The sequence below is a fragment of the Hemiscyllium ocellatum genome, chromosome 21 (assembly GCF_020745735.1).
Source record: "Hemiscyllium ocellatum isolate sHemOce1 chromosome 21, sHemOce1.pat.X.cur, whole genome shotgun sequence".
Classification (NCBI taxonomy): Eukaryota; Metazoa; Chordata; class Chondrichthyes; order Orectolobiformes; family Hemiscylliidae; genus Hemiscyllium; species Hemiscyllium ocellatum.
In genome coordinates this window covers 13,686,336-13,747,283 of record NC_083421.1, presented here as the reverse complement: position 1 = coordinate 13,747,283, position 60,948 = coordinate 13,686,336, and the positions used below count along the sequence as shown (strand labels likewise).

Below are 60,948 nucleotides of genomic sequence, written 5' to 3'. Positions count from 1 at the left end.
TATGGGGACTTGTCCACCTTAATGCCTGTTAGAATACCCAACACTGCCTCCCTCCTTATGCCAACTTGACCTAGGGTAATCAAACATCTATCCTGAACCTCAACATCTGTCAGGTCCCTCTTCTTGGTAAATACTGATGTGAAGTACTCCACGAATCTCACCCATTTTCTCTGACTCCATGCATAACTTTCATCCTACGTCCCTGAATACGCCAATCCTTTCTCTAGTTACCCTCTTGCTCCTTATATATGAATAAAAGGCTTTGTGATTTTCCTTAACCATGTCTGCTAAAGATATCTCATAACCCTTTTTAGCCCTTTTAATTCCTCATTTCGGATTGGTCCGACATTCCCGATATTCTTTGAAAGCTTGTCTGTATTCAGTTGCTTAGACCTTATGTATGCTTCCATCTTCCTCTTAGCTAGTCTCACCATTTTACCTGTGATCCATGGTTCCCTAATCTTGCCATTTCTATCCCTCATTTTCACAGGAACATATCTCTGCTGCACTCTAATCAACCTCTCTTTAAAAGCTTCCCACATATCAAATATGGATTTACCTTCAAACAGTTGCTCCTAATCTACATTCTCCAGCCAAACTTTGGTATATGTGGCCTTCTCCCAATTTAGCAATCTTTCATTAGCAACTCACTTGTCTTTGTCCATGAATATTCTAAAACTTACGGAACTGTGATCACTATTCCTGAACTAATCCCCTACTGAAACTTCAACCACCTGGCCAGGTCCGTTCCCCAACACCAGATCCAGTATGGCCCCTTCCCAAGTTGGACTATTTACATACTGCTCTAGAACACTCTCCCGGATGCTGCTTACAAATTCTGCTCCAACTGGACCTATAACACTCAGTGAATTCCAATCAATATTGGGAAAATTAAAATCTCATATCACTACCACCCAGTTGCTTCTACATCTTTCCATAATCTTTACATATCTATCCCACACTCGCTGTTGGGAGGTCTCTAATAGAGCACCAACATTGTTACCGCATCCTTCCGATTTCTAAGCTCTGTCCATATTGCCTCACTGCTCTTTTAAGTCCTTCTGCACAACAGCATGCTACAATCTTTCACTATTTAAATAATATTCTGACCTACTATTTTTACTTTCAACGTGGCAACCTCACATTTACCAACATTGTGTTCCATCTGCCAGACCCTTGCCCACTCATTTAACCTATCTAAATCTCTCTGCAGACTCTCTACATCCTTTGCAGTTTGTCTTTCCACTCAATTTAGCATCAGCAGCAAATTTGGATACATTACACTCAGTCTCCTCTTCCAAATCATTTACATATATCATGACCAGTTGCAGGCCCAAATCCAACCCCTGTGGCACCCCGCTCACCATTGATCTACAATAAGGGACACACTCATTTATCGTATCTCTCTGCTTTCTATTGGTTAACCAACCCTCTATCCATGCTAGTACAATCCCTGCAATCCTATACATTCTTATCTTATGAAATGGTTTTTTGTATGGCACCTCATTAAAAGCCTTCTGGAAATCCAACTATACAACATACCCTTGTTACAAAGCTGATCCTTTTCTCAAAGCTGTTCCTTTTTCTCAAAGTTTCTATAAATTTCATTTTTTTTTCGAGGGGCCGTAAAATGTACCAGGCTCTGAATTGGCTGAGTTGGTGCAGAGGTGAATGGGGTTTATTGGGACCCTTTTTGTTTACCCTTAAATAGATGATACCTCAGGCCAAAGATTTTCGTGTTTTAGAAATACTTGTGTAATGAAAGGGGACTGGCAGTCAGAGCAGCTGAGATTTTTTTGATTCATTTGCAGCAGGGAATGTCTGAAACAGGCTGCTGACTTTTCTGTCTCTCCTTGCAAACTGTAAGTTGCCTGTGCGATGTTTTACTGTTTGTGCTACCTGAGAAAATGACAACCACCTGATAAAAGACCAGTGCTTCCAAATAAACCTGTTGGACTATACCCTAGTGTTGTGTGATGTTTAGCTTTGTCTACCCCAGTCCAGCATGGTTGATGTTCATATCTATAGCAAATAAGGGACGGGGTTGGAGGATCGAATCGAAGCTTTTTTTTCCGAATGAATCAGAATGAACGGAAAAAAAGCAAATTACTGCGGATGCTGGAATCTGAAACCAAAAGAGAAAATACTGGAAAATCTCAGCAGGTCTGGCAGCATCTGTAATGAGAGAAAAGAGCTGACGTTTCGAGTCTAACTGACCCTTTGTCAAGACTCGCAACGTCAGCTCTTTTCTCTCTTGACAGATGCTACCAGACTTGCTGAGATTTTCTCTTTTGGTTTCAAAATGAATGGAAGGCGGGGAATATGACCAACCAATTAGTGGCTGAGTGATGGATGGCATGTCCAACCAACCAGGGTGAAGGTGGGACGGCTGCCTGACCAACCAATCAGAATGAGCGATAGGCAGGGTTAATCGCCAACCAATCAGGGAACTCCAGAAAGGGCCTGGGCCTGGGAGTGGAGCATGCGCCAAACAGGTAAATATTGTTTCTTCGACTCTCGGGAGGATGATTTTCTTTTCACGCTTTTTGTAGCGCATTGAATGGGAAGCATTTTCCAGATCGTCCATTCCGAGCGTATATCACAAAAGATATAGCAGAGTCACCCCTGTCACAGTGAACTGTGAAAGCTGTTGGGTCTGCTGGAAAAGATTTCCGAGATCGGTTTCACTGGAAAAGCTTGCAAGAGATTTGAAATCATGTGTGGAGCAGCCCTGGAGGATGTGTCCAGGCTTGGGCCCGACACCTGAGGAAGGAGCGACTGTGGACGTTCTTGGGGGATTTGCCCCATTGATTCCTAGCTTATATTATGAGTAGAAGCTGCAGAAATCAGTCTTCGATTCATTATGGTCTGGAAAAGAGGTAATTTGGCCTATCAGCTTTCCGTGCAGTATGTTTCATTCCCGTACTCCTTCCCCAAAGCTCTGTAAGTTTATTTCACAGGCTGGTCTAATTTTCCAATTTAATCATTGACTTTCTTAGTTTCCACCCATAAGCAGAGACGACTGTGTAATACCACTGATTTTTTTTGGTGGGGAGAAGAAAAAGTTGATTACGCCCGTGTTTCTTGCCTGTCTTGTAACTGGTTGGGTGTACGGTAATACACTACCAAATCTTTTACAATTTACATAGAGGCTTGAAAGCAAGGCAACAAATGATATAAAATATGCTATGGTGAAGCCATAAGGATTTAAGGACAAGTATAGGTAGGATTAATGAACGGGCAAAATACATTTAAGATGGAATATAATGTGGGAAAATGTAAAGTCATTCACTTTGGTAGGAAGAATAACTAAGAGCAGGGTATTACTTAAATGGAGAATGACTGTAAAATTCTGATATACAGAGGGGTTTGAATCATGAGTCACAAAGTGTTAGTATGCAGTTAAATGATTTGGAGGTACTGGAGTTGAACTGGTGTGTACAAGGTTAAAAATCACAACACCAGGTTACAATCCAATAGGTTTGTGTGCAAGTACCAGATGCTCCTTCATCAGGTGGTTGTGGATTAGTAGATTGGAGAGACACGGAATTTACTGCTAAAGTTTAGTATGATGTAATTGAAATGATATATTGAGAAAGACCTGGATTGTTTAAGTCCCTTGACTAGATTAGATTCCCTGCAGTATGGAAAGAGGCTCAACAGATCCACACTGATCCTCTGAGTAGCCTACCTAAACCTATTCCCTTATCCTATATTTACTCCCGACTAATGCATATGACACTGTGGACAATTTAGCATAGCCGATTCACGTAACTTGTACATCTTTGGATTGTGGGAGGAAACTGGAGCACCTGGAGGAAACCCACGCAGACACGGGGAGAATATGCAAATTCCACACACCTGAGGAGGACTGGTGCTGTGAGGCAGCAGTGTTAACCACTGAGCCACAGTGCCACCCAACATGTCTCATATTTTAGGGTGAACATGTTGGTTTCAGTTCTTTCATATCTAAATTCCAGGACTTTTAAAAAGTTACATTATCAAGTGAACTTTAGCTATAGGTGTCATGTAGGCCCAGATAATGCATTGAAGGTGTGAGGTGCCCTGTGTGAGACTTTCTGTTCCCCAATGTTCAGGCTGATTCTAATCTAAAGAAAGGAATTTACAGAATCTTGCACAGATTCATGAAGCTTTTTGAGAAAAATAAAATGTAATTCTGCAAGTACAAATTCATCCCACATACTTGGGTGGGTGTGTGCACGTGGAGCGGGGGGGGTGACGGTGTTATGAGTTTTTGTGAGAGAGAGTGTGAGTGTAAAAGGGTTTAAGTCTGGCAGAGGGTGTGTGCATGAGAGTGTATGTGTGAGGGTCTGTAGGAGTGTGTGTGTAGTGCAGTGGGGTCACCTGCAGTGCGGACAACCCATGGGTACTGAACTTGGCTATCAGCCTCTGCTTGGTCACTTTGCATTGTTGCCTGTCCTGAAGTATGCCTTGGATGGCATGGTATTTCAGTGGTTAGCACTGTTGCCTCAGTGCAGGGACCCAGGTTCGATTCCAGTCTGTTTGGAGTTTGCGCATTCTCTCCGTACCTGCATGGGTTTTTGCTGGGTGCTCCGGTTTTCTCCCGCAGTCCAAAGATATGCAAGTCAGGTGAATTTGCCATGCTAAATTGCCCATTGTGTTAGGTGCATTAGTCAGAGGGAAGTGAGTCTGGGTGGGCCATTCTTCAGAGGGCCGGTGTGGACTTGTTGGACTGAAGGGCATGTTTCCACACTGTAGGGAATCTAATCTAATCTTAGAGGATGGTCACCCAAAGGTTGAAAGTTCCGGATCACTGAAGTGTTCTCCAACTAGGAGAGAACATTGCTGTCTGTTGACTGTTGCGTGGTGTCCATTCATTCGTTGCCATAGCCTCTGGTTGGTCTTGCCAACACACTATGTTTCAAGGCATCACACACGGGCCCGCGTGCACAGCCCCACGCTACCACCACCAGGCCCCACACACATTTCCTCCCCAACACATGGCCCTCTCTCCCCACACTCACGCAGCCCCATGCCACTCCCACACACACAGTGCTTCCAAATAAACCTGTTGGACTATAACTTGGTGTTGTATGATTTTTAACCTCATGCAGATACAGCATGTAATCAAGAAAGCTAATGGACTGCTATCCTTTTTATGACAGAAATTAAACATAAATGTAAGGATGAGTCAAAAAGTGTGGCACTGGAAAAGCACAGCAGATCAGGCAGTGTCTGAGTAGCAGAAGAATCGATGTGTTGGATAAAAGCCCTTCAAGAATGTGGAGGGGGAATGGGGATGAGAGACAGAGGGGTGCGTCTGGGGGGGGAAGGTAGCTCGGAAGGCGATAGGTAGATGCAGGTGGGTGGTAATTGAGTTAGGTTGGTGGGAAGGGTTGAGTGGGTAGGTGGAAAGGAAGATGGACAGGTAAAACAGGTTAAGATGGCAGTGCCAAGTTGGAGGTTTGGATCTGGGATGATGTGGGGGGAGGTTAGTTTTGGAAACCAGCAAAGCCTATGTTGATGCTGTGTGGTTGATGGTCCCAAGGCGGAAGATGAGATATCCTTCCTCCAGGTGTCAGGTGGATTGGATTTAGTGGTGGAGGTGGCCCGGGACTTGCATGTCCTTGGGGGAGTTGAAATGGTTGGCCACAGAGTAGGGGGGATGTAAGGATGCTCAATTTCATTTCTACAAGAAACTGATGAGATTGCACCTTTTCATACTGTGTGCAATTTTCACCGTCATCACCATCAACATTTTTCAGGAAATGCGTAAATTTATTGGAGATGATTGAGAGATGATTTTCTGAATTGACCTCCCTTAAATCAGTTCATTGCCTAAGAGGCCAGGTTGTGCAGACAATAAGGTCAGCAGGTCAGTCTGCATCCAAGGAACAGGAAATTTGATGTTTCGGGCACAAGCCCTTCATCAGGAAAAAGGGCTTGTGCCCAAAATGTCGAATTTCCTGTTCCTTGGATGCTGCCAGACCTGCTGCGCTTTTCCAGCAACACATTTTCAGCTCTGATCTCCAGCATCTGCAGACCTCATTCTCCCCCCAGACAATAAGGTCAAGCAGGTGGGTAGAATTGCTCCTTTGTCAAAAAAAAAGACATTAAGGTCAGCAAGAATATGGGCTCTGAAGTACAATCTGCATGGGTTGAGCTTGAAAATATCACTGGGCAGAAAACAACAGTACGACTGTGCACAGAACCCAAGTTGCAGTAGCAATATTGGGAAAGATATTGGAATGGAATTCAGTGATGTGAATAATAAGGACATAGCTGTAATTATGGGAACTTTTTAATCTGCATAAAAATCAGGCAAATCAAATCGGTAGCAATATGATAGAAGAGGAATTCATAGAGTGGATATAGAAGTCGTTTTATGAATCAGTGCATTGAATCTGTTTTGGGTCCACTGCTGTTTTATAAATAACCTGGATGAGGGCGCAGAAGGATGGCTTAGTAAATTTGCGGATGGCACTAAAGTCGGTGGAGTTGTGGATTGTGCCGAAGGATCTTGTAGGTTACAGAAACCTAGATAAGCTAAAGAGCTGGACTGCGGGGTGGCAAATGGAGTTTAATGTGGAAAAGTGAGGTGATTCACTTTGGAAGGAATAACAGGAATGCAGAGTACTGGGCTAATGGTAAGACTCTTGGTAGTTTAGATGAACAAAGAGATCTCTGTGTCCATGTACATAGATCCCTGAAAGTTGCCACCCAGGTTGATAGGGTTGTTATGAAGGCATACAGTGTGTTAGCTTTTATTAGTAGAGGGGTTGAGTTTTGGAGCCTCGAGGTCATGCTCCAGTCGTACATAACTCTGGTGTGGCTCATTTGGAGTATTGCATACAATTCTGGTCACCACATTATAGGAAGGATGTGGAAGCTTTGGAAAGGGTTCAGATGTGATTTACTAGGCTTATACCTGCTATGGAGGGAGGGTCTTACGAGGAAAGGCTGAGGGACTGGTGGCTGTTTTTGTTAGAGAGAAGAAGGTTGAGTAAATTGAGATGTATAAAACCCTCTGCTTATCTTATAAGGTGGACAGTGAGAGCCTTTTTCCTCTGGCTAGCATGAGGGGGCATAGCTTTAAATTGAGGGGTGATAAATATAGGACAGATGTAGTTTCTTTACTCAGAGTAGTAGGGGCATGGAGCACACTGCCTGCAACAGTAGTAGACTCAGCAGCTCTAAGGGCATTTAAATGGTCATTGGATAGACACATGGATGAAAATGGAGTAGTGGGGATTAGATGGGCTTCAGATTAGTTTCACAGGTCGGCGCAACATTGAGGGTTGAAGGGCCTGTGCTGCGCTGTAATGTTCTATGTTCTATTGAGAAAGCAACTGAGTATTGGGTAATGAGAAAAGAATAATTGACATCTAATTGAGAATGGGCCTTGGAACAAAAGTGACCACAACAGGATAAAGTTTTCATTTGATGGACAGTAATGTCATTCCTTCTGAGACTAGGGTCTTGTAAGTAAATAAATTTGAGGAAATTAAAATGGTGTGAGGCATGAGCTTGCTGCGATAAATTGTGCATCAGTACTTAAATGGGAGATAGGTAATGGCAAATGTTGAAAGGGTGCAAGCTTCTAAAGTTATTCATCCCAGTTTGGAATAAAAACCATAGGGGATGTATCGTCAGGCTATGGCAAATGAGTGAAATTATGGTATGGTCAGCATTAAATCTAAATTGGCAAAATAAAGTAACAGACCTGAGGGTTTAGAACAGTTTAGACTTCAGCAAAGGTAGAAAAAGGGATTAGAGTCATAGAGGAAATGAATCCTTTAGTCCAACTCATCAGTGTCGACCAGATATCCTAAATTAATCTGGTCCTATTTGTCAGCATTTGACTCATATTCCTCTAAACCCTTCCTGTTCATATATCCATCCAGATGCCTCTGGCAGCTTATTCCATACATGCACTACCTTCTGTGTGAAAATGTTGCCCTAGAGGCCCCTTTCTAAATCTTTCCCCTTTTACCTTAAACCTATGCTTTCTACTTGAAGGTTTCCCCAGCCTATTCAGCTTCTCTCTGTCGCTCAAATCCTCCAACACAAGTAAAATACTTATAAATATTTTCTGAACCCTTTCAAATTTCAAATCTTTCCTATAGCAGGGAGACTAGACTTGAATGCAATATCCCAAAAGTTGCCCAGCCAATGTCCTGAAAAGCCACAATATGACCTCTCAGCTCCTTGTGCTCAATGTACTAACCAATAAAGGCAAGCATACCAAATGCCGCCTTCACTGTCCAGTCTAATTTTTTTTAGATTTTTAGATTCGATTACCTACAGTGTGGAAACAGGCCCTGTAGCCGAACATGACCACACCGACCCTCAGAAGAGCAACCCGCCCAGACCCATTCCCTTTTTTACCTCTGACTAATCCACCTAACACTATGGGCAATTTAGCATGGCCAATTCACTTAACCTGCACATCTTTGGACTGTAGGAGGAAACTGGAGCACCCATAGGAAACCCACGCAGACACTGGGTGAATGTGCAAACTCAACACAGACAGTTGCCCGAGGTTGGAATTGAACCTGGGTCCCTGGTGCTGTGAGGCAGCACTGCTAACCACTGAGCCACCCACTTGTGACACCACTTTCAAGGAACTGTGAACCTGCACGCCAATTCTGTGTAGCAATGCTCCTGCAGACCTTAGTATTAAGTGTATAATTCCTGCTCTGATTTGCTTTTCCACAATGCAGCACCTCACATTTATCTAACATAGAACATTGCAGCCGACGATGTTGCGCCGACCTGTCATACCAATCTGAAGCCCATCTAACCTATACTATTCCATGTGCGTCCATATGCTTGTCCAATGACAACTTAAATGTATTTAAAGTTGGTGAGTCTACTACCGATGCGGGCAAAGCATTCCATACCCTTACTACTCTCTGAGTAAAGAAACTACCTCTGATATCTATCACCCCTCAATTTAAAGCTATGCCCCCTTGTGCTCGCGGTCACCATTCTTGGAAAAAGGCTCTCCCTGTCCATCCTATCTAACCCTCTGATTATCTTGTGTCTCTGTTAAGTCACCTTTCAATCTTCTTCCTTCTCACGAAAACAGCCTCCATACCAGGCAACATCCTAGTAAATCTCCTTTGCACCCTTTCCAAAGCTTCCACAATCATCTTATAATACGGTGACCAGAACTGCACTCCATACTCCAAGTGCAGCTGCACTAGAGTTTTGTACAGCTGTAGCAACCTCATGGTTCCAGAACTCAATCCCTCTATTAATAAAAGCTAAAACACTGTATGCCTTAACAACCCTGTCAACTTGGGTGGCAACTTTCAAGGATCTGGGTACCTGGACACCGAGATCTCTCTGCTCATCTACACTACCCAGAATCTAACCATTAGCCCAATATTTTGCATTCCGAGTAATCCGACCAAAGTGAATCACCTCACACTTGTCCACATTAAACTCCATTTGCCACCTCTCAGCCTAGCTCTGTAGCTTATCTATGTCTCTCTGTACCTTCTACATCCTTCGTCACTCCACCGACCTTAGTGTCATCTGAAAACTTACTAACCCACCCTTCTACGCCCTCATCCAGGTTGTTTATAAAAAATGACAAACAGCAGTGGACACAACACCGACCCTTGCGGTACACCACTGGTAACTGGACTCCAGGATGAGCATTTCCCAACAATCACCACCCTCCTTTAAGCATCACAATCCTTTCAGCAAGCCAATTACTGATCCAAACTGCTTTGTCTCCCACAATTCCATTCCTCCGCATTTTGTACAATAACCTACTGTGGGGAACCTTATCGAACGCCTTACTGAAATCCATATACACCACATCAACCAGTTTACTGTCATCAAAGTAAGGTTTGTGTGGTACATACAACCTACACTTTACAAAACCGTGCTAACTGTCCCTAATCAAAGGATTTATAATTATCTAGAAAAGAATACTATCTCAACCTTTCCCAACACTTAACCAACAACTGAAGTTAAGCTCACTGGTCTATAATTACCAGGATTGTCTCTACTTCCCTTCTTGAACAGGGGAACCACACTTGCTATCCTCCAGTCTTCTGGCGCTATTCCTGTAGACAATGACGATTTAAAGATCAATGCCAAAGGCGCGGCAATCTCCTCCGTGGCTTCCCAAATGATCCTAGGATAAATCCCATCTGTCCCAGGGGATTTATCTATTTTCACACTCTGCAGGATTTCTAATATCTCCTTCTTGTGAACCTCAATCACACCTAGTCAAGAAGCCTCTATCTCAGTAATCTCCTCGACAACATTGTCGTTTTCTAGAGTGAATACTGTTGAAAAATATTCATTTAGTGCTTCCCCTATCTCCTCTGACTCCGTCCACAACTTCCCACTACTATCCTTGATTGGCCCTAATCTTACTCTTGTCATTCTTTTATTCTTTAATTACCCATAGAAAGCCTTAGGGTTTGCCCTGATCCTATCTGCCAACAACTTCTCATGTCTCCTCCTGGCTCTTCTGAACTCTCTCTTTAGGTCTTTCCTGGCTACCTTGTAACCCTCAAATGCCCTAACTGAGCCTTCGTATCTCATCCTAACATAAGCCGCCTTCTTCCTCTAGACCAGAGATTCCACTTCCTTTGTAAACCACGGCTCCCGCGCTCCACAGCTTCCTCCCTGCCTGACAGGTACATGCTTATCTAGGACACACAGGAACTTTTCCTTGAATAAACTCTACATTTCTAATGTGCCCATCCCCTGCAGTTTCCTTCTCCATCCTATGCTTCCTAAATGTTTGCCTTTCCCTCAGCTGTAACTTTTGCCCAGTGGTATACACCTATCCCTTTCTATCACTAAAGTAAACGTAACAGAATTGTGATTACTATCACCAAAGTGCTCACCTACTTCCAAGTCTAACACCTGACAGGGCTCATTACCCAGTACCAAATCTAATGTGGCTTCGCCCCTTGTTGGTCTGTCTACATTCTGTCAGGAAGCCCTCCTGAACATACTGGACAAAAACTGACCCATCTGTAATACTCGTACTATCGTGTTCCCAGTCAATATTTGGAAAGTTGAAGTCCCCCATGACAGAATTGTCTCTCTCACTCCTATCGAGAATCATCTTTGTTACCCTTTCCTCTATATCTCTGGAACTATTTGGAGGCCTATAGAAAACTCCCAACAGGGTGACCTCTCCTTTCCTGTTTCTAACCTCAGCCCATACTACCTCAGTTGACGAGTCCCCAAACATCCTCTCTCCACCCTTCAGGTATCCTGCCTGCATTCCTGATGAAGGGCTTTTGCCTGAAATGTCGATTTTACTGCTCCTCGAATGCTGCCAGCACCTCTAATCCAGAATCCCCAATCAGATCTTGCCTTTCCAAATAAGTGTAAATCCTATCTCTCAGGAACCCTTCCAACAACATGCTTATCACTGATCGTCAGGCTCACTGATCTATAGTTTCTTGGCTTTTCTTTACCCCCTTTCTTAAATTGATGAAGCGAGGAAAATGGAATATGATAACAAGTTTGCAGAGATCATACAAACCAATAGTTTTTTTTTTCAAATCATCAATTCTAGGATGTGGGTGTCACTGACTAGGCCAGAATTTATTGCCCATCTCTAATTGTCAGAGGGCAGTTGAGCTAACTGCATTGCTGTGAGTCTGCAGTCACATGTTGATCAGACTGGGTAAGGACAGCATCGGTGAACCAGGTGGATTTTTCCAATGTATTGGCAATGGCTTTAATGGTTATTGTTCATCTCTTGATTACCGATTGATACAATATGTAGTTTAGTTTTGTCTTCACAAAGGAAGAACAAAAATTACATTCCAAAAACATGGAGAATTACAGCGTTTAAGAGGAACGAGGAATTGAAAGAAATTATAGGGAAATGATATTAGGGTAACTAGCGGGATTAAAGGCAAATAAATACCCCGAGCCTGATAACATTTATCTTAATACTTAAGGAAGTGGCACTAGAAATAGCGATCTGTTGGCGGTTATCTTTCAAAATTCTACAGACTCTGAAAGGTTTCCTGTGGATTGGATGGTAACTAACATAGCCCTAGTATTTAAAAAGTGAGGCAGAGAGAAACTAGGGAATTAGTATGGTATTGGTGATGGGAAGAATACTCGATATCACTATAAAAGGGATAATGGAAGACAATTTGGAAGATAGTGGAAAGAGCAGGCAGAGTCAGCATGGATTGACAAAGAGGAAATTGCACTTGATGAAACATGTTGAATTTTCCTGTGGATGTAACTAGTATCAGAAATAAGTTGGGTGAACTTAAGGCGTGGATCGGTACCTGGGACTACGATGTTGTGGCCATCACGGAAACGTGGATAGATGAGGGACAGGAATGGTTGTTGGAGGTTCCTGGTTACAGATGTTTCAGTAAGATTGGGGGGGTGGCATTGTTAATTAGGAATGGTATAATGGCTGCAGAAAGGAAGTTTGAGGGGGATCTGCCTTTGGAGGTAGTATGGGCTGAAGTCAGAAATAGGAAAGGTGCAGTCACCTTGTTGGGTGTTTACTATAGGCCCCCCAATAGCAGCAGAGATGTGGAGAAACAGATTGGGAAACAGATTTTGGAAAGGTGCAGAAGCCACAGGGTCGTAGTCATGGGCGACTTCAACTTCCCAAATATTGATTGGAAGCTCTTTAGATCAAGTAGATTGGACGGGGCGGTGTTTGTGCAGTGTGTCCAGGAAGCTTTTCTAACTCAGTATGTAGATTGTCCAACCAGAGGGGAGGCCATATTGGATTTGGTACTCGGTAATGAACCGGGACAAGTGATGGGCTTGTTAGTGAGTGAACATTTTGGTGATGGTGACCACGATTCTGTGACTTTCACCTTGGTTATGGAGAGAGATAGGTGCGCACAAGAGGGTAGATTTTACAATTGGGGGAAGGGAAATTACGATGCTGTAAGACAGGATTTGAGGAGCATAAGTTGGGAGCATAGGCTGTCAGGGAAGGATGTGGTGGACATGTGGAACTCTTTCAAGGAGCAGATACGACGTGTCCTTGATATGTATGTACCTATCAGGCAGGAAAGAAATGGTCGTGTGAGGGAGCCTTGGTTGACGAGGGAGGTTGAATGTCTAGTAAAGAGGAAGAAGGAGGCTTACATAAGGTTGAGGAAACAGGGTTCAGACAGGGCAGTGGAGGGATATAGGATAGCCAGAAGGGACCTGAAGAAAGGGATTAGGAGAGCTAAGAGAGGGCATGAAAAATCCTTGGCGGATAGGATCAAGGATAACCCCAAGGCATTTTATGCGTATGTGAGAAACATGAGAATGACGAGAACGAGGGTAGGTCCGATCAAGGACAGTAGTGGGAGATTGTGTATTGAGTCGGAAGAGATAGGAGAGGTCTTGAATGAGTACTTTTCTTCAGTATTTACGAACGAGAGGGACCGTATTGTTGAAGAGGATAGTGTGAAACAGACTGGTAAGCTAGAAGAGATACTTGTTAGGAAGGAAGATGTGTTGGACATTTTGAACAACTTGAGGATAGACAAGTCCCCCGGGCCTGACGGGATATATCCTAGGATTTAAAGTCTGGTTGAAGATTTGTAGCTTGGGTGTCCGTTGTTGTGGTTCTGTTTGCCGAGCTGGAAGTTTTTGCTGCAAACGTTTCGTTCCCTGGCTAGGGAACATCATCAGTGCTATTGGAGCCTCCTGTGAAGCGCTGCTGTGATGTTTCTTCTGGTATTTATAGTGGTGTGTTCTTGCCGCTTCCGGGTGTCAGTTTCAGCTGTAGTGGTTTGTATATGGGGTCCAGGTCCATGTGTCTGTTAATGGAGTTTGTGGATGAATGCCATGCCTCTAGAAATTCCCTGGCTGTTCTCTGTCTGGCTTGTCCTATGATGGTAGTGTTTTCCCAGTCAAATTCATGTTCCTGGTTGTCTGAGTGTATGGCTACTAGGGATAGCTGGTCGTGTCGTTTTGTGGCTAGCTGATGTTCATGGATGCGGATAGTTGGCTGTCTTCCTGTTTGTCCTATATAGTGTTTTGTGCAGTCCTTGCATGGTATTTTGTAAACTACGTTAGTTTGGCTCGTGCTGGCTATTGGGTCCTTTGTTCTAGTGAGTTGTTGTCTGAGTGTGGAAGTTGGCTTGTGTGCTGTTATGAGTCCTAAGGGTCGCAGTAGTCTGGCTGTCAGTTCTGAGACGCTCCTGACGCATGGTAGTGTGGCTAGTCCTTTTGGTTGTGGCATGTCCTCGTTCCGTGGTCTATCTCTTAGGCATCTGGTGATAAAGTTGCGTGGGTATCCGTTTTTGGCGAATACCTTGTATAGGTGTTCCTCTTCCTCTTTTCGCAGTTCTGGTGTACTGCAGTGTGTTGTGGCTCTTTTGAATAGTGTCCTGATGCAGATTCGTTTGTGTGTGTTGGGGTGGTTACTTTCATAGTTTAGGACTTGGTCTGTGTGTGTTGGTTTCTTGTATACCCTTGTGGTAAATTCTCCGTTGGGTGTTCTCTCTACTAACACGTCTAGGAATGGGAGTTGGCTATCCTTTTCCTCTTCTCTCGTGAATCGTATTCCTGTGAGTGTGGCGTTGATGATTCGGTGTGTTTTTTCTATTTCTGTGTTTTTGACGATTACAAAGGTGTCATCGACGTATCTGATCCAGAGTTTGGGTTGGATTTGTGGTAGGGCTGTATGTTCTAACCTTTGCATAACTGCCTCTGCTATGAGTCCCGAGATTGGTGATCCCATGGGTGTTCCGTTGATTTGTTCGTATATCTGATTGTTGAATGTAAAGTGTGTGGTGAGGCACAGGTCTAGTAGTTTAAGAATGCCGTCCTTGTTGATAGATTCGGCCTCCTGTGTTCTGTTATGTATGTCCAGTAGGTTAGCTATTGTTTCTCTGGCTAGGGTTTTGTCAATCGATGTGAACAGTGCCGTCACGTCGAATGATACCATGGTTTCTTCTTTGTCTATGTGGGTGTTCCTGATGATGTCCAAGAATTCCTGTGTTGATTGTATGGAGTGTTTGGATCCGCTGACTAGGTGTTTCAGTTTTTGTTGTAGTTCTTTGGCCAGTTTGTATGCTGGTGTCCCTGGTAGTGATACTATGGGTCTGAGTGGGATGTCTGGTTTGTGTACTTTGGGTAGTCCGTAGAATCTGGGGGTGTTGTTGCTTTCAGGTTTCATTCTTTGCTGGTCCGCATTGGTTATCTATCCGTTTTGTAGATTCCTTAGTGTGTTGATTATTCTATTGGTGAGTTGTGGTGTGGGGTTGGAATCCTTCATTTGGTAGGTGTTGGTGTCTGCGAATAGTTGTTGTGCTTTATTGATGTAGTCTGATTTATCTAAGATGACCGTCATTCTGCCTTTATCTGCCGGTAGTATGATTATGTTCCTGTCATTTTTCAGTGCTTTCAGTGCTTCCCTCTCCTTGGTGTTGAGGTTATGTGTATGTCGTTTTCTTATCATCATAGGTACGACCGTTTGTCTCACTGTTTGTTGTGTCTCTTCTGTCAGTCCATTGTTCCTGAGGGACTCAAATACAACTACAGGGATGCCAACACAGCAGACTTCCTAGCAGCACTAGAATGCACACTCAGGAATAATGGACTGACAGAAGAGACACAACAAACAGTGAGACAAACGGTCGTACCTATGATGATAAGAAAACGACATACACATAACCTCAACACCAAGGAGAGGGAAGCACTGAAAGCACTGAAAAATGACAGGAACATAATCATACTACCGGCAGATAAAGGCAGAATGACGGTCATCTTAGATAAATCAGACTACATCAATAAAGCACAACAACTATTCGCAGACACCAACACCTACCAAATGAAGGATTCCAACCCCACACCACAACTCACCAATAGAATAATCAACACACTAAGGAATCTACAAAAAAATGGACAGATAACCAAAGCGGACCAGCAAAGAATGAAACCTGAAAGCAACAACACCCCCAGATTCTACGGACTACCCAAAGTACACAAACCAGACATCCCACTCAGACCCATAGTATCACTACCAGGGACACCAGCATACAAACTGGCCAAAGAACTACAACAAAAACTGAAACACCTAGTCAGCGGATCCAAACACTCCATACAATCAACACAGGAATTCTTGGACATCATCAGGAATACACACATAGACAAAGAAGAAACCATGGTATCATTCGACGTGACGGCACTGTTCACATCGATTGACAAAACCCTAGCCAGAGAAACAATAGCCAACCTACTGGACATACATAACAGAACACAGGAGGCCGAATCTATCAACAAGGACGGCATACTTAAACTACTAGACCTGTGCCTCACCACACACTTTACATTCAACAATCAGATATACGAACAAATCAACGGAACACCCATGGGATCACCAATCTCGGGACTCATAGCAGAGGCAGTTATGCAAAGGTTAGAACGTACAGCCCTACCACAAATCCAACCCAAACTCTGGATCAGATACGTCGATGACACCTTTGTAATCATCAAAAACACAGAAATAGAAAAAACACACCGAATCATCAACGCCACACTCACAGGAATATGATTCACGAGAGAAGAGGAAAAGGATAGCCAACTCCCATTCCTAGACGTGTTAGTAGAGAGAACACCCAACGGAGAATTTACCACAAGGATATACAAGAAACCAACACACACAGACCAAGTCCTAAACTATGGAAGTAACCACCCCAACACACACAAACGAATCTGCATCAGGACACTATTCAAAAGAGCCACAACACACTGCAGTACACCAGAACTGCGAAAAGAGGAAGAGGAACACCTATACAAGGTATTCGCCAAAAACGGATACCCACGCAACTTTATCACCAGATGCCTAAGAGATCGACCACGGAACGAGGACATGCCACAACCAAAAGGACTAGCCACACTACCATACGTCAGGAGCGTCTCAGAACTGACAGCCAGACTACTGCGACCCTTAGGACTCATAACAGCACACAAGCCAACTTCCACACTCAGACAACAACTCACTAGAACAAAGGACCCAATAGCCAGCACGAGCCAAACTAACGTAGTTTACAAAATACCATGCAAGGACTGCACAAAACACTATATAGGACAAACAGGAAGACAGCTAACAACCCGCATCCATGAACATCAGCTAGCCACAAAACGACACGACCAGCTATCCCTAGTAGCCATACACTCAGACAACCAGGAACATGAATTTGACTGGGAAAACACTACCATCATAGGACAAGCCAGACAGAGAACAGCCAGGGAATTCCTAGAGGCATGGCATTCATCCACAAACTCCATTAACAGACACATGGACCTGGACCCCACATACAAACTACTACAGCTGAAACTGACACCCGGAAGCGGCAAGAACGCACCAGTATAAATACCAGAAGAAACATCACAGCAGCGCTTCACAGGAGGCTCCAATAGCACTGATGATGTTCCCTAGCCAGGGAACAAAACGTTTGCAGCAAAAACTTCCAGCTCGGCGAACAGAACCACAACATATCCTAGGATTATGTGGGAAGCAAGAGAGGAAATTGCAGTACCGTTGGCAATGATCTTTTCGTCTTCACTGTCATTGGGGTTGGTACCAGGGGACTGGAGAGTAGCGAATGTTGTGCCCCTGTTCAAAAAACCGAATAGGGATAACCCCGGGAATTACAGGCCAGTTAGTCTTTCTTCTGTGGTAGGCAAAGTAATGGAAAGGGTACTGAGGGATAGGATTTATGAGTATCTGGAAAGACACTGCTTGATTAGGGACAGCCAGCACGGATTTGTGAAGGGTAGGTCTTGCCTTACAAGTCTTATTGAATTCTTTGAGGAGGTGACCAAGCATGTGGATGAGGGTAGAGCAGTGGATGTAGTGTACATGGATTTTAGTAAGGTATTTGATAAGGTTCCCCATGGTAGGCTTATGCGGAAAGTCAGGAGGCATGGGATAGAGGGAAATTTGGCCAATTGGATAGAAAACTGGCTAACCAGTCGAAGTCAGAGAGTGGTGGTAGATGGTAAATATTCAGCCTGGAGCCCAGTTACAAGTGGAGTTCCGCAGGGATCAGTTCTGGGTCCTCTGCTGTTTTGTAATTTTTATTAATGACTTGGATGAGGGAGTCGAAGGGTGGGTCAGATGATACGAAGATTGGTGGAGTTGTGGACAGTGAGGAGGGCTGTTGTCGGCTGCAAAGGGACTTAGATATGATGCAGAGCTGGGCTGAGGAGTGGCAGATGGAGTTCAACCCTGCCAAGTGTGAGGTTGTCCATTTTGGAAGAACAAATAAGAATGCGGAATACAGGGTTAACGGTAGGGTTCTTAGTCAGGTGGAGGAACAGAGGGATCTTGGGGTCTATGTACATTGATCTTTTGAAAGTTGCCACTCAGGTGGATAGAGCTTGTAAGAAGGCCTATGGTGTATTAGCGTTCATTAGCAGAGGGATTGAATTCAAGAGTCATGAAATGATGTTGCAGCTGTACAGGACTTTGGTTAGGCCACATTTGGAGTACTGTGTGCAGTTCTGGTCGCCTCACTTTAGGAAAGATGTGGAAGCTTTGGAGAGGGTGCAGAGAAGATTTACCAGGATGTTGCCTGGAATGGAGAATAGGTCGTACGAGGATAGGTTGAGAGTTCTCGGCCTTTTCTCGTTGGAACGGTGAAGGATGAGGGGTGACTTGATAGAGGTTTATAAGATGATCAGAGGAATAGATAGAGTAGACAGTCAGAAACTATTTCCCCGGGTACAACAGAGTGTTACAAGGGGACATAAATTTAAGGTGAAGGGTGGAAGGTATAGGGGAGATGTCAGGGGTGGGTTCTTTACCCAGAGAGTGGTGGGGGCATGGAATGCGCTGCCCGTGGCAGTGGTAGAGTCAGAATCATTGGCTACCTTTAAGCGGCAATTAGATAGATACATGGATGGGTGCTTAATCTAGGATAGATGTTCGGCACAACATCGTGGGCCGAAGGGCCTGTTCTGTGCTGTATTGTTCTATGTTCTATGTTCTATGGACTGGATGAGAGGATGCCCAGTTCATGTGGATTGTTGGGACAGTCAGAAGGCTTTCAATGAAGTTGCACATAAAATCTGAGTGTGCAGTATCAATGCACATGGGATTGAAATAGATTGAGAACTGGATGACAACTGGGAAAAAGAGTCAGAAGAAAGGGGTCTTTTTCTGAGTGGTGTGCGGTGACTAGTAGGGTATCACAGGAATTGGGAATAGCTTGGGCCCCAGCTGCTCCGGAGTTTTTTGAGGAAGTAACCATAAAAGGTTGTTTAGGGCAGAGGGTCAGAAACATATGTCAGACCAATTAAAGCTGTAGTTTAGTTTTGTCTGCTTGGGCTTGAGTGAAGCCTTTGATAAGGTACTGCAGAGTAGACTAATTAGTAAAGTTAGATCACATGGCATTGAGTGAGTTTGCAAACTCTATACAAAGTTGGTTTTATAGTATAGGTAAGAGGGTTATTTTTCAAACTGGAGGCCTATGACCTGCCATATTCCACAGGAATTGTTACTGGGTTCACTTTTGTTAGTCATTTATATAAATGATTTGGATGAGAATACAGGAGCCTTGGTTAATAAGTTCACAGATGAACCAAAATTGGTGGTGTGATGGGCAGTGAAGATGATTATCTAAGGTTACAAAGAGATGTTGATTGTCAGTTGGTTCAATGAAGTCAGCAGTGGCAAATGGAATTTAATTTGGATAAATGTGAAGTGTTGCATATTGGTAAAACAAATAAGGGCAGAACTTTAGAGGGCCTTGGGTAGTATTGTAGAATACAGGCACCTAGGGGTTCAGGTACATAATTCTTTGAAATTTGTCTCGCACGTTAGACAGGCTGGTTAAGGAGGTGTTTCAGCACGTCTGCCTTTATTGCTCAGACCTTTGAGTATAGGAGTTGGGACATTGGTGAGGCTCCTTCTGGAGTACTGTGTGCAGTTCAGGTCACCCTGTTATAAAGTGGACATTATTAAACTGGAGAGGGTTCAGAAAAAAATTAACAGCATGTTGCCAGGAATGGAGTGTTTCAGTTATTAAAATAACCTGGATAGATACGTAAATTAATAACAGTATCTACTGTAAGAAATTTTTCTGTTTTTTGTAAATTAGGGTAAGTGATTTGTTTTGGATTTTCAGAAGGCATTTGACAAGGCACTGCATAACATAAAAGTATTATGTTATACAAGGTAATGTATTAGCATGGATAGAGGACTGGTTAAATAACAGGAAGCAAACTATAGGGATAAATGAGTGTTTTTGTGGTTGGTGATTCTCAGGGATCAGTGTTGGGACTGCAATTGTCTACAATTTACAGGGGTATTTTAGAGTTAGGGACCAAATGTGGTGTATCAATTTTGCAGGTGACACTAACGTGAGTAATAGAACAAAATGTGGAGATGACACTGAGAGGGGTATAGTCTGCAGAGGGGTATAGTTAGATTACATGAGTGAGCAGGGGCCTGGTAGGTGCTGTGCAGAGGGGTGGGTGTCTTTGTGCATGATCACAAAATGTTGGTTTGCAGGTGTAGCAGGTAATATAGAAGGCAAATGGAATATTGTTCCTCATTTGCTAGAAGGATGGAGTTTTAAAACAGGGAGGTTATGTTACAGATGCTGGTGAGGCCACAACCTAGAGCACTACATGCAGTTTTGGTCTCCTTACTTGAGGAAGGATATTCTGGCAATGGAGAGGGTGCAGAGGAGGTTCACTATGTTGATTCTGGAATTGAGAAGGTTGCCTTAAGAGGAGAGATTAAGTAGATTGGGATTATACTGATTGGAATGGGGATGGGATCTTATAGAAACACATGAAGGGAATAGATAGAATAGAAGCAGGGAGGTTGGTTCAACTGGTGGGTGGAACTAGAACTAGGGGGCCGAGCCTTAAAATGAGGAGGAGCAGATTAAGAACTGAATCGTTTTCATCCAAAGGGTTGTGAATGTGTGGAATTCCCTACCTAGTGCAGAAGTCAAGGATATCTAAAGTCTGGTTGAAGATTTGTAGCTCGGGTTGTTGTGGTTCTGTTCGCCGAGCTGGAAGTTTTTGCTGCAAACGTTTCGTTCCCTGGCTAGGGAACATCATCAGTGCTATTGGAGCCTCCTGTGAAGCGCTGCTTTGATGTTTCTTCCGGTATTTATAGTGGTTTGCTCTTGCCGCTTCCGGGTGTCAGTTTCAGCTGTAGTAGTTTGTATGTGGGGTCCAGGTCGATGTGTCTGTTGATGGAGTTTGTGGATGAATGCCATGCCTCTAGGAATTCCCTGGCTGTTCTCTGTCTGGCTTGTCCTATGATGGTAGTGTTTTCCCAGTCAAATTCATGTTCCTGGTTGTCTGAGTGTATGGCTACTAGGGATAGCTGGTCGTGTCGTTTTGTGGCTAGCTGATGTTCATGGATGCGGGTTGTTAGCTGTCTTCCTGTTTGTCCTATATAGTGTTTTGTGCAGTCCTTGCATGGTATTTTGTAAACTACGTTAGTTTGGCTCGTGCTGGCTATTGGGTCCTTTGTTCTAGTGAGTTGTTGTCTGAGTGTGGAAGTTGGCTTGTGTGCTGTTATGAGACCTGAGGGTCGCAGTAGTCTGGCTGTCAGTTCTGAGACGCTCCTGACGTATGGTAGTGTGGCTAGTCCTTTTGGTTGTGGCATGTCCTCGTTCCGTGGTCTATCTCTTAGGCATCTGGTGATAAAGTTGCGTGGGTATCCGTTTTTGGCGAATACCTTGTATAGGTGTTCCTCTTCCTCTTTTCGCAGTTCTGGTGTACTGCAGTGTGTTGTGGCTCTTTTGAATAGTGTCCTGATGCAGCTTCCTTTGTGTGTGTTGGGGTGGTTACTTTCATAGTTTAGGACTTGGTCTGTGCGTTGGTTTCCTGTGTACCCTTGTGGTAAATTCTCCGTTGGGTGTTCTCTCTACTAACACGTCTAGGAATGGGAGTTGGCTATCCTTTTCCTCTTCTCTCGTGAATCGTATTCCTGTGAGTGTGGCGTTGATGATTCGGTGTGTTTTTTCTATTTCTGTGTTTTTGATGATTACAAAGGTGTCATCGACGTATCTGATCCAGAGTTTGGGTTGGATTTGTGGTAGGGCTGTATGTTCTAACCTTTGCATAACTGCCTCTGCTATGAGTCCCGAGATTGGTGATCCCATGGGTGTTCCGTTGATTTGTTCGTATATCTGATTGTTGAATGTAAAGTGTGTGGTGAGGCACAGGTCTAGTAGTTTAAGTATGCCGTCCTTGTTGATAGGTTCGGCCTCCTGTGTTCTGTTATGTATGTCCAGTAGGTTGGCTATTGTTTCTCTGGCTAGGGTTTTGTCAATCGATGTGAACAGTGCCGTCACGTCGAATGATACCATGGTTTCTTCTTTGTCTATGTGTGTATTCCTGATGATGTCCAAGAATTCCTGTGTTGATTGTATGGAGTGTTTGGATCCGCTGACTAGGTGTTTCAGTTTTTGTTGTAGTTCTTTGGCCAGTTTGTATGCTGGTGTCCCTGGTAGTGATACTATGGGTCTGAGTGGGATGTCTGGTTTGTGTACTTTGGGTAGTCCGTAGAATCTGGGGGTGTTGTTGCTTTCAGGTTTCATTCTTTGCTGGTCCGCATTGGTTATCTATCCGTTTTTTTTGTAGATTCCTTCGTGTGTTGATTATTCTATTGGTGAGTTGTGGTGTGGGGTTGGAATCCTTCATTTGGTAGGTGTTGGTGTCTGCGAGTAGTTGTTGTGCTTTATTGATGTAGTCTGATTTATCTAAGATGACCGTCATTCTGCCTTTATCTGCCGGTAGTATGATTATGTTCTTGTCATTTTTCAGTGCTTTCAGTGCTTCCCTCTCCTTGGTGTTGAGGTTATGTGTATGTCGTTTTCTTATCATCATAGGTACGACCGTTTGTCTCACTGTTTGTTGTGTCTCTTCTGTCAGTCCATTGTTCCTGAGTGTGCATTCTAGTGCTGCTAGGAAGTCTGCTGTGTTGGCATCCCTGTAGTTGTATTTGAGTCCCTTGGCCAGTATAGTTCTTTCCATGTCTGTGAGCTGTCTGTGGGAGAGGTTTTTAACCCAGGTGTGTGTTGTAGTGTCCTCCTGTTTGTGGGTTAGTTTGTCCATTTTTTCTTTTAGTGCCGTTTTTTTTTTTGCGAAGTGTTGTCCTGTTCTGTCCTATAGTGATAGCCTGTTCTATGGTCCGGGTCCATTCCTGATTAGTGGGTTTTAAAATTAACGACTTTTGGCGCGCAATTTCTTGATGGTCCAGGTAATGATCACAGACGCTCACAACCGACTGCACAAATACAAGCAAGAAATTGCGCGCCAAAAGTCGTTAATTTTAAAAACCACTAATCAGGAATGGACCCAGACCATAGAACAGGCTATCACTATAGGACAGAACAGGACAACACTTCGCAAAAAAAACGGCACTAAAAGAAAAAATACAAAATACCATGCAAGGACTGCACAAAACACTATATAGGACAAACAGGAAGACAGCTAACAATCCGCATACATGAACATCAACTAGCCACGAAACGACACGACCAGCTATCCCTAGTAGCCACACACGCAGACAACAAGCAACATGAATTCGACTGGGAAAACGCTACTATCATAGGGCAAGCCAGACAGAGAACAGCCAGGGAATTCCTAGAGGCATGGCATTCATCCACAAACTCCATCAACAAACACATCGACCTGGACCCAATATACCAACCACTACAGCGGACAGCTGAAACTGACACACGGAAGCGGCAAGGACAGACCACTATAAATACCGGAAGAAACATCAAAGAAGCGCTTCGCAGGAGGCTCCAAAGCACTGATGATGTCGCCTAGCCAGGGGACGAAACGTTTGCAACAAAAACTTCCAGCTCGGCGAACAGAACCACAACAAATATTCAAAATGTCCTTTTAAAAGTTACTTTTGAATGTGTTTGCATCAGCCTTTCCAGAACCGCCCATGTCAGATATAATGGAGGCAAAGGAGAAAGTGAGGACTGCAGATGCTGGAGATGGAGATGAATCTCCTGTTCCTTGGATGCTGCCTGACCTGCTGTGCTTTTCCAGCAACACATTTTCAGCCATAATGGAGTCCAAGTTTGGCATGGAAAATTGTAGCTACCTTTGAAAAAGAGATACAGTATTTCAGACAGTCAAATGGTAGGGCAAACACTTCCAGAGTTTCTTGAATGGCAAAGAAACAAAAAATGTTAGTTGTGATTAAAAGTGTGGAACATTTGGGAGTTGAATTGTAATCTAGAGGCAGATGGATTTTGGTCAATGCTGTGATGATAATTGTTCTTGAAAATTCAGGAAATAGTTTGGAACAGTGACAGAAAGACATAATTTCTTTGAAGACATGTAACTTCAGTAAAGTGCCTTAGAGGACATTTGATGGTAATGGGTTGAACGGTCATGCTGCTTATTTTACACAGACGTAGGAATGTAAACAGTTGTCTTTCAGGATCCGTCATGGGACTATTCCTCCTTTTAGTCAAGCAAAGTGATCTGAGAATGTGCATAAGTTCAAATCACCAGAGAACACTAAAGCAGGAACAGTGAGGATTGTTGTCAACTTAAAAATAAAACCTGAAAAGCTTACATTGATACAACATCACTCTCAACCTCAATACAATACAAAAACTTCACTGGTCATTCCAGGAGAAGGATCACGTAACAGGAACACAACTTCATCCTGTAGCTTCTATTTATGTACTTAATACACTGTACTCTAAACTTGAGCTCCTCTCTCAAATCTTTCTTCCACCACAGTGTCTCCGACCTAAGCTTGCAATTAAAATTCCTTGTCTGTAAAACAATGATGTGATTTTGGATGGGATCCTTTCAATGGGATTTAGAAAGCAAAGATTTACATATGGCACACTCCAGCTAAGGGAAACATTTGTATCCCCTGAATTTCAAATTTAATTGACATTATCATTTTTGTAATCTCATTTTACAATGTGATTTTTATTTAGCTAGTTCTTCTGCTACCTTTTCCAGCTGTGACATCTAGCAGGAGATATTAAATTTGAAATCAATGAAATTGCTTCAGAAGTGAGTATTATTGATGAATTAACTTATTAATTCATAAGTTTTTTGTGCTGTGTTCTCATTGCATCACTCTGGGCTTATTGTACAGTTTTGTTTTACTCTTCTCATCATGATCAGCTCTTTGCCATTGTGTAAGTTACTTTGCTTTAATGCCAGGTGTATTTTAATTTTTTCTGGTATTATATTATTATTGTTACCAAGTGTGATTTAAATGAGCTTTCCATTGCTATCCATCTCCTGATTATGTGCTGCTGATTCATCATCTTTATCTTGTCAAGGTCAAGAATTGATTCCTGAACTAGCAATTATTTATCGTCCCCTGCTGAGCTAATGTAAAGCATCATATTTGTACTATTTTCACTCACCATATTCATTCTGCATGCCCTTTTTTTGTTAACTGTTGCCTTCTGTACAAATACTCGGCTGAATTCTCTGAGATTTCATTTTTTTTTGTTTCAGATGTTCAACATCTGCAATATTTTTCTTGTTTTATTCCAAGGATTGTCCATAGAACCAGGTCTAGAAATACGAACTTTCCTGAAGAAGGGCTTATGCCTGAAACGTCGATTCTCCTGCTCCTTGGATGCTGCCTGACCTGCTGCGCTTTTCCAGCAGCTCATTTTTTAGCTCTGATCTCCAGCATTCTGCAGTCCTCACTTTCTCCTAGAAACACAAACACCAATTAAAAGCTGATTTGCAATAGTGTATTGTTGTTTCCTAAGGTTTACTCCATTTCCCAATTTAGATCCTTTTTCACAGATTCGTGGAATGATTACAGAATCGAAGGAGGCCATTTCTCACAGCCCTGCCGGCTGCCTGTCAGTGCAAATCAGTCAATTTCACTTCCCTTCTTTTCATTGTAGCCCAACAAAGTTTTTTTTTCACTTCAGGTGTTTATCCACTTCTATTTTGAAAGCATTTGTTGAATTAGTTTGACCTGGAATGGAGATAGAAGAAGAGCCGATAGGCCTGATGATGTCTCAATTTTCGTTGGAATGGTGATGGTGGAAGAGCTGCTGAGTTTAATCCTGAGGCCTTTGAAACCCAGTCAGGTTCAGGAATTTCTGATTGTACAGAGTGGTAGATTATTGGAATGACCACTTTGCACATGGAAGTCTTGCATATGATGTAATAACTGCTTTCAGAACAAATATTTCTCTGGGATGCTTTTAGTCCATTTTGCGAATACATGTTTTTAAAAATTGGTCTTGGGATTTGAGCAAGATCAACAGTTGGCAACTTAATATTCTGGGATATAGGATCTTCAGGCAAAACAGTGAAGGATTTAAGTGAGGAGAAGGTATTGCATTATTAAATGGAGTCAGTTACTGCAGTTAGCAACGTAGGATCTAGGAACAAGTGTGGATAATTCAGCCCCTTGAGCCTGCTCTGCCATTCAGTGTGATCAACTTAGCATTAACTCCACTTTTCCTGTATGTTTTCCATAATTCTTCAGCTGATTGCTAATTAAAAATCCATAGATGTCCTCCTTAAATTTACTCAGTATCTTCATTCTGGGGTAATAGTTCCCACAGATTCATGACGTTTGAGAGAAATACTTTCTCCTCCTGCCTATTTTAAATCCACCACCCTTTGCCCTCTTCAGAAAAAGAGGGGAACAGTAGATGTGGTGCATTTAGATTTCCAAAAGGCATTTGACAAGATATTTTGCAAAAGGTAAAGTTATAAGATAAGATCCCATGATGTTGGGAGTAGTATATTGGCTTGGTGAAAGAACTGGCTGAGGGGGAGAAAGTAGTGATAAGGGGTACCTTCTCAGGCTGGTGATCAATGATCAGTGGAGCTCAACAGGGAGCAGTGCTGGGACCACAACTGTTTTACAATATAAGTAACTTGGAGGAAGGAAGTGAATGCACTGCAGCAAAATTTGCAGATGCCAGGCTTTGAAGGGGATAGAAAGTTTACAGAGAGATGTCAGTGGGCAAAAACTTGTCAAATGGAGGATGATGTGGTAAAATATGAAGTTGTTCATTGTGGAAGGCAGAACAAAAAAACGGATTATCATTTAAATGGAAAAACATTACACAAGCTGCAATATAGAGATTTGTAGTTGTGCATGTAATATGGAAAGCTGGTACATAGATGCAGCAAATAATCTGGAAAGCTAATAAAATGTTGGCCCTTATACGGCAACCCCTTGAAATAAGAGTAAGGAAGTTTTAACTGCAACTGCACGAAGTGCCGGTGAGACTACATCAAGATTACTGTGGGCAGTTTTGGCCTGATTATTAAAGAAAATATATTGTTGCATTAGAGGCAGCTTAGAGAAGGTTCTCTAGGATGCTCCCTGGTTGGAGGAATTACCTTATGAGGCCACCCAGCTTGGGTAACTTACCCAGTGGAGTGTAGAAGAAAAAGGTGTATAATTGTGGGTGGCACGGTGACACAGTGGTTAGCACTGCTGCCTCACAGCACCAGAGACCTGGGTTCAATTCCCGTCTCAGGCGACTGACTGTGTGTGGAGTTTACACATTCTCCCTGTGTCTACGCGGGTTTCCTCCGGGTGCTCTGGTTTCCTCCCACAGTCCAAAAATGTGCAGGTTAGGTGAATTGGCCATGATAAATTGCCCGTAGTATTAAGTGAAGGGGTAAATATAGGGGAATGGGGTCTGGGTGTGTTGCACTTCGGTGGGTCGGTGTGGACTTGTTGGGCCGAAGTTTCCACACTAAGTCAGTAATCTAATCTAATTGAAACAAACACAATTTTTAAGGGGCTTGACCTTATAAATAAGGAAGAATGTTTCCCTCTTGGGAGAGTCTAGAATGAGAGGGCATGGTCTCAGATTAAGGATGCCAGTTTAAGACTCGGAAGAGAAGGAAAGTGTTCGCTCAGAAGATCATGAGACTTTAGAGTTCCTTGCTACAGTGAGCTGTAGGGAGTAGAGTCCTTATTACTTGCTGTACCTGCAGACTCCTTTTCTGCGATTTCATGCATGAGGTCATATAGATTCCTCTGCAGACTAGCACCCTGAATTTTCTGTCCATTTAGGTAATAAATTGTCTTTCTATTCCTTCTTCCAAAATGGACAAACCCACACTTATCCACATTAAACTTCATCCACCATATTTTAGCCCATTCACCTAATTTATCCATGACCATTTGTGTGTTTCTTATTTATTGCAACTTATCTTACCACCCATTTTAATATTCATTGCACGTTTGGCTAATAGTACCTTCTGTACCTGCATCCAGGTCATGAATTATATGCACTAAATAGTTAACTCCTGTGGATGAATCCCTTGGCACACCATTAGTTATAACTTGCCAACCACAAAAGAACCCTTCCCACTGATCTCTGCTTTCTGTTCATTAGCCAATTCTCCATCCAAGATAATAAACAATCATGAACCCCATGTTATCTTACCTTATGTATTAACCTATTGTGTGGTACCTTTATGAAGTGCAATCTGGAAGTCCAGATGTAAAGCATCTGCAGGATCCCCGTTATCTAGTTTGCTTGGTACCTCTTCAAAACTCTCTAGCGGATCAGTCAAACTATTTGATCTTTATAAAACTATGTTGACTCTGATGAATTATGTTCTGGCTTTTCAAATGTCTTATTATGACTTTCTTAATGATGGAATGCAACAATTTCCTAATGAGACATGTTAGTTTTTTTTTAATCAATTTCAGCCTCCCTCTTTTTTTGAATAAGGTGTTATATTAACACTTTTCCATTCTTGTCGAACACTTCTAATATCCGGGGAATTTTGGAAAGTTATAACCAATGGATCCAGTGTCTGTCCTGTCACTTTCCCCAAGATCTAAGATGTCAACCATCAGATTTTGTGAATTGTCTGCCTTCAATCCCAATAGTTTGCTCAGTACATTTTTCCTCATAATAGTGATTGTTCTAAGATGCTCCCTTTCTATAACATCTGCATCACCTGGAACTATCTGTACTCGTGTCCTCCCCCATGAGTACTGAGGCAAAATCTTGTTTCAGTGTCGCTATTATTTCTGTATTTCCCACTGTTAACTCCTCAGTCTCATCCTCCAAGGAGTAACATTGACTGTGATAGCATCATGCAACTGCAAAGTACCATCACTCCCTGGGGATTTTCTTAACTGAGATTTTTCTCTGATTCCAGTATTTCTGATGGTTTTTTTTCAGCTACTGGCAGGAGGTTACAAAACTGAAAGTTGATATTGTTTCAGAGGAGTTATTTTTGACCATTCATCTACAATTTAGAAGTTTTAGCACTGTGGTCTATTAGATCTGATAAATTCCTTGACTCTGGGCTAGTGTAACTCCATTATTGTGGATCTGAATCCATGTCCATTCATTACTTGTGTTTAACTTCTGCCCTCCTTAATGTCCTCCCCAACATTTTCTAACTTCTGCTGTCTGTCTGTCAGTATCACAAGTTTGTATGTATAATTAATTGCTCTCATAACAAAATATTGCAAAACAGAGATACAGAAGCAATACTGAGGCAGGTGAATAACTCATTGGTGTCAGATTGGTTTCACTGAATATCTTGAGGAAGGATAATAAAGCAGATGATGTTTTGGAAGGAGATACCAGAGTTTTGGCATTGGTAGGTAAAAGAAGGCCACTAATCATAGAGCAATGAACATCTGGAATGTTAGAAGAGGTGGAATTAGTTGAGTTGCAAAGATAGGACTGTAAGAATTCAGAGCAGAACCAGACAATATGGTCCATCAGACCTGCTCTGTCATTCAATAATACCATCCAAAGTCTGGTTGCCGTCTTCACTTGTCTGCTGTCATCTCCGTTTATATCCATGTCACCAGAAATTGATCTAATTTTACCCTGATAATTTCAGTGGCGCAGCCTCCAATGCTTTCTAATAGAACGAATATCTAAGCGTTCTGTGACTGGAAGGGAACACAGAAACAGATATAATGATTACCAGGAAGGAAAATGAGAACAACAAGATAAAATGTTAGTACTTTTTAAACAATAGCTTTTGTAGGTCGCTGAATACAGGGATGATGGGTTAACTGGACTTGGTGTGAGTCAACACATGAGCAGCAGAGATTTGGATGCACTCAAAGTTACAGAGTGGTAGCAACAGTGAGGCCACATATTTGAGAGGTAAGAAAGGAATGGGTGAGCGACAGATGTGTTAAAACTATATGAAGTGAGGTGAGGTGGAAATAGGTGGTCCTGATGAGGGGGATGTATGGTTGCAAGCTCAACTCGGTGAAATATTTCACCTTTGTTGTGAGCACTCGAGCATCTTTCTGAACCAATGAGGAATGTAGTACATGGTGAGGTCATGCAGTTGTGCGCAGGGATTGAAGTCAGAGGCTTAAGCTTTCTCAATATTTAAATATTGGAAATTTCTGCTCATTTAGGATGCTGTGTGACTTGCGCATGAACTTGGAGGTTATAGTGTTCACAGAAAAGCTACATTCTGATACTTGTACAGTGAGTTTGGGATGTTGTCAAAGTTCCGATCAAGTTGTAGATTTGTAAGATCCATTGCTCCTACTCCTCTCTTCATCTCCTCCCAGAGCCACCAAAGGCTTGTGTAGGACAGACAGGTGGCCTTTGTTAATCATTTGGGCTTTTATCAATCAGAAGCTTTCATGGTCACTTTTTCCAAGGGCTAGCCTCACAAATTGTCTGTTTCATTCAGCTCAATTTCACAATCCACCTTTGTGTTTTTATGGCTTTTGTCTCATTCACCCTTTTCTATTTAAATCAGTTTCACAGGGTACTAAGAAGAGATCGCTACAGTTTGGAGTCTGAAACCAAACATCCCATCAGGATCTGACAGAGTTGGCCAATTTACCAGTACCTGAATATCATTGAATTTTGAGCATGGAAAGAAAAAGAACCATTCAGTGTCAGGAGAAACCATATGTGTGTTCTTTGTGTGGACGAGGTTTCAGGCAATCATCTGGTCTGTCGAAACATAAGTGTAATCCTGCTGGGGAGAAACCATGGAAATGCGGGGACTGTGGGAAGGGATTTAAATCCCCTTCAAAGCTGGAAATGCACAGACGCAGTCACACTGGGGAGAGGCCATTCACCTGCACCAGATGTGGGAAAGGATTCACTCAATCAACTCATCTCCTGAAACACCAGCGAGTCCACACAGGGGTGAGACCATTCACCTGCTCTCAGTGTGGGAAAGGATTCACTCAGTCAACCCACCTGCTGGAACATCACCGTGTTCACACTGGGGAGAGGCCATTTATTTGCACTGAGTGTGGGAAGGGGTTCACTCACTCATCCAATTTGCTAAAACATAAACGAGTTCACACTGGAGAGAGGCCATTCATCTGCTCTGTGTGTGGGAAAGGATTCACTCAGTTATCCAGTTTGCTGTCACACCAGCGAGTCCACACAGGGGAGAGGCCATTTACCTGCTCTGAGTGTGGGAGAGGATTTACGGTCTCATCTGACCTACTGAGACACCAGCATGTTCACAATGAAGAGAGATCTTTTAAGTGCCCAGACTGTGGAAAGTGCTATAAAAGTTCTGGGGACTTGATGTTCCATCAACGTGTTCACACTGATGAAAGACCATTTAGATGCTCTCACTGTAGGTCTGGGTTCAAAAGGTCATCTCAACTCTCAGTTCACCAGCGAGTTCACACTGGAGAGAGGCCATTTCCTTGTTCCCAGTGTGAGAAGAGATCCCCTCAGTTACCCATTTGTGAAACATCAGCAAATTGAAAAGTGACTGCAGACTTTGGATTTTGTTGTTCAGTCAGACACTCGAGTGGTTAATGATTGATAAGGAGGCGGTATAGAATGTTTTCTATTGTTAAAGTTAATTATCAACTGAGACTGTAGAAGATGCATCCAAGGATAATCAGGGATGTGAGAGTGGAAATTGCAGAGTCTGTTATCAATTCTGACAACTTTGTAATAATACTAGTAAATTGAGGATTTATAAACATTACACTGGCATTAGATGAGTTTCTTTCATTTTGAAACTTGGAAACATTAATTTGGGTTAAACAAATGGAGAACAACTGGCTAATTAAGAAAAGACAGCATAACCTTAAGGGAATATTGTCTCACTACTTTCCTGGTGTTATCAAAGCGGTAACAGGGAAGATGGATCTCCCCGTGCTGTTGATGTAGTGTGCCGAACTTTCAAAAGGAAATTGACAGAGTGAGTTACAATAGACTTGTGAACAAAATTAGAACTCATGGAATGGATAGTAACAGCAATGATGTAGATTTGACTAATTGACAGGATGCAGAACATTGTAATGAATCAATATTTTAAAGGCAGGAGGAAATATTTGTCATGGAGTGGCCAAGTGGTCAATTTTGGGTCATTTGCTTTTCTGAATATTTATTGTTATAAGTTGGTTAAAAATAAGTTTTTGCACGTATGTACATGTATATGTCGTGACTGTGAGCAGTCCAATAAGGATGGCAGATATAATGTTATTAGAATTAAAAGTAATTTGTCAGATGTTTCCTCTGAAGACAGTCAACCAGGTAATCAACACTTCGTGGACCACTTGGTGAGGCTGGACTGTGAAACTGTTGTGCAATAAGCTTACAAAGACAGATTGTCTGAGAGTTGCACCACATAAAAGTATTGAAATTTATCCTACCCATAAAATGTCCTAATCTTAAAGATGAGTCTTTTAATCTGTAGTGCAAAGCTGGTGGTTACTGTCTCGACCACCTGCAAGGTGACTTGATTACGTGACTTCATAATGGTAAACTTAACTGCATTTAAGTTATGGAATTTTATACCTTGTTCAGGATTTAAGCTACAGAGGTCAAGGTTTTGCCTGGTTTAAAAACAGCCACAATATCATTTTGCGTGTAAAAGTAATCAACTTTATTTTGCTAAAACTACAATAGAATCCGCAGAGCAAGTGTAAAATATAACGCTTCTGATTAAGAAGAGGAAAGATGAAATTACAATCTAGTGGGAAAAGATCTGCCACCCTGCCAATCCATAATAGGCCCCACAGAACATGGGAAAGCAAATGTGGCCAAACTATACCAAAAACACCCAGAATGCCTCAACAGGTACCAAACAGGCCGACAAGTGAAACTTCACAACACTCTCAGACAAGGGAATACACTTCCCAGCACCCACTAAGAATGTCAGAGCAACACAGCTATCTCAAAGCCCCAAGAGCAGTTTCACAACGCAGCAGTGCCAAAGCCACACAAAGAACCAGTCAGAGAGGCACCACCAAGAGCATTGCTCCCAGGACAAGACAAGAGGAATACCATTTCAGAGGAAATGTTAGCACCTACCTGCGAAGAGGAATGGAAGTTCCAAACCGGTTGACACTGTCAAAATGTTGCATTGTATTGAGAATCAGGACACTCATCCAATAGCTCTTTACCAATTAGCATCATTGTAACTGGATTACTCCATTTCCAGATACATTGTATTTTCCCCATTTCTAATTAGCCTTACTGTACAAGATTATTATGAAAACTGGCTTCTTCCTTAGCTCGAGGAAGAGAATCCTTGATTTACCTGTTCTATGTCAACCTAGTCAATTTCTCTTCAAGCGATATCGTTTGTAATAAACTGCTTGTCGATTTCACTCGAACTGATTTTGTGTGCTCTCTGCTTTATTGGGCTAACTTCTCCGACAGATCTATTTAAAGAGAGGTGCTGCAGGAGCTGGAGATACAGTCCATCGGAATTTAAGGTCTCGAGAGATTAGTGAGTTTTGAGTAGATTTGTAGCTCGGGGTTGAGGTTCTGGATGCAGGTTTACTCACTGGCTTTGGTTTCAGACGTTTCATTAACATACGAAATAACATCTTCAGTGAGTCTCCAGATGAAAAACTGGTGGTATGGCCTGCTTTTTATTTGTGTTTAGGCTTCCTTGGGTTGGTGATGCCATTTTCTGTGGTGATGTCATTTCCTGTTGGTTTTTCTCAGAAAGTGGTAAATGGGATCCAAGCCAATGTGTTTGTTGATAGAGTTCCAGGAATTCTCACGTGTTTCTCTTTGGCTTGTTCTGGGATGGATGTTTATCCCAGTCAAAGTGGTGTCCTTCTTCATCTGTATATAAGGATACTAGTGAGAGTGAGTCATGTAATTTTGTGGCTAGTTTTCTGCCTGTTTGTCCAATGTAATGTCTGTTAACAGTTCTTACAAAGTATTTTGTAATGGCGTTAGTTTTACTTGTCTGTATCAGGTCCTTCAATTTCATTAGTTGCTGTTTTTTGTGTGTGTGTGTAGTTTGGCAATCATTTCCGAGCTGTCTTTGATGTAGGGGAGAGTGGCCTGGGTTTCTGGTCGTGTTTTGTCTGCTTGTTTGGGTTTTTGCTGAGAAATCGGTGGACTTAGTTTATTGACTACCCACTCATTTTGGATATACTATATAGGTGATTTTCCTCTGCTCTTCGTAGGTCCTCTGTGCTGCAGTGTGTGTCTCATTGAAGTAATGTTCCAGTGCAGCTTTGTTTGTGGATGTTGGGATGATTGCTTCTGTAGTTTATAATTTGGCCTGTGTGTATTGTTTTCCTGCAGATGTTGATTTGAAATTCCCCACTAGCTGTTCACTCTACTGCAGCATCTCAAAATGGCTGTTTGTTATTATTTTACTCTGATGAATTTTGTGCCAGTAAGGGTATTATTGATGGTCTTAAAGGTTTCCTCTAATTTGTTTTATTAGTGATGACAAAGGTGTCATCCACGTAGCACACCCAAAGTTTGGATTGGATGGTTGGTAGAGCTGTTTCTTTTGAGTGTCAGCATTACTGCCTCTGGTAAGAACCTGATGACAGAGATCCCATGGGTGTTCTGTTTGTTTGTCTGCAGGTTTTGTTGTTGAAGGTGAAGTCGGTGGTAAGGCATAGGACACCTACCTTGCCAATATTGTCCTTACCATCAACACAATAAAACTGCAGCTAATGGACTTGAAGGACCCTCTACAGACAACAAGCAAAGCTAATGTCATTTACAAAATACCTTGCCAGAAATGTAAGAAACACTACATTGGACAAACGGGCAGAAAACTAGCCACCAGGATACATGAAATCAACTAACCACAAAAATACATGACCCTCACTGGTATCTTTACATACAGATGAGGATACCACTTCGACTGGGACAACGCATCCATCCTCAGAGACACTCGTGAGAATTCAGAGAAGCATGGCATTCTAACCAGAACTCTATCAACAAACACATCGACTTGGACCCCATTTACCACCCCCTGAGAAAAAGAACAGGAAATTGCATCACCACAGGCAAAGGCACCACCAACCCAAGGAAACCTAAACGCATAAATAAAAAGTGGGCCAGACCACCAATGCTTCATTTGCAGGCTCATTGGTGATGTTACCTAGTATGGTGATAAAATGTCTGAAGCTGAACCTTCCAGCTCAATGAGCAAACCCACATCTAGATCTAAAGAGATCCCTCTGACTCTGACTGGCCTGGACGTGAATGATTGACTGGTCTCTCCACTTTCAAACTGTGTGTTGTAATCAATAGGATGAGGGAGCAGGGCTGGTTATTTTAATCAAATAGGTGTGTTTTATGGACGAGGCTAGTTCCCCATGTGAGCACCTCCTTTGCATGTACTCTGTCACGAGAATAAAGACTGGTTCCTTCTCCTTTTGCATAGTGAGAAATATGTTTTCTAAGCATGCAGTGTACGCTGCTGTTCTGGAATTAGAAGCTCTTGGTCCCGCATTTCAGCTGCAGGCATCAGGTGGTGAAAGGCCCCGGTTACTTCCACTCTTGTTATTGTGAACAATATACGGCGAGAGATGTGCGTGACTGCCCCTGATAAGGATGGCAATGGGAGAAGCTTCAGAAATCTGAAATGCAAAGGGATGTTGGAGACCTAGTCCAGGATTCTCTTAATGTAAATTTGCAGGTTGAATTCAGTAGTTTGAATTTCCTTCCTATGTTGGCATATATTTCGAGAATAGAAAAGCAGGGGTATACTTCTGAGGCTTTATAAGACTTGGGTTAGACCACATTTAGACTACCCTGAACACTTTTGGGTTCCATACCTCAGGAATGATGTACTGGCATGGCATGGTTCCAGAGGAGGGTCATGAGGATGATCCCAAGAATGAAAGGCTTAAAATATGAGAAAGGTTTAAGGACTCTGGTTCTATACTCAATGGAATTTAGAAGTGTTGTTGGTGGGAAGGGGGGAATTAATTGAATCTTAGAATACTAAACAGTTTGGACAGAGTGGATTTTGGGAAGATGTTTCCATTAGCAGGGGAGATTGGGACACGAGGGACACTTTAGAACTGAGATGAGGAGAAAAGTCTTCGGTCAGAGAGTGGTGAATTTATGGAATTCATTGCCACAGAAGGCTGTGGAGGCCAGGTCATTGAGTATATTTAAGACAGGCCGGTTCTCAATTGTTCAGAGGATCAAAGGTTACTGGGGGAATGAGGTTGAAAACCTCAGTCAAGTAGACTCAATGGGCTGAATGGCCTAATTTCTGCTCTTGTGTCTAAAGGGCACATGCAAACACCTTTTACAGATAAAATGGAACAGGATTCCTAGACAGTAAGCTCACAACAAGACCTATCGCTTGGCTCACAAGGAACCATCAACCGTTGACCATGGAATGATAAAGATTTGTCTGTTCTGTTTATCAGAAAGGATTTAAGGCATGGATGTAACTAAAAACTCAAGGGGATATTAAAACTCATGGTTAGAACAGTCCTGGCAAATGGGTTAAAAAGTGGAAGTCACACCTGAGGAAGGATCAAAGATTTTGGCCCATTCATGGAGTGCAGAGTGTATTTAAAGAAGTGATACATTGATTCCTCATTTATATTATTGGAACTGGTTAAAAATGCACCAGGGATTCATTATTGACCAGATATCCCAATCCAATCTAGTCCCACCTGCCAGCACCTGGCCCATATCCCTCCAAACCCTTCCTATTCATATACTCATCCAAATGCCTCTTCAATATTGCAATTGTACCAGCCTCCACCACTTTCTCTGGCAGCTCATTCCATACCATGCCACCTTCTGTGTGGAAAAAGTTGCCCCTTAGGTCTCTTTTCTATCTTTCATCCCTCACCCTAAACCTATGCCTTTTAGTTCTGGACTCCTCCACCCCAGGAAAAAGACTTTGCCTATTTACCTCTGGCGCTCCAGGGAAAACAGCCCAGTCTGTTCAGCCTCAGCTCAAATCCTCCAACCCTGGCAACATCCTTGTAAATCTTTTCTGAACCCTTTCAAGTTTCACAGCATCTTTCCGATAGGAAGGAGACTAGAATTGCACGCAATATTCCAACAGTGGCCTAACCAACAGCCGCAACATGACCAACTCTTGCCAGTAAAGGAAAGCATACCAAATGCCGCCTTCACTATCCTATCGAACTGTGACTCCACTTTCAAATAACTATGAACCTGCACTCCAAGGTCACTTTGTTCAGCAACACTCCCTAGGACCTTACCATTAAGTGTATAAGTCCTGCTAAGATTTGCTTTCCCAAAATGCTGCACCTTGAATTTATCTGAATTAAACTCCACCTGCCACTCCTCAGCCCATTTGCCCATCTGGTCAAGATCCTGTTGCAATCTGAGGTAACCTTCTTTGCTGTCCACTACACCTCCAATTTTGGTGTCATCTGCAAACTTAGTAACTGTACCTCTTAATGCTCGCATCCAAATCATTTATGTAAGTGACAAAAAGTAGAGGACCCAGCACCATTCTTGTGGCACTCCACTGGTCACAGGCCTCCAGTCTGAAAAACAACCCTCTATAACCATCTTCTGTCTTCTACCTTTACACCAGTTCTGTATCCAAATGGCTAGCTCTCCCTGTATTCCATGAGATCTAACCTTGCTAATCAGTCTTCCATGGGGAGCCTTGTCAAACTGAAGTCCATGTAGATCACATCTACTGCTCTGCTCTCATCAATTCTCTTTGTTACTTCTTCAAAAAATTGAATCAAGTTTGTGAGATATGATTTTCCACACACAAAACCATGTTGACTATCCCTAATCAGTCCTTGTCTTTCCAAATACATATACATCCTGTCCCTCAGGATTCCCTCCAACAACTTGCCCACCATTGACGTCAGGCTCACTGGTCTATAGTTGCCTGGGTTGACCTTACCACCTTCTTGAACAGTTAGCCAACCTCCAGTCTTCCGGTACCTCACCTGTAACCATTGCTGATATAAATATTTCCGCAAGAGGCACAGCAATCACTTGTCTAGCTTCCCACAGAGTTCTAGACTACACCTGATCAGGTCCTCGGGATTTATCCACCTTTAAGCATTTCAAGACATCCAGCACTTCGTCCTCTGTAATATGGACATTTTGTAAGGTGTCACCATCTATTTCCCGACAGTCCATATCTTCCATAAATATTGATGCAAAATACTAGTTTAGTATCTCCCCCAATTTCTGTGACTCCACACAAAGGCACCTTGCTGGTCTTTGAGAGGCTGTGTTCTCTCCCTAGTTACCCTTTTGTCCTTTAATGTAATTGTAAAAACCCTTTGGATTCTCCTTTAATTTTATTTGCCAAAGCTATCTCATATCCCCTTTTTGCCTTCATGATTTCCCTCTTAAGTATATTCCTACTGCCTTTATACTCTTTTAAGGATTCTTTTAAGAAGTCTATACCTTACACATTCTTCCTTCTTTTACTTAACTAAACCTTTCAATTTCTTTAGTCATCCAGCATTCCCTATATCTACCAGCATTTCCTTTCACCCTAATATACTTTCTCTGGATTCTCGTTATCTCATTTCCGAAGGCTTCCCATTTTCCAGCCATCCCTTTACCTGCGAACATCTGTTCCTAATCTGCTTTTGAAAGCTTTAGGCTAATTTTGACAGCATTAGGCATTCTCCAATTTAGACCAGCTCCAAGCTGAAGTTTTATCCTTTTCCATCAATATTTTAAATCTAATAGAATTATGGTCGCTGGCCCCTAAGTGCTCCCCCACTGACCCCTCAGTCACCTGCCCTGCCTTATTTTCCAAGAGTAGGTTAAGTTTTGCACCTTCTCTAGTAGGTACACCCACATACTGAAGCAGAAAATGTTCTTGTACACACCTAACAAATTCCTCTCCTCCTTAACACTATGGCAGTCCCAGTTTATATTTGGAAAATTAAAATCCCCTATCATAGCACCCTATTATTCCTACAGATAGCTGAGATCTCCTTACAAGTTTGTTTCTCAATTTCCCTCTGACTGCTGAGGGGTCTATAATACAATCCCAATAAGGTGATCATCCCTTTCTTATTTCTCAGTTCCACCCAAATAACTTCCCCTGGATGTATTTCCAGGAATATCCACCCTCAGCACAGCTGTGATGCTATCCCTTATCAAAAACGTCACTCCACCTCCTCTCTTGCCTCCCTTTCTATCCTGCCTGTAGCATTTTTCTGAGCCCTTTTACTGAGGAAAGAGATATTGGCCTGAGATGGAGCATAGATTTATCCAAATAACACCTCGTCCCTTTAAAATAGTTATTATGTTTAGTCGCAATCACACAGTAAACCATAAATTCCTCATTTTCAAATACCTGCCTACTTAATTTTAAAGTTCCTATGACCTTGAGATCCATTGATCCAGACACTGCTGAAATCCACGTTCAGCTTGGAGCGTTATAAACTGTCAAACTGAAAAGTGATATACGGTCCCCGGAGCTCCCATTGAGCTTCATTGAAACACAGCAGAAGGTTGAGGTCAGAGTGGGTGCAAGCAAACAATGAAAATGACAAGGCTGCACTGAGAATGCTACTTGACTCAATGACAGTGTTTTGGAGTTGGGTGAAAACAGTGTGTTGGGTGAAACAAGGAGAAAGTGAAGCTGAAAGACTGAGTGTGGTGTTCCGTCTTAATCCAGGCAGTACAAAAGACAAAAGCTGATTGGTAAGCAATGCCAAGTGGCACGGTGGCTCTGTGGTTAGCACTGCTGCCTCACAGCACTAAGATCCCACGTTCGATTCCAGCCTTGGGCGACTGACTGACTATGTGGAGTTTGCACATTCTCCCAGTGTCTGTGTGGGTTTCCTCCTGGTGCTCCAGTTTACTTCCAAAGATGTGCAGGTTAGGTCAATTGGCCATGCTAAATTGCCCATAGTGTTAGGCACATTAGTCAGCGGGCAATGGGTCTGGGTGGATTGCTCTGCGGAGGGTCAGTGTGGACTTGTTGGGCCGAAGGGCCTGTTTCCACACTGCTAGAAATCTAATCTAACCTGCAGAAAATTTTAGAGTTATTCAGCAAGGAAACAGACTCTTCAGTCCAACTCCTCCACAATGTCAAAGTTTCCCAAACTAAACTAGTCCCATTTGCTTGCATTTAGTCCAGATGCCTCTCAACCTTTCTTCTTCACATACCTGTCCAAATATCTTTCAAATGTTGTGACTATACCTGCATCTATCACTTCCTCCAGCAGTTAATTCCACATAAAAGCCACTCTGTATGAAGAAGTTGCTATTAGGTCCCTTTTAATATTTCTCCTCTCCCCTTAAAAATATGCCCTCTAGTTTTGAACTCCCCCAACCTTAGTTTAAAGACCCATGTATTCATCTTATCCATGCCCCTCAAAAGTTTGTAAAGCTTTATACGATTACTTCTCAATCTCCTATGTTTAAAAAAAACTACCAGCCTATCATTGTAATACCTACATTCCAGGCAATATCCTGGTAAATCTTTTCTAAACCCTCTCCAATTTATTCATGTATTTCCGACAACAGAGTGACCAGAGTTGTACAAAATGCCCAGCTCCTGTGAAGTGGGCGGCTGTTACCTCACAGATGTACACCCACTCACTCACATGCACACTCAATCTGTCGCTCCTACGTGCAGACACATATAAGCTTTTGGGGTGAATTTGCTTTTTCTGAATTACTTTTATTTTGCTCAATAACTGCACGAATCCATGTAAAACGCTGTAAGACTATACAAGTGATTTGTCAATCTGTCTGGGATACAGGCAGACTTCACACCTGTTGTTGAAAAGGTGAGCTAACTTGAGAATGTAATTTAAAATAAATTCTGAGATTTATGCATCAAAGAACAGAAACCAGCATAACCCATTATAAAAGATTAAAGTTTTAATCTAAGATTGTTTCCTATCTCACATTTCCATGACATTGGACTTCTTTGGCAATAAGTTCTGTGAGCATGATCTTAACTTTCACAACCAATTGATGAAGGAGCGGTGCTCTAAAAGCTTGTGCTTCCAAATAAACTTGGACTATAACCTGGTGTTATGTGATATTTAACTTTGTTCACCCCAATCATGATGTTACCTTGGGTCCTGTGAACAATTTGCCTGAGGTGTTAATGCCTCAGATATGGTAAAGGTAGGTTTTCTTCAGTATTCAATATCTTCTACTTTTGGTGTCATTCTGAAGTCACGCATGTTAACCACTACTGACTCCACTGCTCCCTCCCCAGTCCTCTGAGATGACCCTCATGTAGAAATGTAACACTGCAGTCTCAATCAATCTGAGATTTTGGCACTGCACTTGCACCAAACATGACATAGCTGGCTGATTAACCAACGGTTGCTCTGTACCAATAGAAATGGATGGTGGTGCTGACTGCAGCTGCTCCTCCAAACAATGGATCTAAATGAAGGGTGGGACTGGTGGTTCAAGGGGAACTTTCATCTAAACAATTCTTCGATGTCCTGAGGATTCCATGCTCAACACCCCTTTTAAACAGTTGAGTTCCAGATATTCAAATTCAGTATCATCAGGAATGTGCATAGGGTTAACAGACTTCTTTCCTGGGTAGAAGAGTCCAAATCTAGGGAGCATAACTTTAAGATGAGAGGGAAAATATTTAAAAGGGACCTAAGAGGCAACGTTTTCTATGCAGAGGGTGTTGCATATATGAGCTGCTAAAGGAAATAGATTAGATTGCTTACAGTGTAGAAACAGGCCCTCCAGCCCAACACATCCACCTAACCCTCCGAAGAGCAACCCACCCCCCTACATTTACTCCTTCACCTAACACTACAGGCAATTTAACTCAGCCAATTCACCTAACCTGCACATTTTTGGACTGTGGGAGGAAACCAGAGCAAACCCACACAGAGAATGTGCAAATTCCACAAAGACAGTTGCCTGAGACAGGAATTGAAACCCGGTCTCTGGCACTGTGAGGCAGCAATGCTAACCACTCTGCCACCATGCCACCCAAATAGTGAAGGCTGGTACATTTACAACATTCTGCAGGCATCTTGGCAGCATAGTGGTTCAGTGGTTACCACTGCTGCCTCAAGATGACAAGGACCCAGGTTCGATTCCAGCCTGGGTGACTACCTGTGTGGAATTTGCACATTCTCCCTGTGTCTGCGTAGGTTTCCTTTGGGTGCTCTGGTTTCCCAACAACCACGCGATTCTTCCTTTGAAGGGAAGGTAGATAGGATCTAAATCAATGTTCTGATTGAAAAAAAACAAACCGGAAATGACATCACCCAACTTAAGAAACCAAGACCTATAAATTGACAGGCAGGACACACCACCAGCATTTCTCGGGACACTCTCACTGATGATATTGCCTAGTCATGGATTCATAAAGTTATATAGCACAGAAACCTTCAGTCCAACTCGTCCATGCCGACCGGATATCCCAACCCAATCTAGTCCTACCTGCCAGCATCTCATGAGAAACATGAGAATGACGAGAACGCGGGTAGGTCCGATCAAGGACAGTAGTGGGAGATTGTGTATTGAGTCGAAAGAGATAGGAGAGGTCTTGAACGAGTACTTTTCTTCAGTATTTACGAACGAGAGGGACCGTATTGTTGAAGAGGAGAGTGTGAAACGGACTGGTAAGCTAGAAGAGATACTTGTTAGGAAGGAAGATGTGTTGGACATTTTGAACAACTTGAGGATAGACAAGTCCCCCGGGCCTGACGGGATATATCCTAGGATTATGTGGGAAGCAAGAGAGGAAATTGCAGTACCGTTGGCAATGATCTTTTTGTCTTCACTGTCAACGGGGGTGGTACCAGGGGACTGGAGAGTAGCGAATGTTGTGCCCCTGTTCAAAAAAGGGAATAGGGATAACCCTGGGAATTACAGGCCAGTTAGTCTTACTTCTGTGGTAGGCAAAGTAATGGAAAGGGTACTGAGGGATAGGATTTATGAGTATCTGGAAAGACACTGCTTGATTAGGGACAGCCAGCACGGATTTGTGAAGGGTAGGTCTTGCCTTACAAGTCTTATTGAATTCTTTGAGGAGGTGACCAAGCATGTGGATGAGGGTAGAGCAGTGGATGTAGTGTACATGGATTTTAGTAAGGCATTTGATAAGGTTCCCCATGGTAGGCTTATGCGCAAAGTCAGGAGGCATGGGATAGAGGGAAACTTGGCCAATTGGATTGAAAACTGGCTAACTGGTCGAAGTCAGAGAGTGGTGGTAGATGGTAAATATTCAGCCTGGAGCCCAGTTACAAGTGGAGTTCCGCAGGGATCAGTTCTGGGTCCTCTGCTGTTTGTAATTTTTATTAATGACTTGGATGAGGGAGTCGAAGGGTGGGTCAGTAAATTTGCAGATGATACGAAGATTGGTGGAGTTGTGGACAGTGAGGAGGGCTGTTGTCGGCTGCAAAGGGACTTGGATATGATGCAGAGCTGGGCTGAGGAGTGGCAGATGGAGTTCAACCCTGCCAAGTGTGAGGTTGTCCATTTTGAAAGAACAAATAAGAATGCGGAATACAGGGTTAACGGTAGAGTTCTTAGTCAGGTGGAGGAACAGAGGGATCTTGGGGTCTATGTACATAGATCTTTGAAAGTTGCCACTCAGGTGGATAGAGCTTGTAAGAAGGCCTATGGTGTATTAGCGTTCATTAGCAGAGGGATTGAATTCAAGAGTCGTGAAGTGATGTTGCAGCTGTACAGGACTTTGGTTAGGCCACATTTGGAGTACTGTGTGCAGTTCTGGTCGCCTCACTTTAGGAAAGATGTGGAAGCTTTGGAGAGGGTGCAGAGAAGATTTACCAGGATGTTGCCTGGAATGGAGAATAGGTCGTACGAGGAAAGGTTGAGAGTTCTCGGCCTTTTCTCGTTGGAACGGCGAAGGATGAGGGGTGACTTGATAGAGGTTTATAAGATGATCAGAGGAATAGATAGAGTAGACAGTCAGAAACTTTTTCCCCGGGTACAACAGAGTATTACAAGGGGACATAAATTTAAGGTGAAGGGTGGAAGGTATAGGGGAGATGTCAGGGGTGGGTTCTTTACCCAGAGAGTGGTGGGGGCATGGAATGCGCTGCCCGTGGCAGTGGTAGAGTCAGAATCATTGGCTACCTTTAAGCGGCAATTAGATAGGTACATGGATGGGTGCTTAATCTAGGATAGATGTTCGGCACAACATCGTGGGCCGAAGGGCCTGTTCTGTGCTGTATTGTTCTATGTTCTATGTTCTATGTTCTATCTGTCCCATATCCCTCCAAACCCTTCCTATTCAGATGTCCTTTAAATGTTGTAATCATACTGACCTTCTCTTCTCCTTCTTCCTATCTATCTGCGGCCCCATTTTGAAGGAGCTATGAACCTCCATTCCAAGGTGCCTTTGTTCAGCAACATACCCTAGGACTTTACCATTAAGATATTAGTCCTGCTAAATTTGCATTCTCAATATGCAGCACCTCACATTTAACTAAATTAAACTCCATCTGGCATTTCGCAGCCCATTGGCCCAGCTGATCAAGATGCAATTGTAATCAGAGGCAACCTTCTGTCCAGTACACTTACAATTTTAGTGTCATTTGCAAACTTACCAACTATACCTCATGCTCACATCAAAATCATTTTTATAAATGACGAAAAGTAGTGGCATCAGCACTGATCCTTGTGGATCTCCACTGGTCACAGACCTCCAATCTAAAAAACAACCCTCCACCACCACCCACTGTTTTTTTTTTACCTTTCAGCTAGTTTTGTACACAAATGGCTAGTTCTCCCTGGGTTCCACGAGATCTAACCTTGCTAACTAATCTCCCATGGGGAACCTGGCCAAACACCTTACAAAAGTCCATATAGATCACATCCACTGCTCTGCCCTCATCAATCCTCTTTGTTAATTCTTCAAAAGAATGTTTGCAAGACATGATTTTCCATCCAGAAAGCAATGTTTACTATCCCTAATCAGTCCTTGCCTTTCCAAATACAGTTGCACCCTGTCCTTCAGAATTCCCTCCAACAACGTCAGGCTCACTGGTCTATAGCTTCCTGGCTTTTCCTTCCCACCATTCTTAAACAGTGGCACCGCGTTAGCCAACCTCCAGTCTTCTGGCTCCTCATCTGTGACTATCAATGGTACAAATATATCAGCAAGAGGCCCAGCAATCACTTCCCTAGCTTCCCACAGAGTTCTAGAGTGCACCTGATCAGGTCCTGTGGATTTATCCACTTTTATGTGTTTCAAGACATGCAGCACTTCCTCCTCTGTAATATGGGTATTTTTCAAATGTCACCATCTATTTCCATACATTCTATATCTTCCAAGTCCTATTTATTTAATGTCTCCCCCATCTCCTGCAGCTCCACACAAAGGCCGCCTTGCTGATTGTTGAGAGGCCCTATTCTTTCCCTAGTTACCCTTTTGTCCTTAATGTACTCATAAAGACCCTTTGGATTCTCCTTAATTCTATTTGCCAAAGCTGTCTCATGTCCCTTTTTTTTTTGCTCTCCTGATTTCCCTCTTAAGTATACTCCTACTTCTTTTATATTCTTCTAAGGATTCATTCAATCTATCCTGTCTATACCTGACATATGCTTCCTTCTTTTCCTCAATTTGTTTCACTATCCAGCATCCCTCCACCTACCAGCCTTTCATTTCGCCCTAACAGGAATATACCGTCCCTGAACTCTCATGATCACATATCTGAATGCTCCACATTTTCCAGCCATCTCCTTACCTGCGAACATCAGCCCCAATCAGCTTTTGAAAGTTCTTGCCTTCAGAACGAACACAACTTTTGATTATTGAATGAATGAATGAATGAAAACAATGGTTGATTCACTCAATGAATGAATACAACTTTTCATTAATTGAAAATACCCATCGACTGCAGTTCTCAAAAAGATACACAGGAACTGCTGTTCTCTCTCGTCTGCACAGAGACTGCTGTTCTCTCTCTTTTCCACAACATCTGTTTTTCTCTATAAGATACACAAGGATGGCTGTTCTCCAGCAGATACACAGACACTGCTTTACTCAATAAGATACAGAGGCAATGCTGTTCTCTATAAGATAAACAGTGGTTGTGTTTCCCTCTCAGATACACATGGACTGCTGTTTTTTATAAGATACTCAGGGACTGCTGTTCTCTATATTATATACAAGCACTGCTGTTCTCTCCAATACACATGGTCGGCTGTTCTCTGTAAGGTGCACAGGCACTTCTGTTCCCTCTCATATACATAGGCACTACTGTTCCATTAAAGATACAAAGGGACTGCTATCCTCTACATTATACACAGATAAGATACACAGCGACTGCTGTTTTCTATAAGACACAAAGGCACTGCTGTTGACTATAAGGTACACCAGAACTGGGTTAACATGGGTTTGCAGCGTAACGGCAGCGTGTATACCTCCAACCGAGAAGTGTATGTATATTCAAATCGCGTCAGGCTCCCTCCAGTTCAGTTTCTTGGGTGGCACGGTGGCACAGTGGTTAGCACTGCCAGAGACCCGGGTTCAATTCCCGCCTCAGGCGACTAACTGTGTGGAGTTTGCACGTTCTCCCCGTGCCTGCGTGTGTTTCCTCCGGGTGCCCCGGTTTCCTCCCACAGTCCAAAGATGTGCGGGTCAGGTGAATTAGCCATGCTAAATTGCCTGTAGTGTTAGGTAAGGGGCAAATGTAGGGGTATGGGTGGGTTGTGCTTCGGCGGGTCGGTGTGGACTTGTTGGGCCGAAGGGCCTGTTTCCACACTGTAGGTAATCTAATCTAATCTAAAACTGCTGTTTGCTGGAAGATACACAGGGACTGCCATTCTCTGTAACAAACACCAACCCATCTAACGAACTCGAGCTGTAGCTTTCCTAGTCAATATCTGGGAAGTTAAAGTCCCCCATAACAACCACCCTGCTACTTTCACTCTTCTCCTGAATCATCCTCGCAATACTTTCCTCTACTTCTCTCGGACTATTAGGAGGCCTGTAGAAAACTCCTAACAGGGTGACCTCAGCCCTAACTACCTCAGATGGCAAGTCTTCCTCCATCATCCTTTCCACCGCTGTAATACTATCCTTGACAAGCAATGCCACATCTCCCCCTCTTTTACCCCCATCTCTGACCCTACTAAAACATTTAAACCCTGGAACCTGCAACAGCCATTCCTGTCCCTGTTCTACCCATGTCTCTGTAATGGCCGCAACATCGAAGTCCCAGGTACCAACCCATGCTGCAAGTTCACCTACCTTATTTCTTATACGTCTGGCATTGAAGTAGACACACTTCAAGCCACCTTCCTGTTTACAGGCACCCTCCTTCGAGATCAATGCCATGTTCCTAACCTCCCTACACTCAAGGTCCAGTACCCTAAAGCTACAGTCCAGGTTCCCATGCCCCTGCAGAGTTAGTTTAAACCCTCCCAAAGAGCACTAGCAAACCTCCCCCCAAGGATACTGGTGCCCCTCAGGTTCAGGTGTAGACCATCCTGTTTATAGAGGTCCCACCTTCCCCAGTTGTCCAGAAACTGGAATCCCTCCCTCCTGCACCATCCCTGTAGCCACGCATTTAAGTGTTCTCTCTCCCTATTCCTCGACTCTCTATCACTTGACACGGGTAACAAACCAGAGACAACAACTATGTTCGTTCTAGCTCTGAGCTTCCAACCTAGCTCCCTGAAAGCCTGCCTAACATTCTCACCCCTCTTCCTACCTATGTCGTTGGTGCCAACGTGGACCACGACCTGGGGCTGCTCCCCTTCCCCCTTAAGGACCCGGAAAACACGATCAGAGACATCACGTACCCTTGCACCTGGGAGGCAACATACCAATCGTGAGTCTCTGTCACCCCCGCAAAACTGCCTATCTGTGCCCCTCACTATTGAGTCCCCAATACCTTTTTCCACCCTTCCCTTCTGAGCAACGGGGACAGGCTCCGTGCCAGAGGTCTGAACCTCGTTGCTTACCCCTGGTAAGTCATCCCCCCCGGACAAGTATCCAAAATGGTATACTTGTTCTTGAGGGGAATGACCGCAGGAAGTCCCTGCACTGGCTGCTTCCTCCCACTCCCCCTCACTGTCACCCATCTCTCTATAACTTTCGGAGTAACTACTTCCCTAAAGCTCTGATCTATGACCACCTCTGCCTCCCGAATGATCCGCAGTTCATCCAACTCCAGCTCCAGTTCCCTAACACGGTCTTGGAGGAGCTGGAGATGGGTGCACTTCTTGCAAGTGTAATCAGCAGGGACGCTAATGGCTTCCCTCACCTCATACATGTTGCAAGAGGAACATTGCACTGCCTTCGCTGTCATCCCTCTAAAAGGTAGATCTAAAGAAACAAACAAGCAAAATGCAGCACTTACCTGCTTACCACAATGGGTCTTATTATTAGGTTAGAGGAGGAGGGCGGGTGGGAGGCTCTACCCCTGTAGTGCCTCGGGTTCCTCGCCTGCACGCTTTTATAAGAAAAGAAACCTTCCCAGGTAAGCTAGCGCGACACCAGCTTCCGTGTCTGCTAAGTGCTTAAAAAAACTTTAAATTTTAGCCGTTAAAAAAACAATAACTGGACTGTACCGCGACTTAAAAAAAAACACCACCAGACAGCCGTTACCTGCTCTGCCGAGAGAGGGTGGTTGTTATGGGGGACTTTAACTTCCCAGATATTGACTGGGAAAGCTATAGCTTGAGTTTGTTAGATGGGTCGGTGACACAATATGTAGACAGGCCAACGAGAGGTGAGGCTATACTGGATTTGGTTCTAGGTAATGAACCAGGCCAGGTGTTAGACTTGGACGTAGGTGAGCACTTCGGGGACAGTGACCACAACTCGGTGACTTTTACTCTAGTGATGGAGGGGGATAAGTGTTCACTGCAGGGCAAGAGTTATACCTGGGGGCAGGGAAATTATGATGCGGTGAGGCATGACTTAGGATGCGTGGATTGGAAAAATAGGCTTCAAGGGAAGAACACAAATGATATGTGGAGTTTGTTCAAGGAACAGCTAATGGGTGTCCTTGATAAGTATGTACCAGTCAGGCAGGGAGTAAAGGGTCTTGTGAGGGAGCCGTGGTTTAATAAGGAATTGGAATCCCTTGTGAAAGGGAAGAGGGCGGCCTATGTAAAGATGAGTCGTGAAGGTTCAGTTGGGGCGATTGAGAGTTATAAGGTAGCCAGGAAGGACCTAAAGAGCAGCAAGATGGGGACATGAAATGTCCTTAGTTGGTAGGATTAGGGAATACCCAAAGGCTTTCTATAGGTATGTCAGGAATAAAAGGATGACTAGGGTAGGTATCGGTCCAGTCAAGGATAGTAGTGGGAAGTTGTGCGTGGAGGTGCAGGAGATTGGAGAGACACTAAATCAATACTTTTCATCAGTATTCACTCAGGAACAGGACACAGTTGCTGATGTGAATATTGAGTCACAAGTGATTAGAATGGATGGCCTTGAGGTATGTAGGGAAGAGGACTGGGGAATACTGGAAAGGATGAAAATAGCTAAGTCCTCTGGGCCTGATGGCATTTATCCTAGGATCCTCTGGGAAGCTAGGGAGGAGATAGTGGAGCCATTGGCCTTGATTTTTATGTCGTCGTTGTCTACAGGAATAGTGCCAGAAGACTGGAGGATAGCGAATGTGGTCCCCTTGTTCAAGAAGGGGAGTAGGGATAGCCCTAGTAGTTACTAGATAGGCCAGTGAGTCTCACTTCTGTTGTGGGCAAAGTCTTAGAGAGAATTGTAAGGGATAGGATTTATGAACATCTGGATAGGAATAATATGATCAAGGATAGTCAGCATGGTTTTGTGAAGGGCAGGTCGTGCCTCACAAACCTTATTGAGTTCTTTGAGAAGGTGACCAAGGAAGTGGACGAGGGTAAAGCAGTAGATGTGGTGCATGTGGATTTTAGCATGGCAGGCTAATGCAAAAACTTCGGAGGTATGGCATTGAGGGTGCATTAGAGGTTTGGATTAGGAATTGGCTGGCTGGAAGGAGACAGAGGGTAGTAGTTGATGGTATAGGTTCATCTTGGAGTGCAGTTACTAGCGGTGTTCCACAAGGATCTGTTTTGGGACCATTGCTGTTTGTCATTTTTATAAATGATCTAGAGGAGGGGCTTGAAGGCTGGGTGAGCAAGTTTGCGGATGACACGAAAGTCGGTGGAGTTGTGGACAGCGAAGAAGGATGTGGCAGGTTACAGCGGGATATAGATAAGTTGCAGAGCTGGGCAGAAAGGTGGCAAATGGAGTTCAATGTAGCTAAGTGTAGCTAATTCACTTTGGTAGTAGTCACAAGAAGATGGATTACTGGGCTAATGGTAGGCTACTGGGTAGTGTGGATGAGCAGAGGGATCTTGGTGTCCATGTACACAGATCTCTGAAAGTTGCCACCCAGGTAAATAGTGCTGTGAAGAAGGCATATGGTGTACTGGGCTTTATTGGTAGAGGAATTGGGTTCCGGAGTCCTGAGGTCATGTTGCAGTTGTATAAGACTCTGGTGCGGCCTCATCTGGAGTATTGTGTGCAGTTTTGGTCGCCATACTATAGGAAGGATGCGGAGGCATTGGAACGAGTGCAGAGGAGGTTTACCAGGATGTTGCCTGGCATAGTAGGAAGATCGTATGAGGAAAGGCTGAGGCACTTGGGGCTGTTCTCATTGGAGAAAAGAATGTTTAGGGGAGATTTGATAGAGGTGTACAAGATGATTAGGGGTTTAGATAGGGTAGACAGTGAGAACCTTTTTCCACTAATGGAGTCAGCTGTTACTAGGGGACACAGCTTTAAATTAAGGGGTGATAGGTATAGGACAGATGTTAGGGGTAGATTCTTTACTCAGCGGGTTATGAGTTCATGGAATGCCCTGCCAGTAGCAGTGGTGGACTCTCCATCTTTATGGTCATTTAAGCAGGCATTGGATAAGCATATGGAGGTTACTGGGCTAGTGTAGGTTAGGTAGGCTTCGGTCGGCGCAACATCGAGTGCCAAAGGTCCTGTACTGCGCTGTATTTTTCTATGTTCTATGTTCTATAAACACAAGCACTGCTGTTCTCTATAAGATATAGAGGGACAGTTGTTCTTGATAAGATACTCAAAGACTCCTGTTCTATTTAAGATACACAGGCATCCCTATTCTCACAAGATACACAGGGACTGATATTCTCTCTCAGATGCACAGATACTGATGTTCTCTTGAAGATACACAGGGACTGCTGATTTCTGTAACATGCACCGGGACTGCTTTACTCCATAATATATCCAGGGATTGATGTTGTCTATAATATGCAGAGGGATTGGTGTTCTATTTAAAATACACAGGGACTGTTCTCTCTCATGTGCACATGGACTGCTGTTCTCCACAAAATACACAAGGACTGCTGTTCGCTCTAAGATACACAGTGATGACTGTTCTATATAAGATACACAGGGATAGCTGTTCTCTCTCAGATGCACAGGGACTGCGATTCTGTTTAAGATACACAGGACAAAGCTATTCTGTACAAGATACACAGGGACTGACGTTCTCTCTATGAGATATATCAGGACTTCTGCACTCAGGCACTGCTGTTCTCAATATGATACACAAGGCCTGCTATTCTCTTAAAGGTACACAGGGACTGTTGTTCTTTCTCTTTCACACAGGCAATGCTGTTCTCTATAAGACTAAAAAGGAACTCCAGTTCTGTACAACAGAACACAGGTACTGTTGTTCTCAATAAGGTACACAGGGACTGCTGTTCTCTCTCATATACACTGTCAAAGCTATTCTGCACAAGAAACACAGGGACGGCCGTTCTCTCTATTAGATGCATCAGGACAGCCGTACTCTATAAAGTACCCGGGGACTGCTGTTCTCAATAAGATACACAGGCACTGTTGGTCTCAATAAGATACACAGGCACTGCTGTTCACTATGAGATACACAGGGACTGGTGTTCTCACTCATATACATAGGCACTGCTGTTCTCGAGTGATACACAGAGAGTGCTGCTTTCACTCTCATCAACAGCCACTGCTGCTCTGCATAAAATGCAAATGGACTGTTGTTCTCTCTCAGATACACAGGGTCTGCTGTTCTCTATGAGATTCACAGGTACTGCTGTTCTCCATCACACACACACGCACTGCTTCTTTCAATACAAAACACAGTGACTGGCTGTGGTTCTCTCTCAGATACACAGGGATTGCTGTTCTCTCTCAGATGCGCAGTGTCTGTTCTTCTCAATAAGATGCACTGGCACTGCTGTTCCCTATGAGACAAACAGGGATTGGTGTTCTCAGTTATATACACAGGCACTGCTGTTCTTGATAAGATACACAGAGACTGTTCTCGCTCAGATACACAAGGTCTGCTGTTCTCTACAGTATACACAGGGACTGCTGTTCTCCATCAGATACATAGGAACTGCTGTTCTCTATAAGATAAACAGTGGCTGTGGTTCTCTCCCAGATACACAGGGACTGCTGTTCATTATAAGATACTCATGGACAGCTGTTCTCTATCATGTGCACTGGCACTGCTGTTCTTTAAAAGGCACACAGGAACTGCTGTTCTCTATGCGATACTCATGGACTGCTGTTCTCTATCATGTGCACTGGCACTGCTGTTCTTTAAAAGGCACACAGGAACTGCTGTTCTCTATGCGATACTCATGGACTGCTGTTCTCCATAATATACATAGGGACTGCTATTCTCTCTGAGGTGCACAGAGACTGCTGTTCCCTGTAAGATGCACAGGCACAGCTGTACTCTATAAGAAATACAGGGACAGCTGTTGTCGATAAAATACACAGAGACTGCAGTTCTCTTTAAGGTACGTAGGCATGGCTGTTTTCCAAAGGATACTCGGGCACAGCTTTTCTGTATACAATAAGCACGGCCTGCTGTTCTCTATAAGATACACAGGGACTCTGGTTGTCACTCATGAATACAGGCACTGCTGTTCTCTGTATGATACATAGGGATGGCTGTTTTCTGTCATATGTACAGGCTCTGCTGTTCCGTATAAGATGCACAGGTACTGGTATTCTCACTCATAGACAAAGCCACTGCTGCAATACATCAAATATGCAGGGACTGCTGTTTTCGCTCAGATACACAGGAAATGCTGTTTTCTCTCAGATACACAGGGTCTGCTGTTCTCTATAATGTACACAGGGATTGCTATTCTCCACCAGATACACAAACACTGCTTTTGTCAATAAGATACACAGTGACTGCTGTTCTGTAGAAGACAAACGGTGGCTGTGGTTCTCTCCTAGATACGCAGGGACTGCTGTTCTCTGTAAGGTACATCAGGGGCTGCTGGTCTCTTTCCTGTACACAGGCACTGCTGTTCTTTATAAGAATTGTTGTTCTCTTTAAGGTACACAGGGACAGCTGTTCTCCATAAAATACTCAGGAACTGTTGATCACTATCAGGTACACAGGGGCTTACGTTTTCTTAAAGAAACACAAGGACTGCTGTTCTCTCTCATATGCAGAGGCACTGCTGTTCTCTATGAGATGTTCAGGGACTGCTCTCCTCAATAAGAAATATAGGGACTGCTGTTCTCTCTCATGTACACTGGCACTGCTATTCTGTATAAAGTACACTGACACTGCTGGTCTCTGCAAGACACACAGGGACTGCTGTTCTGTCTCAGAAACACAGGACCCACGGTTCTCTGCAAGATACACAGGGACTGTTGTTCTGTCTCATATATGCAGGCACTGATGTTATCCATATGTTACACAAGACCTGCTATTCTCAATAAGATACACGGGGACTGCTGTTCTCACCCATATACATAGGAACTGCTGTTCTCTATAAGGTTCACAGGGACTGCTGATGTCACTCATATACACAGGCGCTGCTGTTCTGTATAAGAAACATAGGGCCTGCTGTTCTCTCTATTATATAGATTGGGACTGCTGTACTCTATAAGGAATGCAGGGACTGCTGTTCTCTACATGATGCGTAGGGACTGCTGTTCTCAATAAGATGCATAGGCATTGCTGTTCTCGATATGATACACAAGGCCTGCTGTTAGAGTCATAGACTCATAGAGATGTACAAGCATGGAAACGGACCCTTAGGTCCAACCTGTCCACGCCGACCAGATATCCCAACCCAATCTAGTCCCACCTGCCAGCACCCAGCCCATATCCCTCCAAACCATTTCTATTCATATACCCATCCAAATGCCTCTTAAGTGTTGCAATTGTATTAGCCTCCACCACTTCCTCTGCGAGCTCATTCCATACACACACCACTCTGTGAAAAGGTTGCCCCTCAGGTGTCTTTTATATCTTTCCCCTCTCACCCTAAACCTATGCCCTCTAGTTCTGGACTCCCATATCACAGGGAAAAGATTGTCTATCACTATTTGTCTATTGTTCCTATCCATGCCCCTCATAATTTTGTAAACCTCAATAAACCTCTCAGCCTCAGACCTCCAGGGAAAACAGCCTCAGCCTATTCTGCCTCTCCCTGTAACTCAGATCCTCCAACCCTGGCAACATTCTTGTAAATCTTTTCTGAACCCTTTCAAGTTTCACAACATCTTTCAGATAGGAAGGAGACCAGAATTGCACACAATATTCCAACAGGGGCCTAACCAATGTACAGCCGCAACATGACCTCCCAACTCAATACTCTGACCAATAAAGAAAAGCATACCAAATGTCTTCTTCACTATCCTATCGACCTGTGACTCCACTTCAAGGAGCTATGAAGCTGCACTCCAAGGTCTCTTTGTTCAGCAAAACTCCCTAGGACCTTACCATAAAGTGTATAAGTCCTGCTAAGATTTGCTTTCCCAAAATGCAGCACCTCGCATTTATCTGAATTAAACTCCATCTGCCACTTCTCAGCCCATTGGCCCATCTGGTCCAGATCCCGTTGTAATTCAGTGAAACAAACTGCATTCATTATTTCACCGAAGTACACTACCCATGCTCATTCAATGAGTAGAGCTTTTGCCATTCCTTCAATGAAATAAATTACACGAATTCATTCAATTTGAAAAAATACTGCATGCATTCATTCAATGAAACAGACAGCACGTGTTAATTCCATGAGTCGAGCTTCTCCCATTCATTCATTTTTTTCAAGCTAACTCATTCATTCAATGAAACAAAATACACGTGTTCATTCAATGAGTAGAGCTTCTCTCATTTATTCAATGAATCGAGCTTTCTGCTTTCATACAATGAAAGAAACTGTGTTCATTCAATCAAAGAATTAAACTTCAATCCTTGATTCAATTAAACCAACTTAACTCATTGATGTGGTGAATCCAACTGCATTCATTCATTCAGTGAAACAAACTGCACTCATTCATTCAATGAAATACACTGTCCGTGCTAATCCAATGAGTAGAGCTTTTGCCATTCCTTCAATGAAACAAATCAATTTAAAAAACTGCATGTTTCCATTCAAAGAAACAGACTACACGTCTTAAATCAATAAGTAGAGCTTCTCCCATTCATTCACTATGTCAGGCTTAACTCATTCATTCAATGAAACATGCTGCACTTGTTAATTCAATGCGGAGAGCTTCTCTCATTCATTGAATGACATGAATGTTATGCATTGATTCAATCAAACAAACCGCAAATATTCATTCAATGAAACAAACTGTACGTGTTAATTCAAAGAGGAGAGCTTCTCTCACTTAATCAATGTCACGAATCTAATTCCTTGATTCAGTGAAACCAAGTCATTCATTTAATGAAACAGATTGCATGTGTTCATTCAATGAGTCGAGCTTCACTCATTTATTCAATGTTTCAAGCTTAATTTATTCAATGAAACAAACTGCACGTGCTAATTCAATGAGTGGAACTTCTCTCATTTATTCAATGTCTCGAGCTTAACGCTTTCATTCAATGAAACAAACTACATGCATTCAATCATTGAATCAAACTTCGTTCATTCATTCTATGAAACAAACTGAAAAAAATTCATTTATTGAATGAAATACACTGTCCGTGCTAATCCAATGAGTAAAGCTTTTGCTATTCCTTCAATGAAACAAATTACACGCATTCAATCACTTTAATTCTATGAGTAGAACCTCTCTCATTTATTCAATTTCAGGAGGGTAATTCATTGATTCCATGACACCAACTGCACACATTCATTCAATGGAACCTGTTGCATGTGTTCATGCAATGAGTAGCGCTTCGCTCATTTATTCAATGTTTCAAGTTTAATTAATTCATTCAATGAAACAATCTGCTCTTGTTAATACAATGTGTAGATTTTCATTCATTCATTCAATGGCACGCGTAAAACGCATTGATTCAATCAAACAAACCGCAGATATTCATTGAATGAAACAGACTGCACGTGTTAATTCCATGAGTAGAGCTTCTCACACTTATTCAATGCCTCAGGCTTGACGCTTTCTTTCAATGAAACAAACTGCATTCATTCATTGAATCAAACTTCAATCAGCGATTCAATGAAGCAAGTGTTATTCCTTGATTCAACGAAACAAATGTAACTCATTTATTTAGTGAATCCAACTGCATTCATTCATTCATTGAGTAAGACTGCACTCATTCATTTAATGAAACTGACTCACGTGTTAATCAATGACACAGGCTACAAGTGTTAATTCATTGAGTAGAGCTTCTCTCACTCATTCACAATTCAAGCTTAAATTATTCATTCAATGAAACAGATTGTACGTGTTAATTCAATGAGTAGAGCTACTCTCATTCGCTATTTCAAGCTTAACGCATTCATTCAATGAGACAAACTGCACTTGTTAATTCAATTTGTAGAGGTTGTCTCATTCAATCAATGACAGGAGTGTAATGCATTGTTTCAACGAAACAAACTGCGAACATTCATTCCATGAATCAGACTGCACGCGTTCATTATTGAATGAAATAAACTGCATTCATTCAATGAAACATACTGCACATGTCAATTCTTTGAGTAGAGCTTTTCTCATTCATTCACTGTTTCATGCTTAACTCATTCATTCAATGAAACAAACTGCACTTGTTAATTCAATATGTAGAGCTTGTCTCATTCATTTCCTGTTTCAAGCTTAACTCCTTCATTCAGTGAAACAAACTGCGCATCTTAATTCAATGCGCTATTCAATGCAGTCAATTCATTGAGTAGAGCTTCTCTCCTTCATTCAATGCCACGGGTGTAAAGCATTGATTAAATCAAACAAACTGCACACATTCAGTCATTGAAACAGACTGCACGCACATTTATTCAATAATTGAATCAAACTTCTACCATTGTTTCAATGAAGCAATCGTAGCACATTTATTTGAAAACGTGCAGTTTGGATAAATGCAGCTTGACACATTGAATGAATGAGTGAAACCTTTACCCCTTTAATTAACACGTGCAGTTTGTTTCATTGAATGAATGAGTTTAGCTCGTGGAGTTGAATGAATGGCAGGAGCTCTACTCATTGAATTAAGACATGCAGTGAATTAAGACATGCATTTAATGAATGTGCGCAGTTTGATTAACTAGATAAATGTATTAAGTTGTTTGATTGAGTCAGTGAATATGGTTTGATTCATTGAATCAATGCTTGAAGTTTAATTCAGTGAATGAATGAATGCAGTCTATTTCACTGAATTACTGCGTTAAGCTTGAGGTATTGAATAAATGAGACAGGCTCTATTCATTGAATGAACGCGTGCAGTTTGTTCATTGAAAGAATGAATGCAGTTTGATTCATTGAATGAATGCGCTAAGCTCGTGACATTGAATGAATGGCAGAAGCTCTACTCAATGAATTAAGACATGCAATGTTTTTCATTTAATGAATGTACTCAGTTTGATTAACTAAATAAATGCGTTAAGTTGTTTGATTGAATCAGTGAATAAGGTTTGATTCATTGAATCAATGATTGAAGTTTAATTCAATGAATAAATGAATGCAATATGTTTCATTGAATTTATGCATGAAGCTTGAGGTATTGAATAAACGAGACAGGCTCTACTCATTGAATGAACTTGTGCAGTTCGTTTCATTGAAAGGATGAATGTAGTTTGTTTCATTGAATGCATGCGCTCAGATCGAGGCAGAAGGTGTACTCATTAAATTTACACGTGCAGTGTGTTTCATTGAAAGAACGAGTGCAGTTTGATTCACTAAATAAATGAGTTTTGTTTAATTCATTGAATGAATGAATAAAGCTTGTTTCATTTGTTGAATGGTTGAACTTTGACTCAATAATTGAATGAATGCAGTTTGATTCATTGAATGAAAGGGTTCATCTCGAGACATTGAATAAATGAGAGAAACTCTACTCATGGAATGAATCTGTGCAGTGTGTTTTATTGAATAAATGTGCGCAGTTTGTTCAATGAATCAATGTGTGAAACCCGTGGTATTTAATGAATGAAAGAAACTCTACTCATTGAATTAACACGAGCAGTTTGATTCATTTAATGAATCCCATTGAAGGAATTGGAGAAGCTCTACCGTTTGAATTAACACGTGCAGACTGTTTCATTGAATGAATGGCAAAAGCTCTAATCATTGAATTAACACGTGCAGCGTGTATCATTGAATGAATGGGTGCAGGTTGATTCACAAAACAAATAAGTTAAGTTTGTTTCATTGTATCAATGAAAACCGTTTGATTCATTTAATGAAAATTTGAAGTTTAATTCAATGATTGATTGAATGCATTGATTGATTGTTTCATTGAGGAAGGGCATTGAAAAAAAATGGGAGAAGATCTACTCATTGAATGAACACGTGCAGTCCATTGCATTGAATGAATGTTTGCAGTTTCATTCATTGCATCGTTACACTCGTGGCATTGAATGAATGAAAGGAATTACTCATTGAAATATCACGAGCAGTCTGTTCCATTAAATTAACACTTGCATTTTGTTTCACGAAATGGATGAGAGCAGTTTGATTCACTGAATGAATGAATACAGTTCGATTCACTAAATAAATGAAAACGCTTGATTCATTGAATCAATGAGTGAATTCAATGATTCAACGAATGGTTTCACTGAATGAATGTGTTAAGCGCTAGACATTGAATAAATGAGAGAAGCTCTGCCCACCGAATTAGCACGTACTGTATGCTTCATCGAATGATTGTGTGCAGTTTGGTTAATTGAAACAATGCGTTAAACTCGTGGTTTTGAATGGAAGAAAAAAAGCTCTATTCATTGAATTAACACGTGCAGTTTCTTCCATTGAATGAATGAGTTAAGCTTGATGCATTTAATGAATGGCAGAAGCTCTACTCATTGAATTAACACATGCAGTGTGCTTCATTGAATTAACGAGTGCAGTTTGATTAACTACATAAATGGATTAAGTTTGTTTCTTTTAATGAATGATAAACATTTAATTCATTGAACGAATGATAGAAGATTGATTAAATGATTGAATGCAGCTTATTTCACTGAATGAAAGGGTTAACATTGACAGATTGAATTAACATCTTCAGTCAATTTCATTGAATGAAAGTATGCGGTTTGTTTCATTGAATCAATGCGTTAGTCTCGTGGCATTGAATGAATGAGAGAAGCCCTACTCATCGAATTAACACGAGCAGTTTGTTTCATTGAATGAATGAGTTCAGCTTGACACATTGAATGAATGAGAGAAGCTCAAATCATTGAATTAACACGTGCAGTCTGTTTCATTGAATGAATGCGTGCAGTTTGATTAAGTATATCATGATTATAGTTTGTTTCTTTGAAAGATTTGATTAATTAAATCAATGATTGAAGATCGACTCAATGGTTGAATGAATGTAGGTTGTTTAGATTAGATTAGATTAGACTTACAGTGTGGAAACAGGCCCTTCGGCCCAACAAGTCCACACCGACCCGCCGAAGCGAAACCCCACCCATACCCCTACATTACCCCTTACCTAACACTGCGGGCAATTTAGCATGGCCAATTCACCTGACCCGCACATCTTTGGACTGTGGGAGGAAACCGGAGCACCCGGAGGAAACCCACGCAGACACGGGGAGAACGTGCAAACTCCACACAGTCTGTCGCCTGAGTCGGGAATTGAACCCGGGTCTTCAGGCGCTGTGAGGCAGCAGTGCTAACCACTGTGCCACCGTGCCGCCCGTTTAATGGAATGAAAGAGCTAAACTTGACAGATTGAATGAATGCGAGATTCCCTACTTATTGATTTAACATATGTAGTCTTTGTCATTAAATGAAAGTGTGCAGTTTATTTCTGTGAACCAATGCGTAAATCCTTGCATTGGATGAATGAGAGAAGCACGTGCAATTAACACGTGCAATTTCTTTCATTGAATGAATGAGTTAAGCTGGACAAATTCAATGAATGAGAGAAGCTCTACTCATTGAATTAACACGTGCAGTATGTTTCATTGAATCAATGTGTTAGGCTCGAGGGATTGAATGAATGAGAGAAGTTATACGCATTGAATTAACACACGCACTCTGCTTATTGAATTTACACGTGCAGTCAGTTTCTTTGAATGAATGTGATCAGTCGTTTTCACTGGATTAATGTTTGCAGTTTGTTTGATTGAATCAATGCGTTAAACTCGTGCCATTGAATGAATGGCGGAATCTCCATTCGCTCAATTAACACATGCAGTGTGTTTCATTGAACGAATGAGTGCACTATGAAGAAATAAGTAAGTGAGTTAAGTTTGTTTCATTGAAGCAATGAATAACATTTAATTCATTGAATCAATGACTAAAGCTTGATTAAATGAATGTAATTTGTTTCATTGAATGGAAGTGTGAAGCTCGATGCATTGAATAAATGAAAGAAGCTTACTCTTTGACACGTCCAGTTTGTTTCATTGTATGAATGAATTAACCTTAAAAAAGTGAATGAATGAGAGATGCTCTACTCAATTAACACGTGCAGTCAAGTTTGCATGCAGT

At 42.5% G+C, this 60,948-nt stretch overlaps 1 protein-coding gene across 2 annotated transcripts; it reads left to right on the top strand.

Moving 5' to 3' along the window:
• The first annotated feature begins 2,447 nt into the window (after window positions 1–2,447).
• On the top strand, window positions 2,448–33,458 carry LOC132825993 (zinc finger protein 239-like). Of its 2 annotated transcripts, none has more exons than XM_060841692.1 (2): window positions 2,448–2,495; window positions 30,682–33,458. In XM_060841692.1, the coding sequence occupies exon 2, from the start codon at window positions 30,798–30,800 to the stop codon at window positions 31,656–31,658; it is 861 nt and encodes a 286-aa protein (XP_060697675.1). In that variant the 5' UTR covers window positions 2,448–2,495; window positions 30,682–30,797; the 3' UTR covers window positions 31,659–33,458. The 2 variants fall into 2 exon arrangements, with proteins under 2 accessions (XP_060697675.1, XP_060697676.1); XM_060841693.1 differs by lacking the exon at window positions 2,448–2,495 and adding an exon at window positions 2,525–2,879.
• Window positions 33,459–60,948: the final 27,490 nt, after the last annotated feature.

Coding starts and splice junctions, on each gene's coding strand:
- LOC132825993 (XM_060841692.1), top strand. CDS start 30,798: ATGGAAAGAAAAAGAACCATTCAGTGTCAGGAGAAACCATATGTGTGT.